The sequence below is a fragment of the Struthio camelus genome, chromosome 1 (assembly GCF_040807025.1).
Source record: "Struthio camelus isolate bStrCam1 chromosome 1, bStrCam1.hap1, whole genome shotgun sequence".
Lineage (NCBI taxonomy): Eukaryota > Metazoa > Chordata > Aves > Struthioniformes > Struthionidae > Struthio > Struthio camelus.
In genome coordinates, this window is record NC_090942.1 from 99,164,464 (window position 1) to 99,236,552 (window position 72,089).

Sequence of the window (72,089 nt, forward strand, 5' to 3'; positions counted from 1 at the left end):
AATTTCAATCTCTTGCTCAAAGCCTTTGCTGAATCGCAGACGCTGCACACAGCGGGAGGTTAGCCACTTCTCTGTGCTGTGGGTGTCACCCCTCTCCTATCACTAAAGCAAGTCTTTTACAGTAAGGGAGCGGCTTGGGGGATGCTGTGGCAGCCCTGGCACGGCTGCTGCGGGTGCACAGTGCTGTCACCAGCTGTACCTCACTGGCGGTTGGCAGCGGGTAGGAAGCGTGTACACATTACAGGTCAAGAGTTGCAAGGTATTTTGCAATGCCTTGTCTAATTGCAAGTCTTCCTCGTCCCCTCTCCCTCTAGGAGGCGATTATCTAGCATATTGGACTGTGTAAGAAAGTATCGTCTTGGCTAGGTCTTACTATTTAAAGTAATGGAAATTACTTCTGGCATCGGGTGGAATAGAATAGGCTAGAATGAGATTTGCAGCTTGTTCTAAATGTGGCTGTTTTTCTTGTGAACTACAAAAAGGCTGAGAGAGTTGGGATCTCCAGTACTGCTGATCAGACTTGATTCCTTTGATGTACATAGAGCAGTGCTGAGGATCAGACACAGGGATCTTTCTTCAGTGGAACAATAATCCCATTAATTTATGCCGTCGATGCTAGGCTGTGGGCTAAGCTAACTGTCTATGAGACTTCTATGAACAACTAGTTATGGTCTTTCTCCCTTCCTGTTACCTTTTAATGGTGGACTTTTATATGCATTAGAATTGTAGGAGACTGCTTCTGTGCATCGTTGAGCTTGTACAGCGGTGGATTTGTCTTTTTAGCTTTGTGTGATACATGTCTATTTTATTTTCCTCATATGAAAAGTCGAGTGGATATTGGCTGGAGCACAACTAGCAAAATATTTGGATACACAGAAAAATGAATGACATTGCAAAACTCCTCGCAAACCGGAATGAAATGTTTTCAGTTTCCACACTTCTATCCCCTAGTAAAATCCTGGTAACTTCCATTCACATTGCTGTGATTTTGTGTATCAGTGAGAACTGGCAAACATGGTCCTCGACATAAAACCCACAGATGCTAACCAACTTTTTCCACAGAGAGGAATAAAATCAGATTTTTTTGGGAAAACAATTGGAAAAGACTTTCAGATCCATTTTTTCTTTCTCCGCTTAGAATGCAGGCAATAAACCAAAAGCACTGTTTGTTCTCTGACTAACTAAAAATCCCCAGAGGGCAAATGGTGGACCTTATAACCATCTACTTGTCTTTATTGCATCCTGGTGGAAAGTACAATACAAAAAAAATTAGTAGTACTGAAGTAGGTTTCTTAGGGTGAGATCTGCATTAGCAAAAGACACTGGAGTGTGAAAGTTGTTGGAAACAGCCCCAAAAGGACCTTGCCTTGCCCTCTGTGTTTGTGCCTGAACGGTGGGTGGCTCCCAGTGAGGCCAGAGGGGTGGACACCTCCTTGGGTGCCTCCCGGCTCCCCTCCATCCCTGTGCTGGTTTGTGCCATGTGTGTGTCTGCTGCTTTAAAAAAAAAAAAAACATTTAAACCATTTCCGTTTGAGCTTCTAAGCCTTATTATGCTCCATTTCTCTGATCCAAATCGGCGAAAAGTCTCTCTTCAACTTCCTGCACTGGTTCTGGGAAGGAGATTTATTGGTGTGGTAGCTGCTGGCGGATGTTGTAATGCCTTTAAAATCACACAGGGGAAGGGACACACTGAAGAGGCTGAGTCACACTCCATGCTTTCGGCTTCGTTGTTTATCACGGAGGAGCGAAAGCCTTCTTAAATGCCCAAAGTAAACACTGAGCTGTGGGCTGTGAGAAAACAAAGCCAGCAGTGAGACTCATCTTTTAAGAGCATGTCTGCTTAATTTATACTAACACATGTTACTTTATCCTTTTTTTCCTGGGAAAACCCACGGGAAGGCATGTGGGAAGGCGGTATATGAGGTAACGTCTGTGCCAGCTGTGGTGCCTGGTTGCAAGGAAGGGCTGTATGGGCACAGCCGGAGGGCTTGCTGCTTTGCCCCTCACAGCATCCACCTCGGGACTGGCGAGGAGACCAGCCTGGCCGCCTGTACTCTGCTTGCCTTCTTTCACAATAGCTATTATTTTAAGGAGAACAGCTGTTCATTTCCAATAACGCTGTTTTTGAAGGAGCTGCAGAAACGAGCGCTGCCCCAACTGTGACTCCCAGCGCTGCAGATGGCTGGTGCTCATTGCATGCACCAAGGTGGGCTCTGCCTGGTGGGCAGGCAATGGATGCTTGCCACAGTTGCTTTTTCCATAGGGGTGAGAAGTGGGTGCAAAGAAAGCAGTGGCCATCTATTGCACAGTGATGGACTGGCAGGAGAATAACATGAGGCTGACTAAGTCCTTGACTGAGGGTGACGTTGCATGAAAGAGGTGAATCAGTGCAACAGGTCACTGCCACGGAAAGCGAGGGGCCTTGGTCACCTCCCTCTGCCTCCCCTTCCTCCTGCTCACAGCTGCTTCCTCTTGCGCTTGTTGGGCCCCTGCACAGGCCGCTGCAGAGCCAAACAGGGAACAGCTTGGAGCAGGTCAGCAAGCTGGACTGAGTCAAGGAGGGCTCTGTTGAGCAACCAGGGCAAGTGATGGGATGGAGTTGAGCAGGAGGATGGGGTCATCACATGGGGAGGACTTATCAGTTGGGACAACAAAAAGAAGATGCAATTTAGCAGCACAGAATATGAAGTCGGACAGTTAAAGATGACTAGCAAGAACTTTTACTATCACTGGTGGATGGAGGAAGAGAGACTTAGTTTTATCGGTCAGTCAGAGGATGCCATAAATTACCACTGTAACAGTGAGCTGGAAAAGAGATAATATTTATCTTGGATTATCACGTGAGCTTTCTTTGAGTAGATATAGGGAAACACTGGTACATATATGCACAAGCATTGTTACATTAAGTATTTTGTACAATTTTGGTCACTCCTGCTCTAGAAGGATTAATTAATTAAATTGGAAGAGGTGTTAATCAGGTGAGATGGAGAATGGCATGTCTCCCTTCGGAAGAATCATGAAGAGAAGCTGGCTTTTGGAACTGGAGAAATTAATGTTGAAACACAATATGATGACTTTTTATAAACACATTTTTGAGATCAGGAGAGAGCAAAAAAATGTTTGAGATCAGGGAGATGAGGCATTTATGTTAAAGGATACTATTGGCAAAAACCTAATTGCACAGAAATTGGTTACGAGGAAATTGAGATGGGAAACTCGAAAAATCATGTGAAGTATGTAGTTCTGGATCACTGTCTCAAGCATTGCAATGAGGACAGGGACCTAAATCCTTTAAAAAAAATGGAGCGTGCTAAGTGTGTGGAGCAATCGTACAGCAGAGGAGAAAAATTTTAATAACAGACAATAAGATATCAGTCCTTGGATAGCCATGACCTAGCATGTCCAAAGGGATCTGAGGGGAAACTAGATCACTGTTTGCATTATCCCATGTTAAACCCATGCTTAGGTGCCTCTGGTGGGATGTAGGGATCAGGAAGGAAACCCTTCCCCCCACCCACTGTAGTACCCCAGGGGCTGGCTACTGGTAGGTAGTGGCAGGATGGACAGTGAAGTCTACTGGTACAGTTCAAGTCTTTGGTGCAGGGATGGTGCACCCTGTCTGCCTCCTTGGGTTAACTAGTCACTGGATTTAGAGCTGAGAAGGAAATTTCCTCCTACCCTCATCCTGTGAGGGACAGGGCACGGTCCGCTTCTAAGGTCTATGTAGGAGCTAGACATGGTAGGCTCCTTCTACAGCCACTAGAGAGAAATAAACATTTTCAGGGAGTAAGAAATCTTTCTTTACCGATTTTTGTTACTCATTCACTTGAGGATGAGATGAAGAGTGCCCTAGGATGGCATATCCCTTTTGTTGCCCAAACAGGGAGTCTAGATGGGTTGTCACAAGCCAGAGGAATCCTTTTATCCTGAGCACAGGGTAAGGATCGTAGAAGTTATTTTTTCCAGAACAGCTGCTCTAATGAGTTTTCCCAGGGGAAACAAGCATTTTTTTAAGACAGGAGCAATGAAGTTCTTCAAGTCATCAGTTTCCCTGGCTGTCTGAAACTTCCATCAGCTCTCAGTCTGATGGGACTTTGATGGACATCAGGGAGGGCTTTACTGCCAGCCTTAGTGGAAGCAGCGCTGAGCTAACAAGAAAGCAGGGTGGTGTGTGTGTGTCTGGATGTGGTTAGCATTGCAAAACAAGACAACAAGACTTGCCGCTTCCTTGAAATAAACTTACTGATTTACGTTATGATATGCTGCCCAGTTACTACAGGGACCTTTTAATATTATTACTTTCCTCTGTAGATTATGGTGGATCTTACACATGTGAACGTTCATTTGTGTGTGGAAGTGACATGCATGTATAAGCATTTACTGTGGGATGGGAAGAGGAAATACATGTTGTTTGCCCATTTAAAGAGTTTTTTTTTTCTCATAGGAAGCATTCTTGCTTTGCAAGCAAATTTATTTTAAGTATATATGCTGGAAATGTTTATACTTCACTTCCAAAAAGTAAGCTACTGAGGCTAACATCAACACCATATTATCACTTGAACTGACGTGGAAATTATTAAAAAAAACCCTTTGTCTTTAGGTGCAATAACTTCCTTTCTGAGTTACCTGAGAGGTGCGAGCGTGTGTTCTGGCACCAGTGAGATTAAAAGTACCTGGACTGGAAACAAGGAGGAGATGATTAATATCTCAATTATAACACCGAGATAGAATTATAAATTCAAGGACTTTGGAAGCCTCACGACGTTCTTTCATTGCCTCTTTTTGTTAGTCTTGTATGTTTTCTGGAATAGAAGTAAGCTACATTATAAAAAAAATGGCAGAAAATGGTCTCAGTCAACCATTAGATTAAGAGTGAACTTGTGAATCTGTGGCACAGAATGGCACATCGCTAACTTCTTTTAAATTTGGCGGCAAGGCAGTGAATGTGAAATAATCTTTTGAATGGTACAGTGACTCGCTTGGGCAAGTGTGAGATATCGTGCTTCTGCCTAGCTGTAAAGATGCTCTTTCCTGCCAGAAAAATCTTTCCTTATTTCTATATGCTTGACTGGTTTGTTTTGTTTAATATAGCCTACTGTTAAGGTACACAGGAATAATCTGCCTATATAAACATTTCACATCCTTGAGAAAAAGCCGTCCTTAAGCTGTTGAAGCGTCAGTCACCTCTCCAGAGAAATTACTCTTTTGCCTTTGCTGATTGACAGCTCTGCTCACAGTGGCTGAATGTGTTTTAAGTGGATCGTGGAAAAAGTTTCACAAACCAAACCGGATGTCATAACTTTAACCTATGGAAGGGTGGGAGAAGAGGAGAAAAGCAAAGTTATAATCCTAACTCATCCAATACGTTAAACCAAAAAGTCAGCCTTGACCTGTAGCCAGGGTAGCCCTTGGTTAGCAGTCGTTGGGGTTAGCAGAACGACTACATTCAGCCCCTGCAACTGGAAGTTAGGATCGAGTCTCTCAATTGATTTTTGTATGGAAATAAGATGGAAAACTGCCCATGTCTCTTGAAGAGCAGCTGCTCTTTGGGAAAGCAAGGCAGAACAATACCACCTGGAGTGCTTTTCAGCAATCTCCAAACTGCATGGGCTTTCATGCAGTGGCAGCCTGCGAGGGAGACGGACTCTGTGTACTGTCGACTTCTAGCACGCAAGGAAACTGGTGAATTTTAAGCAACCATTTTTTTGTGTAGCAGTTGCTATTGCTGCAATGGGGAAATTAATCAGGTGGGAGAGGAAGTGGCCCATGCAGGTATGAGTAGCACAGCAGGCAGGCTAGTAGTCTTTATTTAACATACAATATTTTTTATGGAAAAAAACCCCAACCCATTCAACTAGGTAAAGTTTGCAGATATAGCCCTAAGTAGAGTATATTCCTACAACCTGTCTGCAGGGTTAAAAAGCACAAAGGTTTATGGTGAGTTTCAGGTCTAAGGCTCTGGCCAAAGGTGGGGAAGAATAAGAAGGACTGAGCCCTGCTGCAGGCAGGGCTCATGGGGCTTGGATGGGTCCCACCTTCAGGTGGGCATCTGTCTGCACCCGAAATGGCAGCCCTGTGCCCCAACCCTTTAGTCCAGCACTGACGTAGTCAGAATAAAACATCAATACCAGGATGAAGTTGCTTCATATCCTTACTGGGGTTTTACAGTCCAATCTGGAATTTAAATTGCAAAGTGAAAGCAGCAGTCAAGGTTATAATAACACAGCGAATTCGGAGTGTCACGAGATTATCTCAGCTTTCATCTCTCACCTATAACCAAGCCAAATTGATTTCACTCTTTTGACTGCTTTTGAAACAAAACGGCCCTTGTGTAATAGTCCGGGAGTGTGAGAACTGAAGCCTCCAGAGCTCTTGAAGCAAAGAGCAGGAAGCAACAGTGCACAGGTAAAATCTACCTCAGCAAGACCTGCTGCAGCTGAAGCAGCAAAGCCACGTGTCAGGAACTATGAGCTGTGCTGTGGATACTCCATTGCGACTACTGGCATGCTCAATAACATACCGTTTGGCAAAATATATAGGGATAGCGTTAGAGTGTGCAGGGATGCGACAAGGAAGGCTAAGGCCCAGTTGGAATTAAATCTGGCAAGGGATGTCAAGGACAACAAGAAGGGTTTTTAAAATACATCAAAAACAAAAGGAAGACTAGGGAAAAGGTGGGTCCCCTGCTGAATGGGGCGGGTGCCCTGGTAACGAAGGATGCAGAGAAGGCAGAGCTGCTGAATGCCTTCTTTGCTTCAGTCTTTACTGCTAAGGCCAGTCCTCAGGAATTCCAGACCTTGGGGACAAGAGAGGAAGTCTGGAGAAAGGAAGACTCTCCCTTGGTCAAGGATGATCTGGTTAGAGATCATTTGTCCAAACTTGACATCCACAAATCCATGGGCCCCGATGGGATGCACCCACGAGTGCTGAGGGAGCTGGCGGATGTTATCGCTAGGCTACTCTCCATCCTCTTGGAAAGGTCCTGGAGAACAGGAGAGGTGCCTGAGGACTGGAAGAAAGCCAGTGTCACGCCAGTCTTCAAAAAGGGCAAGGAGGAGGAGCCAGGACACTCCAGGCCTGTCAGCCTCACCTCCATCCCTGGCAAGGTGATGGAACAGCTCCTCCTGGAGGTCCTCACTAAGCATCTGGAGGACAAGAAGGTGATCAGGAGTAGTCAGCATGGATTCACCAGAGGGAAATCATGCTTGACCAATCTGATAGCCTTCTCTGATGGGATGACTGGCTGGGTAGATGAGGGCAGAGCAGTGGATGTTGTCTCCCTGGACTTCAGCAAGGCTTTTGACACTGCCTCCCATCACTTCCTTTTAGGCAAGCTCAGGAAGTGTGGGTTAGATGAGTGGACGGTGAGGTGGATTGAGAACTGGCTGGATGGCTGAGCTCCGAGGGTTGTGGTCAGTGGCGCAGAGTCAAGTTGGAGGCCTGTAGCTAGCGGTGTCCCCCAGGGGTCAGTCCTGGGTCCAGTCTTGTTCAATATATTCATCAATGACCTGGATGAGGGCACAGAGTGCACCCTCAGCAAGTTTGCTGATGATCCTAAACTGGGAGGAGTGGCTGACACACCAGAAGACTGTGCTGCCATTCAGAGGGACCTGGACAGGCTGGAGAGCTGGGCGGAGAGGAACCTCATGAAGTTCAACAAAGGCAAGTGCAAGGTCCTGCACCTCAGGAGGAAGAACCCCCTGCACCAGTCCAGGCTGGGGGTTGACCTGCTGGAAAGCAGCTCTGCAGAGAAGGACCTGGGAGTGCTGGTGGACAGCAAGTTAAGCATGAACCAGCAGTGGGCCCTTGTGGCCAAGAAGGCCAAGGGTCTCCTGGGGTGCATTAGGCAGAGTGTTGCCAGCAGGTCTAGGGAGGTGATCCTGTCCCCTCTCCTCAGCCCTGGTGAGGCCTCACTTGGAGTCCTGTGTCCAGTTCTGGGCTCTCCAGTACAAGAGAGACATGGCACTACTGGAGAGAGTCCAGCGGAGGGCTACGATGATGATGAATGGCCTGGAGCATCTCTCCTATGAGGAAAGGCTGAGAGACCTGGGACTGTTCAGCCTGAAGAGGAGACTGAGAGGGGATCTCATCAATGTGTACAAGTATCTGAAGGGAAGGTGTCGAGAGGATGGGGCCAGACTCTTCTCCGTGGTGACCAGTGACAGGACAAGAGGCAACGGGCACAAACTGAAATACAGGCAGTTCCATCTGAATCTGAGCAAAAACTTCTTCACTGTGAGGGTGACAGAGCATTGGACCAGGTTACCCAGAGAGGTAGCGGAGTCTCCTTCGCTGGAGATATTCAACACCCGTCTGGACACGATCCTGGGCAATGTGCTCTAGATGACCCTGCTGGAGCAGGGAGGTTGGACTAGATGATCTCCAGAGGTCCCTTCCAACCTCAACCATTCTGTGATTCTGTGAAACAGATCTTAAAATATAAGCATGGTGGCCAAAAAAAAAAAAAAAAAAAGGAAAGAAAGGGCTAAGGAGAAATTATGACTTCAGTACCCATTAATAAGTCATTTAAAACTGAGCGTAGTGCTGAGGAATAGTGCCTGTGGACGGCCTTGGGGATGGAAGTTGGAAATCCAAAGTGTAGTTTTCGTTTTAGAAAGATGAGCTGGGTACATTCAAAGTCAGGATGGGAATGCTGTGGTAGCTGTCTACTCCACACCATACTCCAAGTCACTGCTTGCGTTGTCTTCCGTCTTCTTGCCATCTTCTGCCATTGCTATAGAGGGACTTTCTCTGTTTGACATTTTAGAAAGAGCTCAGTAGATGCGGTTCCCAGGACATTTATCTGTGACTACCAGCTAGCGGTAGATTATGCAGAAAATGAGTCACCTTAACGGCAGCATTGCTTTTGAGCTGGTTCAGCTGTGTTGACTGGCTTGCAGTGAGATGGGAGAGCGGGGCTCCTGGTGGAGGGACGTATGGAAAGTGGTGGAGGCAGGAGCACGCACTGCACTGCTTTTTGCAAACGGGTAGCTGCCGGGTGGCTTAGCCCTATCCCTGCTCCACCTCTCTGTATTGGCTGGTGCCAGACCATGTGTTGCTGTATCGTGGCCACTGTAACATAACATGGCATTAGCTACTGCCAGTGGTCCCGCAGGAGCAGGAGGGCATGAAAGACAAAGGGCCCCTTGGACCTGGGACGTGCTTGGGCTGCCAGGCACCAGGTGTGGGGAATATCAGGTGTGAGAAATAGCACCAGGTGCAGGGAATATCACTGCACACGTGCCCTGCTCTTATGTTCATCTTCAGGCACAGAGGATGGACCATTGCTGGAGGCAGGACCATGGTTAGATGGTGTGGCCCAGGGTGGACTCTTGCTGTACTATCTGTGTCAAATTATTCAGTGTGTGTGCCCACATGGATCCTGGATGCTTTTCTACTGCTGTGCGAGCTGGTGGTTCACAGATCTGGAGCTAATAACCTGAAAGAGGGCTGAGAGAGCAATTGGCCCATCCTACAATCGAAGGAGACTGCATTACCTTTTTGGCAGGGCTGATTTGACCAGGTTGTGAACCTGCTGGCTCTCAATACAGTTAATTACAACTCCTATAAAACTTGGAGTCTTTCTCTCGTGCTTTCAGCTGTTAACAGGTGAAACAAGTTTCTGTTTATAACTGTTTTCATTGACTTCCTGGTCAAGAGCTTTCTGTGCTTGTTGCAAATACAGACTGGACAGCAGTGGAAAAAGTGACTGTTGTTTTGGTGTGTTTTTAGCTACAGCTTCTGCCCTTTTTTGCTATTGAGCCATTGGCACAAAGTACTTCTTGGACTACAGTAAACCTGTGTTAAGGAATGGTCACTCCAGCTTCTCTCTGTTGTTCGTACCTCAGGTAAATGGCTATGTAACAGCTCTATAATCTAGTTCAGTCAGAGAGATCTACTTTAAAAGGAAGAGGAAAATGTAGCACAAGTTAATGTGGATCATTTTGCTGGGAAGAGGTTGGTAGCTGGCTCCAGGACTGCGGTGTTGGCAGAGTGAAGGGGGCATGCTCTGCCCTTGGCTTGGCTGTGGCTGGAGCAACGTGCCTGTCAGTCTTTCTGCTAGCCCTTAAAGCTGGCCTGCAGAAAATCTAACTGCATAACATGTGCTGATTAAAAGAGATGTGAAGACATTGAATGAAGTGGTGTTCAAATGATCTAGGAGTCCCTGATGATATCTAACCTCCAGACAAGCCACTATGACTCTCCTCAGGTGTGTTTTGGGCTGATAGGCAGATTGAAGTGAAAAGGGAGTGCTCTGCTTTATCTGAGGTACGTCAGCAGTAAGCTGCCTGCTGCAGTAAAGGTGGTGAGGGAAAATAATACCATTCCTCATGGCTGCCAGCCTGGCTGCTCCTGTGTTCCCCAGAGACTCCTGCCTGGAGGCGTGCGCTGCTGATTGCGACAGAGGCCAAATTACCAAAGGATTTTTTAAATGGGACTTCCCCTTCCAATTTGGGGGTTAGAGGTGCTGTTACGGTGGATAAGATAAATCTGTTTTGTTTGTTTGCACTTTTGCACAGCTGTAGTTTCCCATTCGCAATAGCTGGGTGGATAGCAGCTACGGTTTCGACCAACAAAAAAGCTTTGTTGCACTCAGCCACAAATAGCGAAGAGCTTATCCAGGGCGTGATCGGGCCTGTGACTGCGAATAATATGTCAGAACGCGATACACAGGTTAGAGCGATAAACAAAGCAAACCAAAGGAAATCAAGCTGTCTGATAAACTAAATAAACAGAAGGGCACGACCCAGAGAGCATCGCTGAGTCCCTTTCGTCTTTTTCTCATTCTGCCTTTTGCTGTCGGCATGGGGGGGACAGGTGAGAAAGGAAAGCTCGTGCTTCCTCCCTTCCCAGCCCTGTGAACTGCTCGCAGCGGTAGCCTCCATCTCTCACACTTGTCTCTTCAGCAAGCCCTCACGGAGGAGAGGCTTGGGGTGTTTGAGAGGGCATGGTAGGCACAAGTCCTTTGTCCTGGCTCTCAGCTCTGGCCTCCATGTCCAGCAGCCATCTGCCAGGTGCACGTGCTCTCTTTGAAAAATAACCTGGCTAACAGTTATTTTACAAGCAAAGAGTTACGCTGGCATGTGTAAGGTATGGTAGCCACACACTGCTGGCTCGTGCGCCTTGCCCTCTTGTGAAGATATTTCCCTCTTGGTGCCTACCTGGGTAACTGTCATGTACCAGTGACAGTGCCTCACAGCACGGTTGTGGCCAGCTCCCATGCACGTGAGTGGTGTTCGATCGGCAGAGAGAAGCAATACCAGGCAGTCTAGATAATGAGGCCACAATGTGAACTCTTCACGCTCTGTTCAAAAATATATAAATAGCACCAATATTGAAAATACTCTTCATTGGGATTATTTGGTTTGCGTTTCTGAATAACGATTATACAGCAAGAAATTCATCAGTAAGATCAGGATAGGAAAAAATGGAATAATGTGCAATGTATTCTCTTAACAAATCATGAAAGTTAGGGTTAGAAGGGATTTCAAGAGGTCTTCTAATCCAGCACTTTTCAGTCTTTGGTGAGCAGTGATGGCACAGCCATTAGGCATAAGAAGGTGATCTGTGACATAACCATACAACTTTCAAAACCTAAAGCAAACACAGGAAAATGTACACTGTCCCCACCTGAGCAAGCAGCCAATGAAACAGAAAGGGATGAAAAAAGGTAATAATGAACATTAAAACTTAATCCAAGCTCTATCTGGTTTTAGGTGAAAGTGGTGTCAACAGTATAGAAGATGTCTACTGAGAGTTTTATTTTGCTTTCACAAAGCTTAGGTAAGCCTTCAGTTTTGAAGAAGATGGCAAATTGTTAGCAAATTCCTCCACTCCCAGTAAGGATCATAATTCAGTCAGCTCTACCATGAAATACACAAAGGCTCAAAATTTGTCTAGGCAACTGGAGGAGCTCAGGAAAAAAAAAAAAATCAGGCATCATTTTATGGCAGGTATCTTGAGAAACTAAAACGAATGGGATTAAGGTTATTGGACCAGGAAGACTTTTCTTTGTTTTCTGTTAATTTGCCACAGTATAGTGTTTTATGTTTGACAGTGTATAGTGCTGCTCACTGCTACCAAGCAATGGAAAGTAATGTATTTCATCCATTTAATCCCTTTGGTAGTCTATAAACGCGATCCAGACCACAGTGAAGTCATTTTGGTAACACGATACAGATGTTTATAAACAAGCTGTTGTTAACGCTGGTCTCTAACTCTCCCGTCACTGACCTAGCACATACTAAAATATTACAAACTGTTTATTAACCTGTCATAAATATATAAAGTGACTGGAATAGTGAGTACAATGTTTGGGTTACGCTTAGAATCTTTATTCCATGAATTTACCAGAAGAGGTGAAGTTATGGCTGGTATAGCAAGGATGATGTCCTTAGCTGTGCATTTTCCAGCCTCTAAGGGCATGGATTTTATGCATGATGTGTGAAGGAAATACGCAGTACCACATAGTAACTGCAAGTGGTGTTTGTTTATTTGGGGGGGAGGGGCGAGCGAGTGGGTGGAAAAAAGGGTCTGAGTCATAAAATTTCAAGCCACATTCCAACTCCCTCAACATTTGGGTGTGTCCAGAGGCAACGTTTCCATCCCTGGGACTGTACGTGCGACCACAGAGATGCTTTGCTCATTTACTCCTGGAGACAGTAAGCTGTTCAAGCAGCAGGATGGGTCTAGTGTGGTTTAAGAAACCCTGCGTCACCGCAAAAATGCCCTCGCAGCACCTCTGGGTGCACTCTGTAGAAGCTGGGGGTATGACTATGGCTACTACTCCATGGACCTGGCTAATTCAGTGAGGATGATGCTCTAGGAAAAATGTCACAGCCAACCTGTTGGCTCGGCCCAGCGTTGGGCTTGCAGCTGTACTGGGAGCGTGGTCCCTTCAGACTGCGATTCATGCCAGGGGCCCTAGTTAGCCTCCAAAGACCTGGAATTTCCATTTTGTGTGTCCTGAGCAGATGACAAAGCCTGAAATTCCCTCTCCTTCCCCAGATCTTCATTTCTGACAAAGCAATTACTACCTAGCTCCTTAAACCCTCCCCCTACCCAAGCAGAATTATAGCTTACAAAATATTAATATTGTGAGCCCAGTTTGGCACGGATTGAAATGGCTCTCCCAAACGCTAAGCAATGAAGAGTCAAGTTTGATTATGAATTTTTTTTTCCTCATAAGCACTAGCTTACTCACAGAATTGCTTTCCCTGGGTATTGTTTCTTTCATTGCTAAGACTCGCTGAGAGAAGAATTGTCTCCTGTCTCGCTTTCTCCTCAGCCTGAGACTGCATCGGTGGCATTTGTCAGGCCGGGCAATTAAGCTTGATATTCACCATTAAAGTCTGCTTGCAACTGGTATTGCATAAAGCACAGCCTGCGATTTCAGTGGCGCCTGGGTAGGCACCGGGTGAGCTCAGGCAGGGGGTCCCCCATCCCTTTGCACGGTCTCACAGGGAGCCGAGCGCCGCTGGAAGCTGACATCTGTCTGTGACTCACACAGGAGGACCAACCTGGCAGTGCTGGCAGATGGAAAACATCGGCTGCAACCTCGCGGCTAGGTGACTGCCGCTTCCTGCCTGCCTCCGGCTGAGGAAAGGGCTCGGCATGGTCCCCTTGCAGCGTGTCCTTATCCTTGGGGGAAATGAGCTGCAGCCTTGGAAAATACCTTTGCATTTCTGCAAGATTTTGCCCCCATGCTTGGACTTTTTGGCACAGAGGAAGAATAAAATGAAAACAAACTTCACACATGATGTCACTGCGGTCCAAAATAATAGGTATGTGGGTGGCAAGGCCTCTTCTTTTTTTGCTCCAGCTCCAGCTTGTGGGGAGGCATTATCCCCACTCCGGCTGTGCTGCCCTCCCCTGCCATTTCCAGGCCCATTTTGCGCCCCATTTGCTGCGAGCTGCAGGCATAAGGACAGGCAGTTTCCCCGGGTGTAGGTGCTTGCGCCACTGCCTGCCCAAGGCACCTTGCAGTCTCGCAGAGACCCATGTGGCTGCATGTTGCTGCCTGGTCCCCGCGCCTTTCCCCGCGGCGTGCTTGCTCCAGTCCCTGCCCTATGCTGGAGTAACGACCTTCCTTAAATTTGTCTGAACTCCAGACTTTGAGATGCTGCTCCTGTGTTGGATTTGAGACATGCCAAAAAAAGATTAGCAGGGAGGAGCCAACGCATAGAGGAATACAATCTGCAGTCATGTCTTCCTGATTGCCTTAGGACGCTCGGTTAAGAAAGCTATCAAGACTGCGTTGGCAGTCTGTCCCTCTCTTCCCGGCAGGAGGAGGCAAATCCGGACACTTCAGCCAAGCAATAACCTTGGAAACTGGAACTGCCTTGGCAGAAAAGCACCAGTGCACCAGTGCACTTGCTTGAATCCCACCAAAAATCAGGGAAACCCACACTCTGCATCCAGCTGAAGTCCTTGAGGAAGGTGCCAGACCATGGTTTTCCGTGGCCTTTCCTGCACGGCCCCAGAAGCTGTTGAGGTGTCCTGGGGCCACATTGGGGCACGCAGGCAGGTGTGTTTGCTCCCATTGGGCAGGACCTTCCCACTCGGCCATGTGACTCTGGAAGTGCGGTTCCTCGTGGTCACGCAAGTGGAAGTATGATGGGCCAAGATCCTTGGCGGGGTGTGGTAGAGGCTGCAGCAAAAGCTGGCGTGGTTTTAAAGCAGAAGATGCTGATAACAGCGGGCAGCTGATGCAGCTGTGGTTGTGCACAGCATCATTTCTGCTTGGGTTGGGATTAGGCCGTACCTCTCTAGTCTTCCACCAAACTGACACCAGAGAAGACTATTGTGGGAGCACCTCATCTCGTGATATTATTTAAAGTTTTTTGGACATGGGGTGATGCTGTGGTGATGGATGGGAGCCTCTTTCTGCCTTCCTCACTCCTATTTTCCCTGTCTGATCTGCCCCTTTCCTCCTCCTCCTCCTCCTCTTCTTCCCCACTCTGGTCTCCCTGAAGCTGGGACGGGGGAATCCTGATCCCTGGAGATACCCTAACCCACAGTAGCGGCCTCTGGGAGTCCATGGGAGTCCTCTTCTCCCCCTGCGTCACTCTGCCTGCTGGTGCTGTGGCCCCTGCACACCTCCTTCAGCCCTCCTGGGGCCCCAGGGTAGCATTCTGTGGGATAAAAGGACTGGGCACGTTGCTTTTGACTCTGCAAAATGAGGAGTTTGTGCGTCTGCCGCTCTGCTGGGGCCTCTGCACGTTCAGAAATCTCAGACATGGCCACCTGCCTGGGCAAGGTGGCTTGGTGAGACTGAGAGGTCCAGGCTGACTGGAGCTATTGCTCATGCTCTGTCATGCCTGGGCTTTCCCAGATAGAAATAGGACTGCTCTGGTTCTGCATCTCTGACTTCCCTTTTCCTTTTTTTTTTTTTTTTTTTTAAGAATAAATGTAACTTCTCTAAATATAACGTGTTTCGAGCCCGATGCCCATATGAGGTTGTATTATCTGTTGTTCTGCTTTATCTGGGTTATTCCATTTCCCTGGTCCAGATAAACCACAGCCAGTGGTGGCAGCAGCTCTGTGCATTGACACCAAAGACACAGCTCAGGGATGCTTTAGGGGCCTGGGAGATTATACGTAAAGACACGTAACCCTCCGCTACAGCAACAAACTAAAGTTTTGGCTTAGCAAGGTGTCTGCTGAAGCCACAGTTTATTGATCAGTGTTTAATATGGTGAAGCAAATGACTGTGTAATGGGCAATAATGACATACTTGAAGGAAATCTTAACGTATCAGGCAGCTGCAGGCAGCTTTGGCAGGCTCGGCTGGAAGAGCAAATCCTGGGGGAGATATCCCTTTATTTGGGATTTTCACAAAAGACGGGGCAAAACGTCAGAGAAAGTCTTAACAGTGCTAACTTTGTGTGGCGTGTCAGCTGATTGATTCTCCTTGAAAGTTTATTTTTTAAAAAAGTGAATAATTTAAATACAATAAATATCTGCAAGTCATACAACAACAGTTAGACAGGCAGTGCTCTCCTGCTCTGTTTTGGCTTCCAGGAGAGCAGACACGATGACCTAATAGGGAGTTTCCACTTCTATCTTTTTAACGACTGCACCAATGTTCGGGCTGAACTAAAGAAGTTCATATTGAAACTGAAATCAAGTGTCCTTGGCTTTTTGTCAATGGCTTCTGCATGTGCCTTTACCCTGTTCCCGGACGCTCCCCTCATCTCAGGCTTTTGAGAGCCGGCAAAATACTTTCAAAATACTTGAAAACAAGGATTTGTTCCATAGTTAATATGAGAGCTTTTTCTTACCAGGGCAAACAGAAGTCCTTAGTAGCATCAAACCTGAGAGGTGAGACTGGATTTAGCTGTCCTGAGCTAGGGCTTGCGCTCCTTCGTATGTACTGATTGACGTTAGTTTTCATGCTGGCTGACTCACTGCTCCAGTATATTGTGGCCTTGGATAGTTTTTCTGGCATCCCTTTACCCACTGCCAGGACATCCCAGCAGTAGTGCCGGAGCAGATCTGGCCTGGCAGCATTATGCTTCTCGAGGCAGTTTTGTTACAATTGAACAATTGTTATGGGGTGGAAATTTGTACCGATTTTAGGCCTCAGTGTTTAGCAGCAGCGTATGCCCTTTCTCATTCATACCCGTTTTTATCTCTGAGCTTTGCTGGTGATGAGCATATATCCCACAATGCCATCATATTCCAGTGTTTCTAACATCCCAAACCTTGAGACTGACTCAAGCATGTGTATTTTAAAATGGTCAGGCTTTATTTGTCTTTAATTTAAAAGACACCTTGCTTTGAAGCACTTCCGGGCTTCAGGAACTTAATTTTGTTTTAATGAGAGTCCACATTTTCTTAATTGCATGATACTCGGCCGTGTTAAGAAAAATAACAAAGATCATGAGACCTCTGATACTTGCCAGAAGTGTACCAGAATTTGTGGGTAATTTTTCTTGCGTCTTATACTCCAACCCAGTCTTCAGGCGTGGCTGACTATTCCTGCCTTCCAGTTAGTGGACATAAGCTTCAGTCATGAATACGTTTGTTTTCTCCTTCTGATGAGACACATACTGCCCGAAAGCTGTTTATTTTTTAAGAAAAATATGAAAAAGTGCTTTGTCATAGTTGTTTGTCTTGGTATTTATTGTTATGATGCTTATCCTCATCAATTCATTTACTGTGTGTGCACGAGCACATGTATTTGTGGGTACACGTCACCGCTAGCTGATTTCTCTTTCCCAATCCACGCTAATTACTCTGGCCATTAATTCAAAGCTCCAGAGATGGAAGGCAGAAATGATAGTTAATCATGGACTAGTGAGCTTGTGCTGTTTGGTTATTATAGTAAACATCACGAAACATGCTAATTTTCGGTTATACCTCCTTGGGATTGGGTTCTGTGTCCCTGGGGTTAATGGGCTTGGTCTTATGGACTCCAGCAAAACAGTGTACAGCTTGCAGAGCCTGATCCACCTCCAGCTGAGGTCTGGGGAGAGGCTTGTGAATTTTAAGGAAATGGCATCACCTGTAATGCCAAATGGGGTGTTTGGGAAGGGCTGAGCATTTTCTGGCTCTCTTTCCACACATTCCACTCTCGTTCCCATTTGCTAGTAAGTCTTATAAGTTCTATAAGCTAACAATTTGCAGTAAAACCTGCTGCTCCTTTAAATGAAAGGGGGCTAACGAGGTATGGTGGGAGTGAGGGCAGCCCAGCCGGGCTTTATCAGGAAGGTGAAGGAGCAGTGGGGTTGGTGGGGGTGGGAAGAGGATGTTTGAATGAGTGTGTTGGAGAAGGGAAAAATCATGTGGGAAGAAGAGTTAACTGAGGTCTAGGGTGTTTACTCTGGGGGATAAAGGGCCTGGAAAGAGGTGGTTTTGCTTTGCTTTGGCTTCCTTGCCCTGAGGAGCAGAATGGTGAGTGAGACTTGGGACCCTGGCTGTATAACCTTGGCCAAGAGGGGATTTGGATGTTGTTTCTCTTATTGGCTCCACAAAATCAAATGGTGACAAAACAGTTGTACCGAAAGGTATTGCTGTCCCCAGTTTTTGGAAACGTTCTCTAGAAACAAGTGCTTTTTCTTGTGCTGTTGCCTTGCTTGCTCATGTGTCTAATAATAACAATGAGATTTTGTTTTATTTTTTCCTATATCTTTGTGAACTGTTTGGGTCAACTTATTGATGGTTTCTGTAATGATCTTGTTTTTTTCTAAAACATCCATGAAGTGCTACATGAGTTTACATCAGCCTGGCTTTTAAAAGAATGTTTGCTAATTAATTTGAGCTGTCTCTGCTATTTGCCTGCTACTTCAGAGCTGGTAGCAGCTATGAACAGAGATAACTGCTGTCACTGGGTAATCATGGTTTTGTTTCCTTATGACAAAATGTCCTCCTTTAAGAGGTGTTTGGAGCTTGGGGCTTGTCTTAGTATGAAAAAAAGCATGCTCTTAACTTTACTTACCTAAGATATGGTAGGATCTTGGGGAAAATGATGCATTTTCGTAGCTGAGATACTGAGCTGCGTTAGTCAGCTTGGTAACTTACAGGGGAGCTGGAAGCCTAATGGATAGGTGCGTGCATGGGACTGACCATAAAAATCCCTTTGCTTTGTAGGTTTGTTAGGCCCACAGATCTGGCAGTAGAGATGTTGGGTCTTGGCACTGACTGTCTGTATGAGATAACTTGTCTGTATAAGATAAGCCTGTTTGCTGAATGCTGCTTGGCTACAGTTATGAGGAAGTTCTGTCTCTTGTATCAGCGGGCACAAAAGAGAATTGATTTGGATTTGTTATACCCTATTTCTTGTCAAACACGCATAACCCCACTGGGCAAGAATTGCCATGGGTCAAGAGAAGATTTTTGTTGCTTGAGCTCAGAAACGTGACCATTCCTTTACCCCTCCCAGGTGTTCTTCCTCCCCTTTCTGGTGTAAACTCTTATGCTCCTTTCTTGCCTGAAGCTTTTTATATTGCCCTGTGAATATGATCTCGGTCTGAAATCCAAACCAAGATTAAAAATGCAACTGAAAGCAGCAGAACTGTTTGTTTGCCTGTGTTGCCTGTTTCTGGAAAAATCATCATTGTGTTGAGCATCCTGTTTAAATGGCTGAGGTGTTCCCATGTCCTTGAAGGGTTACTTTGTGCTTTCTTGTGGCATGCTACTCCTGATCACTTCGGCTTACTGCTCACACGTGCTTGCCTTGTTTTAGCCATCTGCCGTCTGGAGATGGGGGGGGGGGGGGGAGGAGAAGGCATCTTGTGTGTGAGATGTGTTTTGTTTTTTCTTTTTCTCTCTCTCTTGCTCCTCTGGCTGGGACTGTCAGTAGCAGTGCAGAGACCCTGGCCACACGTGGGGACCTGGCTAGCTGGAATAACATTGCACGACTGAGGGGAGGAGGAGAGTTTCCAACCCTAGCTGTCCTGTGAGAGCCCATCTTGGTAGTAACAGCATGCTGGCAGAAGGGTCTGGGTATGTGCGTGTGCTGTTGCGGTAGGATGCCCTAATGCCAGGTGTAACACAAGGCGCCCAGTGCCAGAGGAGAGGTTCCTCCAGTTCCAGGCTACTGATGGTGGCACTGGTGAAAGCAGATGGGCTACAACCCCTCTGGGAGCCCTTCAGTCCAATCCTCCCTCTTCGTGGAGCCCATACTGGGCTGAGCGCCTGGTCGCACCACTGCGGACTGATACTTGTGAAGTAGCTGCCATGCTGCACACAGGAGTCGTTTTGGCACGAAGGCAAGCCCGGGGCATTGAAATGAGTACACTGGTGGTTGCAACACCATCTCTGCCATAGTTTCTGTTCTTCCACTCCTCCCCTGCCTATCTGACTAACCCTGCAGGAATGTGACAAGCCGTGGTCTCTGTGGACTTTTGTTTAAATTTTCACTTTTCTTATCTATCTCAATGGGAGAAACTAAAAAGAGATGTACAACACTCTGGGCTCCAAAATAAGGCAGCTTTGTGTTGCTGAAGGACTCTTGAAAATGACTCATGGATTTTGGGAGATTTTCTGTGCCTGTGTAGAGGGAGCTCTTTCATTAACTGGTAAAATTTTCAGTGAACTTTCTTCCTACGACTTGTGTCTGTCTAAGGTACAGTCTTGGCAAAATCATTAGCTGCTCGCCAAAGCTTGGCCTAAGAGTTTAAGTTTTTTTTTTTCTCCAAGGAGATAGGAAAATTGAAGACAACTGTATTGTGTTGTGGTTCATGAGGTCTGCTAGGCAGAATGGAAATACAAGTAACCTATGAGAGTGGAAGCTCTCTTGGAAAAAAACAAGTGTAACTCACGGTGCTCATCTTTCTGGTAATACTTTCCAAATTATGCTAGTGTTAGCCTGATTTATTACTAAGGCTTCCAAATAATAGCATAAAATCCTACTGTGTGTTTTTTCCTTGCCTTGCAACTGGCTGCTCAGCAATTTAAAGCCAAGCAGAGGGGTTGATTTCAAAATTTGAAAGGTATTTCTGTACTTGGGAATGTCTCCAGTCATCCCTTCTGTCTTAAATACTTGTCAGCTGTAACCCTGCTGTGACATTCTCTTGCTTTACTCAACACCGTCATCAAAACAATGATGTTAAATTAGTCATGATCCTGTAACTCAGATCAGATTTTGTTCTTAAATGGGATGCTGTGTCAGCACAGCAGATTCCAGCCCTGCAATTTACACCACACAAATAATCTTATTTTCACTTTTTTTTTTTTTAATAACAGGACAAGTTAGAATGATTTCTAAAACTAAGAAAAGTAAGAAAACAAACCTAACTATTTTTAGGGTTCAACTTGCAGGGTAAAGGTCAAAAAAAAAAAAATTCAAGCCCGCAGTGGAGCAGAGTTATTAATTAACGACAAGTTACAGGATTCTTCCTGACTTATGACTTTGTGCATCATGACTCTTTCGGTAAATCATCCTTGCTGATTATAAACATGCCTGCTCATTAATCATACAACAGGTACAGCCAAGAAAGCTAAAAATCCAGTAGCTACAAAGTAATGGAATCAGTTACTGACTGGAGCAGGTAGAAAAAACTTCTAGAAAAACAGAGTTTGAATGCGAGACTCCCCTTTACTTTTCATAAAAGAGCTTAGGTCTCCTTTGGACAGGACTCTGAGCCTGTTGGAGCACGTAGGGCAGAAGCTGGCTGTGGCACTGGGGACCTATTGGCTGAAGGGCAGTCCTGTGTCGGGTCAGAACGCTGGCTGCATCCTTGGGGACACAAATTGCCTGTCCCTGAGAAGCATCATCACCATGACTGAGCTCCAGGTCTGGGCTCAGACTAAAGTGCCATGGCTGGGATGAACCATCCACAACATATTTGGAGGGACTGTCATGGGAAACCGCATGCTACTTGATGATGTTTCCAAAAAGCACAGGGAAATCAATGTTGTGCAGTTGCAACAGGAGATTAAACCTAAAAATGGCTTGGAGAGTGTCTTGTTTCAGATAGCTTTTGGACTTTAATGTCCAGCTACCCACTATTACTGGGGTGTTATGGATATTTGTATTTCTCCTGGCAGGAGAGACAGTGAAGAGGGAAAGAGAGAGGTGTGAAAAACGAGCATGGAGTTGGGAAGGTGAAGACTGAGGAGAGCTGGAACAAGGCTGTTCCTCTCCGCAGGAGCAGAGCTGCTGCTTTTTTTTTTGTGTGGGCAGGAACCCACAGTCCATCTTATTTTTCACCTAACCATATATTAATAACACCTTCAGTGTGAGAGGCTGAAATATCATTAGGAATCAGTGCTAATTAGACAGTGGCCATTTTACTTGTAGGAGGCTTGCTTGGGGGCAGAGTCCCAAAGGGATGAGGATCCTGCAGGAGGTGGATCTCCCTCATCACCTCTCTGCCGCCCATCATTATGGTGATTTGCAGTCACTAATAAATTCCCAACCTGCCTGTAAGGCATGGTCTCCATGTTATGGATTAGAGGCTGAAATGTAGCACAAACTAAATGATTTGCCCAAGGTCATGCAGGAAATTGGTGTCTGAGTCAGAGCTTCAAAACCCAGTATTTCTGAATTGTGGCTCTGACCTCTCTCCACCTGCTTCAATGTGGTTATTACGGCTCGGTCCAAGGTCTGAAGGAAAGAGTTAAAAATCCACACTGGAATTCTCTGGTGTGAAACAGCGCCTCTGTTTTTAGGTGTTCTGTTTACGCCCTGGCCTTTGCACCTCCCCAGCACCCCAGCAAATCAGTTAATCTAAGCAGCATTTTGCAATGTGTTCATTTTGTTGCATTCCCATGAGCAAACCTTCAGGAACATGCAGCCTTTTAGCTTGCTGCTGTTTGGGTGGTTTTTTTTTTTTTAATTTTTTGGGGGTGTGGGTTTTTTTTGGGTTTTTTTTTCCAATTGAAATGCTGGCGGAGGGAGGTGCTGCCGAACAAGCCCGGCAAGCGCTGCGAGCGGTGAGGTTATGTAATCGCCGCGCAGGCACGGATTCCAGTAACTACTGCAATCCTGCAAGCGCTGCCAGGAACTGCTAATCAGATGACATGTTTTGAATGTCAAAACAGCCCGGGCTAGTAATCTGTTGACCTGTGCTGGGCTGCAAGGGAGAGTTTGCGTGTATGCATGTGTTTTTCGGAGGCAGCTCATTAATTAAAGCTAATGATACTTAATTGTCGAAGTAATAAGTGTCTGGGAGCTACTGGGTTAGGCATGGGTGAGCTCGGGGAGAGGTAGGAGAGGACCATGCAGGGAGGCTTGGTGGCCCTGACAGGAGCACTGCCTCCTGCCTGTCGCAGCTCCGTGGGAAAAAAGCCTGTTTTTCTTTTCTTTTTTCTTGTCCAACTCCTGTTCTACAGGTTTCAGGCTCCACAGAGACAGAGCCCATGGGGGAGCTGGAGTTTTTTCCTAATGCCCAAGCAGGTCCCTTTACACAGGCCGGAGCTCTAATGTGACCTGAGCAAACTGAGGGCAATCCATTCGGATGCCCACAGGATCAGAAACGTTCTCTGATTTTCAGCAATAACTTAAACGAGCATGACTAACCACATCTGTCTCTTCCGTCCCCTCCTTGCCTTGTGGCACTGATTGTTTAACAACTCTCCAGCCAAATAGCCTCAAACCAGATCTGTTTTTTATCAGTAGTAGCATTTTTTGCATCCCCCAGATACTCTTGCATAGTCACCTCTAATGTGTATACAGAGACAGATGGCCTTACACCTCATAAATGTCCTAGAGGACAGCCATTTAGCAAGGGGCTTGTTCCATCAACTTGGGGGGGGGGAAGCTTTTGTTTTGCTTCATCGGAGGCTTTTTTCCTGTTCCTTCCCACCCCCCACCCCCTGCCATGTTCTTAACTAGCTGGTGACGTGAACTCTGAAGCCTCGTTTCTCCATTGGTTATTTGCCCATTCTCTTTTAGTGCATGTATTCTTTTGGTGCCTCTTTTTGACAGTGCCAGAGAACCAGTTCGAAGCCTGGTGCAGGTGGTGCCCTGAAGGTGACTGTTCAAAGTAGCAACTCTGTGCTGATGTTTTGAAGTTTTTCTATCCTAAAAGTTGCAAGGCTCTGAAGAATCTGATGAAGAAGGCTCTCCTTGTCTGAGGAGGCCCTGCCTTAGTACATGGGTGTGATTGCTGCTCCTTGCTTCATCTCCCTACAAAGGAACTGCTGTCCTGGAAAGCTGTGCTTCATCCTGCTAATGATGTATGATAAAGAGAGATAAATGGCAATTAAGGGGCAGAAGGATGATGTAAAGGGAAGCGCAAGCTATTTGGAATTGGCAAAAGAGTGAAGGTCTGCCTGACCTGTGTTCAGTTGTCTGTCTGTCTGCTGGAATTGGGCAATAAAACCATAATTTTCCTCCCATTCTTCAGAGGTTAGAAGGTTTTTAACTTCTTTCTTTACCAAAGCTGAAAGCTGTCTCGACTCTACATGTTGCCTAGAATCAAAATGCTTCCCTGCCTCCATTTCTCATTAATCTATGTATACTCTTTGACTTAAGGTGCTATATTGATATAGTACTACTGACTTTTTTTTCCCCCTTGGTGCAGGTAGGAACTCTAGCCTGAATGGGCTCTTTCCTCAGTGGCATATTTATTTAAAATAAAATTAGCCCCCCTCTCCTAATAAAATATTATTTAAAATTCATAATTACACTGTGCCCCGATGGGAAGATTTTTGGAACAAAGTCAAAGCTTGACTGTAGACTTATTTATTCTGAATAGTTGGATCTGTTGTGCTTTACAGTATTTTTATTTGTGATAGAGCCGCAGTGATTGCTTTTGTTGATTACTGTGCATTTCAAACAGGGACTCTTTGGTGGGGGGGAGGGTGTTGCGTGCTGTACCTTGGCTTTTGGAAACTTGTGCTCTCAGTTCTTTGGTTGCAAAATGTGAATGTTTTCACAGGGGCCTTGTGAAGACTGAACGATTGCTTGTGAAGTGCTTTAAGAAGCTCTTGGAGCTTCTTTATCTGCTTGGGCAGTTGTCAATTGCTGCATCCCTGGGGAAGAGAGGGGTTCATCTGGGCTGTGGGCTTTTTTGGCTGGTCTTGTTGCTGGCCCGTGGAATAAAAGAGCTTTGGATTTGCTTTTTCATAGCCCTCCACAAGGTGATATTTCATGCTGTGGGGAACATCTTGGAAATGGTACCACAGTGTTAAACATGCGTGGCCTTTCTGTGGGCTGCCTGCAAATGCGTCTTGCCACTTCCTCTGTGGTGCGAAGCATATGCAACTTTGCCAGAATCCAGCCCACTACAGGCGCTAAACAGGCTCAGTAGTGCTCATAGGGAGTAGCATAAATCTTTGTTTTGCAAACTGATGTGAACCAACACATACCAGCGTAACAGCATGAATTGATTGTCCTTCTTGAACAGCTTTTGGCTAATCAACTTCATATTAAAAAAAAAAAAAAAAGAAAACCCGAAAAGCCTTCTGTAATGGAGACTCCTGTATTTCTCAGGACAGATAACAGAAAGGGGAGGGGCAAAATACTTAGTATGTAAGAGAAATGAGATATCCTTTTGCTTCCAACACCAGCTAGAACTTGCTTCGGCTTTAATTATGTAGAAAGAGCTCCACTCACTGGTAGAGCAAATCTTGAGACTGTTCTTTGTGGATGACATGGTCCTGGTCTTAAAAGATGCCAAATAGAGCAGCTATTCTGAAAAATAATGCAACTACCCTACTGATAAAGCCTGTATTCAGTTTAGGACAACTTGTTTCCTTATTAATCCAACTCAAAATCCAAAAGAAAGTTTGACTGCTTTATTTATTATTATTATTTTTTTTCCTAGTAAGCCCTTCTGCTTCCTCTTTGCCTGCCAGGCACAGGCCCTCTTGAATGCAGTCCAGCAGTGTGATACCCAGCTGCCTCCCTGCTGGCACCTCGGCGGGAGGCTCTTGCCTGTGGTGCCCGAGCTGCTGCGCTTAGGAGGCTGTTGCTTTGGTAGGCACCAATTTATAGTTTTAGCAGAGGGTTTGTCAGCAATGATTTGGAGGCCCTCCTGACAATAAAACGTACTGGCTTGTGTGTGGCTATATTCTTCAGAGCTGGATCATAGCTTGCAAATTGCTGCCAGTGCCCTACCTTTAATGCAGGATGAGGCCTGCCGTGTTTGGGGTGTGACGGGGCTGTGCGTGTGGAGACGGCTTGGCTGGCTGTGCGTGAGCTGGCACTGGAGGCCCTCTTGTTGCATCAGTGGTGCCTGCCAGGGTGTGGACCCATGTGGCTTTCAAATCCCAGCTGGAGCCCTTGCACAAGGCTGGGAAGATCCATGTGGATGTTAGGGGTTGACTTATCTCAGGGGTCTCTGTGCCCTACTCCTGAATAATTAGCGTCAACACTGTTTCTAGCAAGAAAAAAAATCACCTTGTGCCCATATAAAATGGTGATGTGCTGTCCTTCTTATGCAGCCTAGGCTGCTCCCCTGCCATTGCCTTATGGACAAGGTCCCCCTTGGTCATGCCTGTCCCAGAGCTGGCCAGCTAGTCTGCTGCCCATAGGCAGTAGGGTGTGGAGATGTGATGCTGCAGCAGGATGGCCCCAGAGCATCTTGCTCCTTTTCAGGGTACGTGGGATAGTGACTCTGACCACATGGCCATAGCAGCTGGCATGGCCACCAAAATGTGGTTGGTGGAGCTCCACTTCATAAATGACACAAGTTTTTAGCAAAGCATGAAATAACTGGGTCCTGTTTCAGGATTAGGAAGTCATTATTTGAATGCGATTGGATTTACTGCCAGTCATAAGACTCAATCCCTGTTAGGGGTAATACATACTGCCTCTTAATTGCATCTTGAAGGGGTCAATACGTTCATGCCTGCACACGTGCAGTCCTTGTGTTAACGTGTGCCATGTCAAAGTGCCTCTATTGGATGAGGATGCTGAGGGACCTAAACAAATCAATGTATGGTTGCTTGTCTTGAAGAGAACATAAGTGGAAAAAAAAACAAAAAACAAAAAACCTTCTCAATGGCAGAGGAGCTTGTCAGGCTGGGTACCTCTAGGCAGCACGCTGCCTAGCACGCTCTTGCTCATGGTGGGCAGAGAATCTGCAGCGTTACGTGGTCTGGATGAACTGCAGGAAATGGAGCCCTGTTAAATATGGGGCCTCTTGTAACTACTCATATTTGTTTAAACCTGCCCCCACCGTGTGTGGTGCACAGGTTGGTCACAGGGAGCTCAGTTGCAGGTTAGGATCAGAAACTGTTCCTTTTCTGTGCAAGTTGCTCTGCTGAAGGTGAAACCTTTCCTATGTCCAGTCTCCAGCTATGGCCACAAATGAGCACCTTGGTGGAGGGAGGAGTGAGGCAAGTGTGTGTGATGCTGCAGCCCAAAATTCTTGTAAGGGGATGTCCAAAATATCCTGACTTCTTGAAAGCCATCAAATAATTCCTGTGTTATGCACTTACGAAGGATTTTTACAGTCTTGCAGTCAAGTGGTTTTATGGTCCTCTCTGCGTTCGCAGGGAACTCCCCGTGAGTCAAGGTTTGAAAATAGCAGATAGCCTCTACCAACCGCGCTGTATTTCCCACTTCCCTTCTCCTTGCAAGCCCCCGAACCAAAGAGTGGCCTTGAAGCTGGGATGGGTGAGAGGGAGGGGGCCTGGCCCCTGGCTCCAGCATGGGGTGGCTGCCAGCCTTTTGGCTCCGTCAAGCCCCATATGGCTTTGCATGTGCCTCGGACACTGCCCCCCAACAGGTTTTGGGCAGGGTGAAGTAGCTTCCTCTGTTCTTTGATATTATTACGGCTCTGCACTGTGGACCTCACTGTCTTAAATACTGTACAAAGACAACTAAAATATGTTCCCAGCTCCTGGCACCTTACAATCTAAATGAATATTGACATGAAATCACATAGGAATCCAAATACATATATCTACTTTCCTCTGGCCTTATTGGCAAAGACTTGCCAAGAAAAGCAGTGATCCCTACAACTCTGCAAACCAGCTTTGGAAAATAATGTGTTATCAGCCATCTCTGTCAGGAAAGTGAAGCAATGCCACATGACATGGTAAGGGTCTTAAAATTTTTTTAAACTCTCTTCCAGTGGCAATGTAGTCATGTTTTATGAACAAGTAAGCAGCTGCTACACAGCTGTGTAAAATGTTTGTGTGCAGCAGATAATGGATATCTGTCAGCACTTAAAACATTAGCAACATGTAGCTATCTTGAATTGAATTTCAATAATATTTATTTTGGTTAAGTGTTCATAACTTCAATGCTGTTGAAGACCATATTGTAATCAAGATATTTTCTGAGCTATAAATTTTATTTCGAACATTGACATTTCATCTGTAAACATATGTTTCTGTTAAAGTTTCCACAACCCTCTCTTGAAGTAATAGTGAACCCCATAATAATGAAGACCAGGACCTGTTTGGCTTGTGGAGGGTTTTATCCGGCATTCAATGAAGACAGGGAAAATCCTGCATTTAGTTCCTTTATGAAGGAGTAGATCGGTGAATTAGAGAGAACTATCTGCCTCAACAGCTGAGGCAAGCAAATGTGGTGAACAAAAAAATTACCTGAAACTTCTTACATTTGCTTTGTGTCTGCTTAGACTTACTTTCTGGGATTTTTAGAAGAACAAAAGATTCATATCATAGAGTAAAACTGAGAATTTCAGTTCCTACAAAGAGCAGGAGTGTAGCAATTTTATTTGTACTGTGACTTAATCAAATCTCCTTTCTTTGACAGAAAGCATACAGCTTTTCTAAAGCATGTTGTTCAACATGTACTGAGATATGCTCTCTAGTCTCCTCCTTGCCTGAATAAAAGACAAACTGGCACTTGTTATATATGAGCTATACTCTAATGTCTGATGCAAAAACCCTTCCTTTTTCCTATCTAACTGACAGCTTCCTTTATATGGCACTGGGTGCTAGAGGCTGAGCTTGAACTGTAATATTCTTCACATGCTTTAATTATGTCCCTTTTTCAGGTTCCTCATATGGAAAGGGGTTGAAATGTTAGAACAGGTGGTCTGAACACGAAATGTATTCTCTAGCCTGGCTGAGAATACCTATCCTCCTCTTCCTGCCAGTAATCTCTTTAAAACTTGTTTTTAAAAAAAAAAAATTTTCAAACACTGTATATCTTGAACCATGAATATCTGGGTAAATCAAATACCTAAAGTGTTTCATTTGTAGAGGAGTGAATAATTGTCATGGTGGATTCTTTTGTACTGTGAACAAACAAACCGTGATCCCAGTACCTCCTGGAAACGCTTCAGTTCCACAGCATATTGCCGGGGGAGGGATGGGGGGAGGAATATTTAGTGTTCTGAGGTTCAGTGTTTGTCAGGTGTTATATTTAAAAAAAACAAAACAAAACAAAATAAAAAACCCTTGGTGAGTAGATGCTGATGGCTTAACTTTGGTATGAAAGAGTCGTGAGAAGCAGCTGTGGACCAGAGGCCTCTTGGTTTTGGGGCCCTGTTCTCTGGCAAGCTCCCTGTGGGATACGGGACTTGCCCCCAGGGCAGGCAGAGCTCAGCCAGAAGAAACCACGCTTGCCTGTTATAGCAGCATGGAAATTAGCCATGGGCAGGCACACTGGCTTGTGGATTTCTTTAGTGGTGAGGGAAGGTGGGGCTGGAAGGAAATGATGAGGTTTCCCAAAATGTTGGAGGAAGCAGAAGTCAATGGGAAGCCTGGTGCTTTGGTACCAGAGCCTCTGGCTGAGGGCTGGGCTTCCCCTGCACCTGGGTCTGTACCGCTGAGAGGTGACTGACACGGTGTGGGCATAGCTCCTGTTTTCCACCCTCTGGCCAATGGTGAAGAGAGCAGCTGTGCTGCTGTACCCTGCTGGCACCCGCAGGACGGCTAGGGAAGGGCATGCACTTGGGATAGCCGGAGGAGGCGAGTGGCACCAAGATGCAACTTCCTTCTGCGTTGTGTCACTCGCCCTAGTGCCTCTATGTTACTGTGAGCTCAGCTTGCAGAAACCCTCTGTCAAAAGGGGCTCTGACAACCTGTGGAGGTCCTGCCTGAATTCAGACTGAACGTGTTGTCCTAATATGGACTTATCCCACCATGTAGAGAGAACAGAGGTTTCCTGAGTAGAAGAAATTGAAAATAATGTGGATGACTTACACGGGTAGGCGACTTCTGTATTTACATGATGAGTTAACGGTTTGGGAGTGTCAAAGACTGCTGGTAGTCAGCTCTCTGAAGCATTTTCTTCTCCTGAAATAGCCTCTTTCAGTATGGCACTGAGGAGGGGAGAGGGAGGTAGATGTATCCCATGTGGTGGTATTTTCATTCTGTGCCTTGATGTGAGTACATCTGAAATGCACGTTGTTGCAGTCCCCCTGCATTTGGGGCAACCAGCTTCCATCCTGTGAGGCTGGATCAGCAGGGCTGTGAGCAATGGAAAGTATCTTAGTCAGTATGAAAAGAGATGGTATCAGGGACTGTATAGTAGGTCCAGCTGAACAAGGACTCCTGTTTAGCTCTGCTAAACAAAGGAAACTATTTCTCCTTGTGTGAGATGGCCGATACTTGATATGCTCGGCTTGAGTGTTGTGTCTTTATCCTCTAAGACGTGAGAATTCTGACATGCTGTTGTTATTTAAACTGATTTATTAGTACTGCTTGCTTGGATAGAGCAGGTGTGGATGCAATTTTGCTCTGGCTCAGTAAATCATGGTGAGAATGGAAGGTGCACACATGCCAGGGCCCTGTTGCAGAGGAGATGCGTGTTGGCCTGTCCTGAGTTCTCAGGTGACAGCTAAAACCTGGGAGGGAGGTTTTACTGAGTAGGCCAAACTTTACACCTGGTCTGCTGATCAATGTGCATCTTAAATGCACTTGTACAGAAGTGTGAGCTATTCTTTCACCTAGAAATTGTGCCAGTACAAGTGTGGGCATATGCACATGCAAATAAAACACTTTGGGAAGATTTTTTTTGACTACTGGGCATCACTTTGAAAGATGGATGAGTGTTTAGGGCTTTTTCTGCCCTTTTAAAAAAAAAAAGGGGGGGGGGGAAATCTGAGCATGCCCTCTGCAAGTATAATGAAGCACCCCTGAACCCTTTGGGTCAGGGTCTCAAAGCAGGCAAGACCAGGTTGTTGACGCTGGAAGATTCAGCTTTGCTAAAGCTGTCAAGACTGTTGTGGCCTAGCCAGCGAGCAAGAGAAACAAGGCCATACTGCTTTGGTTACACAGGCAACTGCTTTGGTTTTTGATTCCTAAAAACCATACTGTGTATGCAATCACATCCACTAACTTTTGAATTAAAGGCCTGCAGATCACACATTCCACTTTGCATTCCTAAATGTCTTGGCCACAGCTGGCTCTCTTCCTGACATTCCTCAGTCAATGCTTCTCCATTGCTTTCTAAAGGCTTTCCACACTAAAGGGGAAATTACAGAATTGTTTGTACATCTCGCAGCTGAATGGAAGATCTCATGGGAAGGGATGAGAATGGATTTGGGACATTCTTGCAAGACAGCTTTGATATGAGGAGAAGTACTGGAAGAATATTCTGTGAGGGATTTTTTAAAAATTTATTTTGAAGGGGTAAACATCCCTGTTCTTCTCTTCTCCTTTCCTGTGATCCAGATAAAAACTTTAAATGTTATATCTATTACTGCAGGCCATTACATCAGACTTGCACTAAAAGCAAACTCAACCAGTTAGGTGGCAATGCCACCATTCTGTAGGATTTGTGTATGTCTGCGTGTATAAAAGCAGAAAGGTTGCTGATGCTTGTTATGCAAATCAGAAAGGAGAAACTAGCTGTGGAGTGGGTGGGAGCTGCAAAGTGGCTAAGCAGAGACTTGGTGAGACTCCACAGCACTTGAAGCGTGAACGGGGACTTCACACTCTCTTCATGGGGTAAACTAAGCATGCTGTAAAAAGCTTGAAAGGGTTGCAACAGAATTGTGGGGGGGATGTCTGTGCATTAAAAGAAAAAAATGAGAATAAAGTCTGAGCTGAATGAAAATGAAATCAGCCTTCCTTCCTCCCTCCCCTCCACCCTTTGACTGAGACATGAATGAGAGTGAAGAGTCCTCTCATTTCACAGACAATGCTGGCATCATGTGGCTGCTTCATTTAGTTTGCTATGAGTTGAAATATTTCTAAAGTCTTCTGTGCTTTTTACCAGCGACTTTCCACTTGGGTTCCTCAAAACAGCTCACAAACACCCCTGAGCCTGGCTGCTTCACCTGCCGGAACGCCCTGGGACACCAACTCCCCTTATGGAAGAGATGAGGAGCGTTAATTGACGGCTTGGTGTTTTTCACTTTCTGACCGAACACCACTGATAATATACATTCAAATGTTCAGACCACCTGTTCTAACATCTGAAAGGGGTTTTTAGCTGTGCTCTGCTTTTAAATCTCAATATGAGGAGGAAATTGCCACCTGAGCGGCAGGCAGGCTGTGGTGGGTGTATTTTTCAGCTACAGGGCTAGGGGCAGTGCTCACACAGAAAAGTGAGCAGTTAGAGGGGAGCAGGCGTGCAAGTGGGAAAAGCAAGCCTAAGCCAACAATTCTTCCATGGAGAGGAAGAGTGTGGGCTGCTGGGGGGAGGCCAAGCTTTTCTGGGGAACAGCTAGAGATGAGACCTTGCAGTGGCCAGGAGATGCCTGCCTGAGGAAGAAGACTGGAAGGAAGCATAAAAAGGGGCTTAAGTGGGGCTTTTCCAAAGGAGCCCGCGAAGGAGCTGCAGGCTTCCAGGGAATACTTCCTGCTGAGGCTGCAGAGGGACATCCTGTCGGGAGCAAAATCTTTTGGAAGATGAGCGGTCTTCAGTGACTCCTGGGCTGGGGAAGAAAACTGTGCATGTCTCATTCTGAATTTACCTAATTAGGTTAACAAACTAGGCTATAGGAAGAAGTTTTAGAAAAGAGTAATTTTAAAGCAACGTACTGGTGTTCTGGAAGAATGGAAACCTGGATAGAGCTCGTTTAATGCTAGCTACAGTGGGAAATTTGTTACGTGGACCAGGCTTAGTTTGGAAAAAATTCCCCTGAAGCTCAGGTAAATAAAGCCTCGGTAGTGTAGCTTTAATCAATGATTTTACTGGCTTATTAGCTTCCTTCTGAAATAACCTGCCACGAATGAAAAATAGAATCTGTTTAGGGGAGTTCCTTAAAGTTTTGCATATCCAAATAAAAAAGAAAACTTGTCAAGAAACAAAACAGCTGAGAAAGGATACTCCTCCCAGCTATGTTTCAGATTGTGGAACAGATGATACAGCATTCCTAAATATTTAGACAGAGTATGCGTGTAATTACATACTTGCATAAACTGACAGATCAACTGTTCATATTTTTTGTATTTCTCTCTCTCTATATAAATGTTTGCACACGTGAATACTTTTCTGCAAAGATAATTCACAGTTTAAAATAAAGCTCATATAGATGTGAAAGGGATGGAACTATGAGATGGAAAACTAATGACAAACCTGTTTGAAGTCTTCAAACCTTGCAAAGCCAAAAAGATCTCAAGTCTCTGGATACCTACAGCAGCAAGCAGGAAGTCATTTAGCAGGAACTGAACCTCATATACAACGCCAGCTGTATGAACTGAGGCATGTGTTTAAATAGTGATTAAAAATTATGGCTCTGATTTTACAGTCTTTATAAACTTTTATTATGAAGTTAGGTGATACCGAATGACTCGATGCCTTGTTCAGGTTGGTGGTTGTTGATTAAAATGTCTAGCTTAGATCACTTCAAAGCTTAGGCAGGGGTAAGGTACAAAATTCCATAATCAGAGATATGCATGTGCATCTATGTTGCACAGTAGAAATCCAGTGTTTAAATGCCCAACAACTTTTGTTTTTCTCTTTTTTTCCTATCTAGCTGAAGATCCATGACAAATTCCTAAATTCCTGCTCAATTATCACTTAGCTTCAAAGTGCAGTTTCCTGGAAAAACTTTCTAGCTCTAGAACAGACCCAACAAAATCAAACTGATTGAAACAGTATGGGTGAGACAAAAATGCAGGCCCTTTAACTTTCTATGGTATATTTTTCTTTTAGCTTCTGTCCCAAAGCAGGACTCTTATTTCATCTTTGACTCTATATGATCAAATATAAAAAGAATAATATGCACATACCTACTCTGTGAAAAGTTGGTTAGGTTGGTTTTTTTTTTTTTTCTCAGGACTGTTTTTTTTTTTCCCCTCCAGCAGGTCTTATAGCTGATGCAAAAGTGCTAGGTCTTGTTTTATGTGTGTTCCCCCAGAATTACTTTAAACAGGGGAATGCTGCATCATCAAAAGTTGTTGGGCTGGGTTCAGGTTGCACTAACAACTCTCTAGAGAGTTCACCGTTGGAGTAGGACTCAGTGTAAAGCAATTAAGCAGATGTTTTTCTTCCTTTGCCTATGGAAAGGGGGTGAATGGATGGAAGAGGAAAATGAGAAAGTCGATAATGTGACTGAGGAGAAATGAAAAGGTTCATCTGTTTAATTCTGTCTGTCAGAGCTAAGGAGACGATGAGACTTGCAGTAGGTTACTCCTTCTCTGATTGGAGCGCTGCAGTCTAGTTTTCCCTAGCCCAAAGAATGGCAAGGCCTTCCTTTAGCACATACTTGCAGAGGCTTTTGTTTTGCTCTGTGGTTGAAGGATGGGACCTTTTACTAGTGATGATCTTAAAATCACTTTGGACCATGACTGCAGATAATCTTCCTGGTGCCTATGTATCTTTACCAGGGCAATGGTGAGCTAGTGTTGGCAGCCAGACAGCAGCAAAGCACATCTCTGCAAGGCAAATAAGACCTGTCTTTTGCTGCCAGAGGACAAAATTTACATTGGCTGTGAAAGAAAAGTAATGAGCGGGATGAATTTTTCCAGAACTGTGTTGCTTCACCCTTTCACTCTAGTTTCTGAATGGAGTCAGCTTGATATCAAGTAACAGCTAGTTACTGTTAAACATGCTAGCAAGGCATACTTTATGCTGTCTAGAATATTTTATATGAAATTGATGCGTTGCACGAGGGATCGGGCTATAAAATGGAATGTAGGACATATTTAAAATGACGGTGAAGCAATATATATATGCTGGAAACTCAAGATGCTGAAGTATTTACTGTAGTTGAGCATAGACCTAACTCTTTGCTGGGAAAGAAGAACAAGCTTAAGTTCTTTTTTTTTTTTTTTATTTTTATTTTTAAGGGAGAGGAGGGAGAAGAGTAGGCCTTTTTAGATTATTTCAATCTTGGTTTCCTACCTAGTTTATTAAAGATGGAAAGCAGTAGAACATATATATGAATTTTCAATTAGAGCCCCAAAAAATTGCACTTCACAGTATATCCAAGTATCTTTGTAATCATTTAATGTATCAGAACTCCATATATATGGAAGTCTTAGCCCCATTTTTGTGGATGAGGAACTGAAGTACAGGGCAGATGGAGTAATTAACTCAAATGCCCTGGGGGAAATTTATGACTGAACTGGAAATGACATCCAATTCCCCCATTAACTAAATTAGTCTTTCCTTAAACTTTTGCAGGTGCCAGTGCCCTAGTGATGGCAGGAGAATGAAGATGCTATTGCTAAAGTAATGAAATAACCCAAAGAAATCAGGACTGACAAAGACTGCATTGCTGCAATTGGAATTGGTGGATTTTGCCTTTTGGGGGAAGAACAAGCTAAGGCATTAGAACTTTGAGATCCAAGACAGCACAGAAGAGCAAGGCGAACACTGGGACTCGGCCCGGGCACTTTCTGGTGGTCAGTCCCTGCTCCTGCTGAGGCTGCACTACTGTCTTGTGAAACTGCTTTTGAGTTGGCTGCTGTTGTTCCCTTTTCCCCTAAATGTTTATCATGAGGTACATCAAAGCTGGCATGGGCTTTTTGAACTCTGCGGGTTGGAAAGGTAATTGCCTTAAGTGAGAGCATCGGGGATGGAACAGATTCTCTCTCAGCCTCTCTAAAAGAAGAATGGAAAATCTGCATCTCTAACATCTTCCTCAGCATGCTTGATTTCTGTATAATTTATGTATTAATCAATTCAATCCTTCCAATGTTTTTAATGAGAAAACTACCCATATTCTATAGCAATAGCTTCAATATAATATATCTTACTGTGGTAATAAAAACATGCTGCAAGATTTTAACCTAGTATTGTGGAATGCTCTTGGATAATTTTTTTTTTTTTTTTTTAAATTAACATAAGAACTGACTGCTGGAAGACACTCTTTATGAAACCAAATTATATTATTAATCAAGCCAAAGCACAAAATTCTCCACATAGTGGTTTTAAAATGCCCAAGATGGTCTTTAATTGAAATGTTGCAAAAAATAACAGGATGAGAAACCACGCATTTGGTGCTTAATTAACTTACATTGTAAGTTCAGTGACTTATATTAGATGGTTGGACTGTGATGAAAGATGTTGCTAAGACACTGAATCCATGTATCTGTTGCCTAATAATATATTTCAGCTTATATTAATAAGCACCCTCTTAATTAAGCAGTCAGCACCATTCCTTGTTGCATGTTGAAATGCCCTTTTCCATACGTAGTCTACTATTAATTTCAGCCGTCACTTTTTTCATTGAATTACCTGTCATGCAAAGAAACCAGGTTTTAACAATATTTTTTTCCTCTCAGCATCTGCCATGTAGTTGATATTGTGTTCCTTTCACAGTTTTATCTAAATCCAGGCTGTGCTTTAACCTTTTGTGGCGTGCAGGAGATCTGTACAAAATATATACAGGAACGTTCTCTAGAAGGCCTTTGTGGTCCTTTACATGGTTGCCACCCGTGCTGCTGTGATTAGTCCTAAGCCATGAATCGTTACTCTTCCAAGAGCTACATCCGTAACTGGACAGTGCTTGGACCCTCTGTCCCCTGCTTCTGCTGTCCTTGTGTGCTGGAGGAGCTGCTCCGGCCTTACCCTCCCCCATGCTCTGCTCTGCCCCCCCCCCCCCCCAAGAGCCCCAGCTCTGCCATGGCACGTGTGGTTCAGTCTCACTCCTACCACTTGCCCTGTAACATTGTCTGGCTGGAAAAGCTTTTTGGCTGTGTTCCTGATCCATCGTGGTGGGGGTACAGGGTCAGCCAAATATAACTAGTTTCTGCGCAGCTGGCAAGACACTCATGATGGTGCTCCTCTGAATAGCTGAGCAATGTGCTGGGCTAGAGCTGCCTCAAAAAGACTGGAGGAGGACAGTGAGCAATAATCCTGGTCCTACCAACCTTTTAATGCCTGTTACAGATTTTTAGGGCTGAGTTCCTTCTGCTTTATCCAGGAAAGGCCTCCTCCCAGGAGGAAAGACCGCTTCACTTGCAGAACTCAGCTCTCCCAAGCTGCCCGCTATAGGGCTAGGGAGGCCAGGGCCTCCATGGGATTTGTGGGACCGGGGGAAGTGGGAGGATGGCAAGGCGTTGGAGGAAGGTTAGGACCTGGGATGGGAAGACACCAGTGAGGGCAAGTCAAGATTTTTCTCTTCGTTCAGCTGAGATCTTGGCCAGGTGAGTATTGGTGGTAACTGTGTAATATCCAGAGCTGCCTCTGCTTTATGTCTTGTGCCGTTCCTAACGGCTAGGGTCTTTTGTGGCTCACAGGTCTGTGCAAGACTACCAAAGAAGCTGCATGTGGCCTCTAGTGGCTTGTTTGTATCAGATACACAGAGCTGAGACTCGCTGAATTGTTCATCTGCTTATTCATCTGTGGGGGTAAGCATCTAGCAGGCCAAGTAAAGCAAGTGGCTTTTTGTCTTGGTTTCTGTGGGGAATATTCCCATCTTCCATAGCATTCTTTTGTAGATGCGTGTGCTTCAGTGCTTGCCCACCCTGTGAGGTGTTTATATAACTGGCAGAAAGTTATTGCTAATTAAGGGCAAAACATTCTTTGCAAATAGAAATTTTCATAATTTTATACTCCTGATCTGTGGTGCTGACTCAAGCATGAGTAAACTGTAAAATTGCACTGTTGCAGAACTGGCCCTCCATGCCTGTCTTTCACAGCACTGACCCAGAGGTTATTTCCCTCAGGGGTATCTGGCCCTGCTTCAGCAATGACTCAGCTGCTTGTAATGTTGAACACCACAAACGACAGCTTGGCATATTAAGGAGAGCTGAAACTGGCACTGATTTTACATTACCATGCTAGAGTTAAGCAGTTGCTTCATGAGCATCTGAATCATCCCTGCAGTTGGGCCAGAAAGTCCAAGGCAACTGGGGTAAGAACTGCTGCAGCCTGTGGTCTTCCAGCCAGAGCTCTGTGGCATTTCAGCATCTCAGCAGCTTGGGAAAGACTTCCTTACCCTGATAAGCCTGGGAAATAAAACAGAACCTTCACTCCCCTTCTTTCTGTCTAGCATCAACCCCAGTGACTTAGGCTGAGTGGAGCTCCTGGTTTTCTGTTAGCACTGGTTTCTCTGATGTAATTGTGCATGACTATTTGTGCCCACAGGAGCGTTGCGAGGCTCAGCTAGGACACGTTCAGGTTTTCAAAAGTGCATAAAGCACACTCCATGAAGTTTGGTGCTTTTAAAAGTTGCCTTTCGGGGATCTCTGTCTTCCAAAGCTTTTTCCCAGGTCAACTGACTTTTTCTTTTTCTTTCTCCTTAACAAAACAATTTTTTAAATAAGTTATTGTCTTGGTATGTTAAAATAGACACGGATGCTCTCTGTGGCAAGGTTAGTCCACCCTAAAGGGAGGTGATGTGCGAATGCTCTGAGGTGGCAGTAAACATGAAAGAGCCTTAATGGTCACTTTTTTTTTTTTTTTTTTTGGCAAGCACAGGAAGGACTTCAACAGCTACTTTCTCTTTACACTGAAGTACCCTCTTCCTTGCTCTTAAAATGGTGCTGGGATTAAACTAGTATTGGGAAAAAAAGATAGCTTCATGGGGTTTTGCCTGTATAGTATGATAGAAACTATTTTAACACTAACATCTGCACACTGCTGCTATTTTTTTGTAACGACACTGGGAAATGGTGGTGTCTTGGATACCCCTGAAAAGGTGCAGCTGTCAAAAGCTGGTTCTAATGAAACTACCGTGCCTCTGTTTTAGCCACGAAAACCTTTCCCAGCTGATTCCTGGAGAGTTTAGGATGTTGCCTGGAAAGGAACAGGTCATCTTCATAGCTGGAAAAGGCGATCCCTTTTGGAACAAAAATAAATACTCAAAAGACAAATAGGGAAAAGTGCGTCTATGTTTGAACTTCTTGATGGAGGGCTCACAGCAGCTGCGTTTCATGGTGAATAGGCAATGTGCTCTAACTGCCTTTTGCATGGAGATGGACGTCTGAGAGGCAGGAGGGAGTCAGCTTTGCTGGTGCCTGTGCATGATAATGTCTAGCAGTCTGGGGCTAGGAAAAGGGCCTGTGTAAGGGAAAAGGTTAGAACAGGGAAAGAGGATAATAAGATATGAAAGTAAAACCTGGTCTGAACAAGCAGTATTTTCTAGCATGTCTATTCCTGTTCACAGGCATAAACTCAATCTTCCAATTTATTTTATAATGAGAAACTAGTACCTTTGAAGTTCTTTAGCTGAACAAGGATTTGTTATAGTTGTGTTTTCTCTGCTAGCTCAGACCTTCTTGTTTGTTCTAATCTGGTATTCTGATTTCTGTATTGGATGACGCTTCAGAGAAAGGCAAGGAAAAAAATGAATGCCTTAACATAGTGTGTCTGTATAAAGTGTGTAGAGCTGTGTGTGAGAAACACTTCCCTGTCTGCAAGGCTGATCTGCTTGTGCAGTGAGATATGAAGTTTGATTATCATTATCTTATTCTAACCTTTATTGTAGCCTGTGGAGCTGAAAACATTAGTAATGTGAATAAAATGATCCAACCTTTTCTAGGCACTGTAATTTTCTAATTTTCAGAGGCAGGGAATCCCACAGGCTGCTTGAGTGCAATGGAAGCTGGTGACTGAGTTCTTTGCCTCACAAGTTGCTTTCACTGTAGCTGTGGGGTGAGGGATCAACGAAGTCTTTGCTATTGCACCCAACGCAATGTAGAACCTTGAGTACTTTGCAAGGACTTGTGTTGCACGCTGTTTTTTAAAAACCCTGCATGTTAACTCGAAAGCATCCATGTTTCCTCGACGGGCCAGAAGTGCATGGTGTGACAGTCAGCATACTTTGGCGTATGCATCAGGTGTGAGCAAGCATTTACACTGGGTAGAGTCTGTTGGATGTGAGCAGGCATTAAAGCAGGCGCAGGGCTGTTGCTGAGACAGGCCCTGCAGATGGCAGCAGAACAGCATGGAACGCAGGGTCGGAGCTGCGGCACCGCTCAAATACACCTTGTTTAGCAGCATCCCTAGCTCTCTGCCTGAGATGAGAAACTTTGCAGACATTTTCTGCTGAATGTTTCTATAAAGCTGTAGAAGGAGGGTGGCAGTAAATTTCATTTATATTTTATATTATATTTATATTTTATTTTTTATATCTATCTATCTATCCATCTATCTATCTGAAACTCCACATACTGGAGTTGAACATTAGGCGTTCAGGCACGGCCGAAAAAAAAAGCTTTGGAAGAAAGTGAGTTGTAACAGAAACAAAGAGTATATACTGATAAGGTATTTTAATGTGATGCCCAGTATGTGTCATGTTGTTAATGCCCTAGCATGTAAACACTGGAGAAGGAACTCGGATTGGGTGTGTTGTTCCCAACAAGGGGTGGGAGGTATCTTAATTACTGTTATGATTAGTTCTTGTTCTCGGACTGAATTGATGAATGTTTTCTGAAAAGCAAAACAGCCTCAGTGATCCGGACTGGGCGAAGCCTGTTCCAAAAGTTGCTCTAATCTCATAATTAGCACTTTATTCTGGGAAGACCTTCAGCCAGCTGCTGAAGCTAGCTATCAGACTGCTTTACATGCCTGGCTTATGCACCAGGATTTGGTTCTGGGTGTCCGTTATCATTATTTATTGTGGTGGGTGAATGTAATCATCATAGCAGGTTGAAGAGGCCATTTATTGTATATAATAACTGCTGATTTTATTTGTTGCTGTATTCTACTGTTAGTAAAAGCACCTACAGCAATGGATCTGGTGTTCTGATATCAATCAAAATAAGACTGTTATGAGAGGAGGCTATCGCCCATGCAAAATAACTGCATTTCAGCAGCATTTTTATGATGTCTTTTTAATACGCATGCAGGTGGTAGTACATAACCTCTTGAAGACGTGCAATTAAACAGTGCACTTGTGCTGTTTTCAGAACTCATGCCAGTATACCGATTTTATGCCTGCAGTTGTTTCTACTCGTGGTTTCTCACAGTCGCCATAAAAGCTCAGCAAAAGGCAGTGTTCTATATAATGTGGTTTATTAGGCATATTGAACAATAATACACAGATCAATGAACCTATGTGGAGCCAAATACTTCTAAGTCATGGCTATACTACTTGCCAGCTTGAAAATGAGCTCAGAATTGACTGTTGCTAATGTAAGGGTCAGCAGGATGAGTGCCTTGCTTTATGCTTACCAAACCTCCTGCTGAACTCGAGAGTGCTAAAAGACCTGAAGGGCTTTTTCTCCTCATTTTTTAGAAATGATTTATTTACTTTAAATAAACAAAAAGCTTCACTCGCCTCCTAAAATCTTGCAGTACTGTCAAGTCGACATAGTTGAGTAACTTTAGCCTAACAGAAAATGGAGGTGAAATCTCAGAAGTGACACTGTGTTATGAATTTCCTGACCCCAGAGAGTTTGACACGTTAGGCCTTCATACCACTGAGGTGCGGGAATGAAACCTCAACTGTGGTATGAGGAATGTAGAGTTTAAATACCTAGGTTTGATTCAGGGTAGAGACTGGAAACAAGTGCTCCATCTCAGGAGAGTGCCTGCTAGTTAAAAGATATTGCAAGATATGTCACCCTTCAGTCTTACCTGGCTTCTCTAAAATATTTGTGTTCATTTGGTTGGGAAGAGAATGACTGTCTCCAGTGGTGAGGGCACTCCTTGGGATGTGGGACGTTTGGATTTGAACCTTAGTTCCAATAAAATATTTCAAAATTTTGTACTTAAGGGAACTAGTCAACAGAAAAGACAGAGCAGGTTCCACTTCAGCACTAAGCATTAGCTGGTAGTTGGGCGTTTCCCTTGGAAAAACCTCTGGTTCAAGAGGATCCTTCTGCAGAGGAAGTTTAGCTCTGGTTCATGCCTCAGAGACTGTCTGAAGCCATCTTAGCCTGTGGAAGTGGAATCAGTGAAACGGTTGTTCGGTCACAAAAGTGTCAAGAGGTTAATTCTTTGAGCTTAGCCCTTTGCCTTTATTTACAAATGGCCATCAGTTTGGGTGGGTGGAGGTTGAATTGCCTTTGAATGAAGGGCACATTAAGTGGCCAACCGTTGAAAGGCTGTTTTAGAAATATTTCTAAAGCAATTTTCCCTTCTCTATTCCCCTAATTTATTTTAATCACTAGACCTGAAATGCATTCCTTGAGCACTGTCAGAAGTTTAGCCAGATTTCATTTTGGGGACCTAGTGCTCATGGAGACTACTTGGGACTTGTCCATGTGGTCAGCTGCATGCTTTGTGGCTCACGTGCTGCATTAGCTTGACTTAAGCAATTTGTCATCCAGAAACCATTTTCCATGTTAGCACTGTTCTGAGAGAGCAAGCCACTATGGCATCTTGCAAAGACACAGGTCAGCTAGGTGCGCCACAGTATGCACATAACACGTAGATGATATACCTGTAATTTGGGCCACAGTGCAAGAATCCTGGCTTATGTGAAGTTTTGTTTGTATGGCACTTTTACATGGGTCTGTAAACTTGACTGGACACTGGAGATTGCAAAGAAGAATACTAACAGTTTCTACTAAAGTATTGCTCTGATGGGCCACTAGAAGAGGTTGGCAGCAAGGTCAGTGAGGCAAGGAGTGAGAAAAGGGAGCCTTGGCGTTAATGCTGTGAATGTCTATGGGGATAACAGGACCTCCCTGAGTATTTGCCGTTTCCAGGAGACATCAGGGTAACTCCTGTGCGTTATCTCTTCCTGGATAATGTATGTGAAGAGTATTGTAGGTTATGCAGGATTGCCAAGGGCCTCAGGAGATCACTTGGGCATCCTCTCAGAGTTGAGGTAGATTGATTCTGCCTCCTCTGCAAGTCAGAGAAGTGTGTCCCAAATGAGAACAGCAATATGACAGGTGCAGAGCTGCATGGAAACTGAATTCGGAATAGTTGTCAGTGGTTTGCCAACAAAGGCAAATCAATTTGATTTCTAGGGGGCATGTTGTAGAGACAGTATTGGCTAAAAGAACAGAGAACATGTCAAATTTGCAGCTGGATGTTAAACTTTCTCAGCCCAAAAGAACTGGAAGTAGGCTGGGAATGAAAAATAGCTTGAGAATCAGGAAAATTGTGTACGTGATGGGGAGATGGCATAGGATGGAAGGAGAGAAGCAAAATGCAATTCAGCAGGAAAAGGATGAGGTACTGGAGTAGGAACGACGAATTGCCCAAATGCAGGATGGGGGAGTAACTCGATGGATGTAACTCCCAGACAGGAATACATCTAGATCATTCTACAGAAGATATAGGGGATGATAATGTATTGCAAGCAGCACATGAATCAGTGCCACTAGAAAGAGTCAAATATGTTACTAAAGTGTACAGTAAAAGGGATTACAGTCTATCAGATGTGTGAAGCAATATCCCTGTTCTGCTCGGCACTGCTCTGTCCCAGCACTGCTGAGGAGCACTGTGATCACAGCACTCCAGGAAAGATGTGTATCAAGTGGGGAGAGCTCGGAGGAGGGCACCGAGATCTGGTGAACGTGACCCGCGACAGAAGATGGAACAAATTGATAGTGTTTAGCTTAGAAAATGGCATCTCCCTTAGAGCAGGGGCATGCCTTTAAATCTGCAAATGGCTGTTGCAGAGAGGAGGGAAACAATTTGTTCTGTCTGTGCAGTGGCTAAGACAGGAGCTGATGGACTTGAATTGCAGCAGCAGAGATTTGGGTAAGGAGGTAAGAGAAATATCTACTGATTAAGATGGAAAAGGATGGGAACAGGGACTCTTATGTACTCTCCGAGCAATTGCACTCTCTGCAATTGGAGGTCTTTAAGAATAGACTCAACGCCTGTGACGAGTGACACAAGAAACCTGTGATCCTACTGCTATAGCGTTTCCATGGGCTACCTTGACCACTCTTTATTTGCAAATTGTCTCAATCTTTCCTCATTTTTAAGCTTTGTGGGCTTTCTTCTTCCCATTTGCAAGTATACCTTTGCACAATCCATCTCGGCCTGCCAGCGCGCTTCCTGCACGGCTGCCGAAATCTTCCTCTGCTCTCCAGCCTGTGAATACTTCATGGGGGGTGTGTGGGGTGGGGTCTTTACCTGCTCTAGTGTCCTAGCTAATTTTGCTTTTTTTTTTTTCCTTGTAACCCTCTTGAATAAATACAGGTGTGCACATTGGGGGGGGGGAGGGAGGGACTAAGTCCACATCTTGCTGCAGATCAGTGGATATTGAGACCGCCCCTCAAGCGGGATTTCTGCGGCGAGAAGGATTTGTTAAGTAGATGCTTTCTGCTGGGTTTTGCCCAGGTTTCCTAAATACGCGGGTTGGCATGCGTCTGTGCTTCAGGCCCTGCCAGTAAGGGCGCAGGCGCTGCGGCCTGTGCCGCTGCCACCTCGGCCTGTGGCGGGGCCCGAGGGCTCCCCTCAGGGAGGGAGCGAGGCTCTGGTAGCCCAAACCCGGCCTTCTTACGCCATCGACGAGTTGGGGTCGGGGGGGGGGAAGACTGTGTGTTTGGTGGGGGGCGGGGAACAAGAAGGGACGAGGCAGGCCGGGGAGGGGGCGGGCCGCGCCGGCGCCGGCAGGGGGCGCTGCCCGCCAAGGAACGCGGAGCGGCGCCGCCGCCATTTCGGGGGGGGGGGAGGGCGGCGGCGCCTGGAGGCGGCCGCGTAGCGGGGCAGAGGGTGCGCCCGGCGCATCAGCGTGGTGGCCGCGGGGCGCTGGGAAAGGCGCTGCCGGAGAGCAGCCCGCTAGCGGCGCTGCTGCTGCGGCCGTCTCAAGGGACCTGGGGCGGGGGGGTGGCCGCCGGGGGACCAACCCGGGGCCCCTCGTCCGCCATGTGCGGCCGGGGCTGAGCCCAAAATGGCGGGCGCCCGTTGCTGCCCGAGGGGTTGGCCGTGCCCTCGGCTGCTGCTCGGCCTGAAAGCCGGCGGGTGCGAAGAGCTGTTGGTGTTTGGTTTAAAGAATAGACAGCGGCGGGCACTGGATGGAGGCGGGGAGGGCGGAATAAGTTCCTGAGGAGCCTTTTGCAGAGAGTTAGGGAATAACTTGCTTGCTGCGTCTGTGCTGGTGGGGCAAGAAGCGGTGGCCGAAGTTGCGGCACAGTAGGTTGAGATGAGGTTTGGGAAGACGGTTGTGGCCTCTGAGGAGAGCAATGCCCTAGAGGAGGTTTCCCCAGGCGGGGCGTGCGGGCCCTTCACAAACAGGGTATTTAATAAGAGGAGATGCGTGTTTGTCTGATTTGTGTCAGGACGTGCACAGGTACTGCTTACTCGGCCTTGGGAGGAGCATGGACTCAGTGCTTTCCTGGTGGTCCCTTCCCACCTTTTCTTTCTTTCTTTTCTGACTGCCCAAAGCTCCACTCCCATTTTCTGATTAGGTGTTCAAACTTTTCAGGAGCTGTGGAAGCGCGTACTTAACACATAGCTGTAGTTTAAGGTACTTAAGTACCTTTTTATGCCTTTAGGCTATAGGTACTTATATTTCCTGTTTGAAATGAGATTTAGAGCATACCGTAAGTGAATTTGAAAATTTGGTCAGTGACAGAGTGAGCCTGCTCTGTTTACCCTCCGCCTTCCATCCAAATTTTTCCTCCTCAGTCTCAGTTGCTTGGCATGTGAATTAGGACCACTGCGAATGCAGGGTGGCATGGTTATCTGTATCATTCAATATTAAGAGAAGATGTAAGGTGTTGAAATATTTTCTTGTACAAGCCCTTCCAAGTACTGTCACCTCCTCAGGGGCTATGAGCAAAGCCTCAAGGTTTTTGTTGTTTTGCTTCATTGCTTGGTTATGTTTTGTCTCAGGAAGACTAGTCAGGATGTAGCACGTGTCTTCTAAAACGGCGTCCTGCGTTGCAGGAAAGCCTTTGGTTTTGTGTGACTCGCTGTTCTCAAACTGCTAAACTGTTATTCTCCAGCAGCGAGGGTTTTCTTTCTCTCTAGTTCTCTGGAAATGAAAGGAAGCATTTTGCTATTAATGCATTCTCAACCATATTTAATATGAATAATAACGATCTTATTAAGGGCTGACAAACCTGTCCTTTTTAGAAGTTTTATTTTAACATGGGGTGCTTTGAATATCCACAGATAAATTGGATGCTAGCGTTTGAGTGAATACAGATTTGTAGGTAATTAAAATCAGGATTAGCGAGAGGAGAAGTGGAAAATGAAGGTCAGATGCAAGCCAGTGTGACTCAGGCACCATCACTTTTGCTTTCTCGTTACCGCTGGTCAGAACAAAGTTTCTGGTGCTGCGGGTCAGAACAATGTTTCTAATAGTTGGGCTCACTGCAAGTCATTTTTAACCATAGCTTTATCTCAGTGGCATAGTGATAAATTCTCTCGCTTTTAGCTAAAGAAAAACTTAAATATTTACTGAATGTCTTGCTAACTTTGAGAATGTTATGTGGACACGTAAAATAGATGTGAGGGACTTGATTTATTTTAGAGAGGATCTTATTTTCTGTATTATGTTGTAAGGGGCTTTTTGTTCTTTTAGATTCATTTGGGTTTTCCTTATGGGTAGTGATTTGAGTGTTATTTCATGTCTGTTTCTTGTCTTGCTCACAGCCTGTTTAATATTCGGGTGCCCATTTTGTATGGATGAAGAGAAATGGATTCAACTCAATATGAATTAAAATGGAACTATTATTTTTAGAATAAAGTAAAGTGCTTGAGAAAACATGCTAAATTCATGCAGTTTCATTGCTCGAGGAATGAGATAATTGTTCATGAGAAAAGTCCAGGATTTAGAAATTGTTTCAACTGCTCGTTGATCACCGCGGTCCCCAACTTGAGACCTCTCCGTAATGTGTTCAAAAGTAAATGCAAGGATACAGAAACTTACTTGCTTCCACCTTGGGCAATAAGGAGTTTTACTTCTTTCTAGCAATGTGGAACACCAGTCATGTAAATTTATTCTTTTTTAATATACCTTTATCATACTACTGCCAGCCTAATGATTTTAAAATTCTGAGCAGACCTTATTTTCGTTATGAATATTTTTCCAGTTAAATGGAAAACTATGTAACTTGTAAATGAGGAACTATTTCAACAGGGAGTTATTTTAATACTGTGCAGAAGTGGCAGAACTTGCAAACTGAGGTCTGGTATTAGGACTCGGAAGATGATGGGCCCTTTTCAGTTTAAGCAAGGGCGCTTGTGGGCAGACATCAGGAGAAGTTGGAAGAAACTGTACCTTGCGTCCAAGTGAAATAACTGTAAGTGTCACCAAAATTGTGCCTACCGTTGTATCGCTCTTAGCTGTTGAGCCAGCAGCTAAATGTGAGCTGCCAAAAGTAGTCTTGTAATAGAGGTAGTAATGGAATTGTGTAAGGTCCAGGTGTCAGGGCCACCCAAAGGGAAAAATGTCGAGTCTGATGACCAGCTGTTTAGTTGCCTCCTCTGGGAAGGAGCGAATAACTCCTTAGTTTTTCAGTGATTGATATGGACCAATACAGACTTCAGCCTTTATGGTCAGAGTATGTGTACGGCTTTGAGGTGTCCTTGCTCTTAACTAAATTGGTGCTGTCCCGGTCCCCATAATTATGGTGCCTATCTGCTGCTAGTAGCTCTTTTGGAAACCAAAGATCAATAAAATGCAAAGGTGTCCTGGCTGTTTTCCTTTTCCTAAGGTTTTCCAAAGGTGTAGAAGGGTGTTTAAGAGGCACAGCGTGGCCTTGTGTCGTTGAAGAGCTCAGCAATTTTGCTGGGATCTGTGGCTGTTCTGTGAGGTTTCTGTGGTCATTGTTAGGACATGTTTCTCCCAAGGTGTCAAGGATTCACGCTGTAGCTTAAGGGAGAGGAGGGGAGAGTTAGGCTCCAGCAAGGTAGCAAGGTTCGTGAACTCTTGGGGGAGCGAAAGAGTAAGAGGCTGCTATTTTTCTTTTTTGTTTGTGATATCTACAGTTCCTGTGGTGACAAGCTCATTCCAGTTCTTTTTGAAGCAGCTGAACCTTGATTTCTGTTGTTTTTTCCTGTCAAGAATTAATTAGTAGATGGAAGGTACGTTTTGTCACTCTGGTAGACTGGAGATAATTGGGGGCATAGAGGTAAGAAACTGCAGAGCTTCTTCTGAACTACCTGCGATTCCTCAATTTTGTGTTGCAAAGTAAGAAGTCTCCCAGACAGGGACTGGAGGAGATGAACAGGAGTAGGCGCTCCACTGCCTGTTGCCCAGATGCATCAGTGAATGATTTCCTGCTCCTACATCACTGCCTGGCTTCACTGTGGGAATTTTCTCTGAGTTGCCTTTGGCTTCCAGTCTGTTAGGGTCAGGTCTACTTGTATCTGCCAGGTTTCTTGCCCTGACGCGTTCATTGCTCCTTGTCTGTTCAGGAGGGGAGAACTCTGGGCGCGAGTGGGCGACGGTTGTTTGTGTAGCCATGAGGTGAGTTCCTTGCCTTCCCCAAAGGTCACGAGCAGGAGTTGGCAAGTGGTAGGCACGTGCTTGAAGCTTGTGAGAAGCCCTTGCGAGAGGTGTAGAGCAAGATGGGCGTTTTAAAGTGGGCAGCTGCTGTTGTCAGGGTGCTAGGTTGCGTGGTTACTAGCATAACCAGTTTGCACATCTTATGCTGCTGAGAGTGAAAAGGCTGCAGGGATGGGAGGAAAGTGGAGTGGAAGGAGAGCTGTTATGGAAGTGGTGCTTCTGAGGGGATGGGCCCTGCAGAAGGTGTACCAACTCCTTCTGTTCTGGCAGGCTTTTAAACCTGCCTCCCACTGTCAGTTTGTAGAGGCATCCTACAGAAACTCTGCGGATTCCCTCTGGATTAGTAGAGGCATAAAAGCTGTGCATGTATGCCTGTGTGATTTCCATATGTACATCTCTGGAAAATGACTAATTATGGTTAGCTGCTTTGTTTTTAGACTTATTGATTATTATCTGTGAATATTGGCCTTTAAGACGTTTATGGCAGGGCATAAAACAGTAATGGAAGATACTTACTTTTCATAGCGTGTCTGGAGTCTCCGTGCATTGTGTTGTTTACGGCAGCGTGCACTTATAACTTAGGAGAAAATGAGAGTTAGAAACTGAAGATATTTCCTTGTGGTCATATAGTTTGCAATAATTCCAGCACAGCGAAGCTCCCTGCAAATAAAGAAGCGGTTGAGTCCTATGAATTTACTACTTTTATTATTTTAAAATTGCTGTGGCTATTGTTATAAGTGTTTAGAAAGCAAAAGTAGAACATTGTTGGAAACTTGTCCCTCGGGGCATGTCTTTTACAGTATTAACAACGGGAAAGAGGTAGTTGGGGGAGGGAAGCATTTATACTGAAACAGCAAGGATGGAATTTTTTTTTTTTATTTAAGTAACACTACTAAATGTACAACCTCGTGCTCCTTCACTGTCACAGGAAATGAATGGCATTTTGCCTAGCAAAGCATTTCTTTAAGTCTCCTCTCAAGTCCCTTATTGGTGCTCTGGCAGTGCTTTCTGCCTCTAATAATTTTTATGGCGTTAGGCATAATAGTCTCCAGTTGAACCTATTCAAACATGGCAAATATTTATGGATATCGTGGTGAACTGGAAGCTAGTTTTTGGCTTTTCAGCGTTCTTTCTCCTAGCAGTTTATTGTCTCAGGGCACCTACAGACTTTTCTTCATCTCACTGACAGATCATACAAAACAGACTCTCTGGCTCTTAGTTTTGAGATCCCACAAGATGAGTTCCCAGCAGCACTCCACCTGGAAAGGCTCCCATTACATCTCTGGTAGGCTTGTTGAATTAAAGGTGAAAGCAAGGACAGAATAGGCTAGGAGACTGCGGGGAAGAGAAAGGGAAAGGAGAAAGGAGAGACCTGTCCTCCTCCCTTCGTGGTTCTTTAACTGAGTTCTGTCTTGTAACCTCAGGTCATTTTTGGCTGTTGATTTTAGGGTAAACCTGTACAAGAGGTGACCTGCCTTCTGGCCCCGAGCAGTTTGTGTTAGTTGCCTGAGTAGAACCTTCCGAGAGCTTTGTGCTGACTTGTGGTGGGCAGTGAGATCCTCGTTTCCCAGCGAGGTAGTGCTTTTCTAGGTAAAAACCTTTCCTGCCGTTCCATTTGTTTGCCAAATTGGTTTGCATGTATTAGTTTGTGTGTGTGTGTGTGTGTGTGTGGTTTTTTTTTTTTTTAAATGAGAGCTGGAAATTCTAATTAAAGAAATACTTGATGATTTTTGTCATTTGGATTACTGAATCTGCAACCCTGGTCTAGGTGCTGCACAAAAAGAGGTGTGTTCTCTCATCACAGCTTCTTTCACGTAGTCAATCTACAAGTAATTTTTTTACCAGCCCTTTCCTTTGAAAAGGTAACTTTCCTGGTACTGAGAGAGTAGAAAAGGCCAGCACCCCAGAAATTGCAAAATGAGTGCAGAGTGTTTGGGATAGCTTTGGGGTTTTTTTCCTCCCTCTTCCTCTATGAAAAGGTTTGCCAGTTTTAATTATGAATACTGGAGATGACTCTCGAGGTCTGCAGCATCTGGAAAACAGTGCAATGATTTGTTCTACATGAGGCATGCAAATAAGTAGCAGCTTTAGCTTCCTCCCTATTCCTAATGGTATCTGTGTCTCTTCTGTGTGCATGCTGTGCCTCATCAGCACAGACAGATATGTGCCTGCTTGCCTCAAACTGTCGCACAGGTTTTCAGAGTGCCTTAGCTTTTAAAGCAGAGGGATGGGTTCTCTTCAGAGCAAACCTTACATGACTTCAGTGGTCAGGAATTTCAGAATTAATCTGTTCTAATTGGATAAACCCAAGTGAGTCAAGCAGCTACATACGGTAGGGGAGAGATGATTGGAGCTGGAATGGTTTGCTCATTGCTAATATCCACAGATGATGATCTTCATAGTTTGATGTTTTCATTCCCACTTCCCAGTCCCCTCCATCACTTTGTATATTGTTGAAGATAGCTCTCTAAATGGAGCAGCTGTGCCATCTGCCTCCAGTATTATTTCAGTCCTCACTGTTTTAGGATAAATTTCATAAAGTATATTGCACATACAGACATTTAACTGAACAAATGGAAAGCCTCTCCAGTTAAAAAAGCTTTGCAAATGACATGTAGTGTCCAATTTCCATTCTAATCATTACTCCAGGACTTTAAAATACGTGTGAATTCGTCTAGCAAAGGCTAATGGTGTATTTGGGGCAGATGGCTTGATGTTCTGCAAAGAAGAAATGTAAGTGGCTTTTACTATAAATCTTATTTTTTTGGCAAAGGGTTGGCATAATAAAGATGCAAGTATTACTGAGAATGCTCTTTAATAATTACGCTACCTTATGTTTTCCCTCAAGAGTATGGTTAACTGACTAGAAAAATCTATTCAGAATTTTTATGTTTAACAATAACAAATGGTTTAGAAACACTCCTTTTCATACTCTAATAAAAAGATTGAAGAGTAGGCAGGTTATTGAGCAAAAAGACAAACATCAGTCTTTGGAGAGATATCACGACCCCTTGAAAGGGGGGACCTCGTGAGAAACGCATCTCAAGCACATGCAACGTACTTGACTATCAGAGGACAGTGAAACCAAGCATGGGCATAAAGCAGCCATATTCTCTGTAATTTTGAAGGCATTTAGGGAGTGGGCAATTAGACTTTTTGAAGATTTCTCTTTTAAAAAAAAAAAAAAAAAAGGATTTTTTTGCCCAAACCGTCAGTGTCTTTCGTATACATCTTACTGCTTTGTGAAAGCTCAGCTCTGAAGCAGAATACTTTAGTCATTTGACTGAAAGAGCCATTAACACAAATGGTGGGGAAAGAGGCTAGTGTTACTGAATGCAGCAGAGGTGAACATATCTGGCATGAGTAAGGTAGAGAAATCTTCAAAATTTTTATACTGTTTGTATGAATTCCCATTCAACCAATGCATGGAAGGAGGATCGTATGTCTAATACAGATTGAGTTGTTGTCCACAGCTTGGAGTTGTTCGTGATACGGAGTATCACAATTACTGGAATAAAACGTGAACAACTATAACTTATTTTATGTCAGAATGCTTCATCTGCAGAGTAAGGACGGATCTCGCTAGTGTTAGCGATAAGGATGGACAGCCCAGATGTGTCTGAGATTCTTGTGTAATCGTTTTGTCACAAATTCAGTCCAAGCTGTGCTCTCCTTGCACCTTTTTGTCAAGGTTTCCTGAGCTATGCTCCCTCCCTGATGATTTCCCTCCAAGTTGTATTCTTAGAACTTTTGTTTCCAATTTCCTCTGCCTCAGGATTTGAATTTCTGGATGGATTTTGGATGGACTTATGAATTCAGTTATTCTTCAGGTTGTAAAAACTTTGCTACTACTCTTTTAGGCTCTCTCTAACTGTAAACTCGCAGAGAGCTGGGCTCTGGAGCTTTGCATCCCCCCACCCCCCCACCCCCCCAAGCTTATCATAAAGTTATATGGGAACAGAGGACCAAACGTCCTGCATACCTTGGAGATTGGAGATCAGCTCTTGACATTGAATGCAGAGAGACTTAATTCCTAAAAGTTGCAGTGGCTACTAAGGAAAAAAAAAATCTGTTGGTGATCTAATATAAAATTCAGACTTACTCACTTGAATTCATTCCCTTCTGAAGACTTGCATGTATCTATCTAAAATCTTAAAATATGCTTGTCAGAACGTGTTTTATAACAACAGACTTGACTGTACTTTCAGATGGCATTTTTTTGTTTGTTGTTACTTGGGAGAAATTTTAGTAGTGAGCTATAAACCCCTGGAAAAAAGAGAGCGCTGTAGCAGGAACACTAATAGACCCCTTAACTATTGTAGCATTGGCAGGCACCAGCCTAGCGTTCATAAACCACCTCAATAATTCTTATTCTAACTGTAGTAAGCATGTATTGACTTCTATTGTATTCAGCATCAAGATTCATTGACCTGAGAGGTAAATATTGGTGAGAGCAAAGCCAGGGTCAATACATCCCTCAGGGGACTGTTAATCTTCTGCAGACTGAAAAGGAAGTCAATATTGACATTATTTCATGATTCTAATATAAAACTTTGTTATAAGTGCACAAAAAGGCAAAGAGAAAAAACTCCCAAAAATATTACGGTAACTGTTTTTCGGGGGCCTATGTGTAGCATTTAAGTCATGAAAATTAATTATTTCTATAAAAAATATTCTAAAGTTTTCTGTAATGCAATCTAGGTTTGAACTACCAACCGAGGCAGGCTGTGAGATCTGGTAAGAATGAAATGACAGTTCCCAAGTACTCTTTTTTTCACTGTGGAAAATCCTGCCAAGTACTCAACATCTTGTTCTTAACGTATTAGAGCATGAGAATCACTGTGGTTATCCGCATCAGAATAACCAAGTGCTTGATGCTCTGCAGGCTGATGGGCCACTGTGCTCAAAACAAGGCAGGACCCTACTTAAGTGTGGCTGGTAAGCTGGTTTGTGCAGCATCTCCCTGTCTGCCTTCCTCTTAGAAAAGGGAGCTAATTTAGCTCTAGCCCTGCTTAGCACTAGTGCCTAGAGTAGATGAAGGTTGCAGGACTGAATTGTAAATGAGCTCGAGAGACATCGCTCAGGGTGCGACTGCAAAACCAGCTAGAACCAGCCCTCAAAGATACAGAACACAATGGACAGAGGTAACGGTTCCCCTTCGGATAAGATAAGGTACTATGAAGCAAGAACATAGCAGCCGTCCCAGGATGTATATGTGAACCAATCAAGAGGAAAGAGACCAGTGACTCAGTAAGGAAGATGGGAAGAGACTGTCATGGGCAGGCGGGGAAATAAGACTGTAAGGAGTATAATTACCCCCAAATTTCTTTATTTGGGGTCCTTCCCTGGAGGCACCCAGCTCAAGCTGTTACTTTGCTGTACTGTCATTTAAATAAACAATGAAATTTGCTGCTAGTCGTATATGTGAGACTCTGCTCCTTGGAAACCTAGGGTCAAACTATTTCTATAACGCTTCCTGGACAATTACCTGAATTTTTTCCCCCAGATTTTTTTGAATCTGAATTTTGAATTGAGTATGTTGTTTGTATCACCTTGCTCCCTGTTTGTCCCTCCCAAGGCCTCTACTCAGTTCTTTTGCTCTGTTCCCTCTGTATCTGGACTGAGGTAGAAATCTTAAAAACGAACTTGCTCTTTACGAGTATTTCCTTCAGGTTCTGTGAATGAAATGCCTTTTGAAAACTGTGATGAGCTTTCAGAGAATGTGATAAACTTATTTTGGGCGGCCTCTTCTGATTTGCTGTTTGCATGGTAGAGGAGTAACAACATAGCAAAGAAGAAAGGTGGACACACAGCGATATCAAATAATCGCTTAATGAATGTATGCAAAATATGTGATCTTGCCGTTGCTGTATAGACATCGTCTGGAAAGGCTTCTCTGGGCTTGTGAAGAAGAGCCGTTTTGAAGACCTCGCAATTTCTACCCCATTCCTTCCTGCTTCAGGTACATTTGAAATGGAGAGGTTTTTCACAGTAATGCTACAATAGAGCATTGTTCCTGCTCTGTGTGCCTTGAATGACATTTGCCTTTTGATGAAGCATACTGTAACCCTCTGGCTAGTGTTGCTGTGGTTAGTGATTTTAGTCCCGCTTCCTGATGTGCTTTTTGGGAGAATATTCTCAATTTCTGAACAGCTAGGCAAAGATCAGGTTTCACTAGGAAATAAAATTGGGCTTTTCCTGATTCATGATTTGTTATTCCTCTTGTATTGGTATAGCAGCTTAAAGTTTTGTTCATTCACTCAGGGAGTAGAAATAATGTTGTGTGACTTGGGAACCTGCTGAAACACATTGGATAATAGGTAGGGAACAGTAAAAGCCAACAAGCTTGCAGACAAACCCGTAGGGTAAATTTCCTGTGTATAAATTATTCAGTGAATAATTTGCAAACAACGAGTACATTGGCAGAAAATGGGTTTGGTTTGTGAATGACTCACAAAGAGGAAATAGATTTGAAATCACCAGACCATTACTCACAACAAGTAATTGGACTGGCTCATATTCTCCCTTAGGATAATCTATGCCTTTAAAAATTCATGTATTTTATAGAGCTATGTGAAATTTTTTGCGCATAGTAGCTTCTGTTTATCTACCTGTTGACCTATGCGTATGTACTCTGTTATTCCTGTTTGCAGAAGAAATTTTAATTCGGCAAATAAAATGGAAATTCACCATTCAAATGACAAGAATATGGATATATTTTACAGGAGCTGATATTCAGAAATATGCATGAATACAACACAAAACGTTAAGAGGTCATTGTCAGTATGAAATACTTTTTTTTTTTTTTTTCCTTTCTCTTTTTAAAAGCCTATTGATGATGAACAAGGAAATAATCTCTTCTTCACTGTTGGTGGCCTCTGCAGTTCATCTTCTAATAGACTTTAGGCTTAACATCCTAGAAAGTAATGCTTTGAAAAGTCAGATTATCTTCAACGTTGATTCTTATTTGGTATTATTTCAGGTTTATCATGGTACGGCAATGGAATTAGATCAGTGTATGACTGGTTTAATACAGTGATGATTGGATTCTAGTCATTTTAAGTTTGAGGGGGAAAAAATGCCTAGTTCTGTGCTTCTAGATATCTGATTTTAAAAACATACCTTTTAAATAGGAAAAAGTTGTTTTTATTAGCTCTTTGTTAAATGTCACGCTAATGTTTTTTTCCTATGTGTTGTGAACCCTCTGCATTATATTCCACAAAATGTGAACTAGACTACCAAGAGATAGTTTTCCTTGTTTATCTGCTGAGTTGCTAGTTTTTTCCACTCTTTAAAATTTCCTTGTTTGAAATTTTCATTGCCTTTTAGAGTGAGGTTGACTACCCTCCCTTCAGGAACCACAAAAAGCCATATGTCAAATACTTCATTACAACCATACTGCTTGTGGAAAAGAACAGTCTCCTGTTTTACACCGGCTGTTTTAAGCTTTTACATCTTCCATTATGGGGATGTTCAGCTCCAGACTTGAAGGTAGTTTTCCTCTGTGGAAGACTATCTTCAATTCAGCCTTCTTATCGGAAGAAAAGAGACGTAATCTGGAGCCCAGCCGGACAGTTTTACCTCCTTAATGCTGTCCCAACCTGGAGAGCTTCTGAGAATGAAATGTTGATTGTAACATTCCAAAGTGCAAAGAGGGCTGCTTTTTTTTTTTTTTTTCCTGGGTATAGGTTAGAAACACCTACAACTAACTGATCAGAAAATAAACACTTGTGACTCTTGATTTCCATCCAGAATAACTAGTGTTGAAAAAAATAGAAATTTCATAGTTGTGTCTAACTGTAGTTAACCTGCGGTTTCAACAAGTCAATGTTTTCCAGCATTTTCTCTCACTAGTACTCTAATGCTTGCAAAATTTGAAATGGAAATGTTTTATGGAAATTTCAGTGAAACAATATTGCTGTAGAAATATTCTTACTTTGAGTGTTTCTTGGGGGAGGGAGGGGATTGCTTGTTTTCATCTAGCTTCTTGGAGTAATTTTCTGACGCTCTAGTCATTTAGGTTAGAAAGAACTGTGAAAAATAATATGGATGTGCATGGTGGCTTATTGTGGCAAGGTTGCTACAGTCTGACCTTCCTCTTAAAGGATAGTAACAATAAACTTTGTTCCAATTTTACAGGATTGGTGCAGTTCCTCTTTTCTAAGTTGAAATTGTGTTTTAGTTGGGAAAAATCAGAGCACCATGGTGATCTACTGCAAAATCCAGTTTTAGATCAATCCTATGTTAAGGAGGTGGACATTAGGTGGGAGACAAGAAAATATTTAAAGAGGATTTTGTCTAGAAGCTTCATGGACAGGAAATTTTACCCAGAGTTTACTGTTTACTGTTTTGTATGTATTTACATGTATCTTTCAGTTCTATAAATGGCAAAATGTATGCCCTGTTAATCTGTGATGAGAACATCAGTTTGTCAAGAATTGATCAGTAGCCCATTACGGATTCGTACGTTTACCTTTCACTGTGGAACGGTAGCACAGTTTTGTTTGAAGGATTGTTGCACAGGCTAGGTTTCTTTCATTTTTAAATACAAATGAGACTGAGATACAAATAACCCAGTAAAAAGTAAGAAATGCTTTTTCTAAAAGCCCAATATTTCAGTGCAAAGTGTTCATTTGTCTCAGGGGTTACTTGCTAGAAATGTTCTTGCTGTTAGCGCTAAATGGATGTTCATTTCCAGACTCGCAGCAATGGAGCTAAATAATGTTGCAACCATTATGACCGTGCGAGTCAAGGCGTGCAGCGCTGGACTAAAATTCTTGTAGTGAGCCCTGTGTTAATCAGCTTCTACCCTGTGGATCCCTCACACTTGCTTTTAAAGTGAGTGCTGCTTGTTTTGTCTAAAGCACAGATGTGCATTTCCAAAATATGTTGTAATCAGAAAAGTTCAGAAGACGTTAAGAGTAGACATTGACCATACTTTATCTTGGGTTTGCAGCACGCTTGACAGCACGTAACAGCAACTCTCTCCGCTTTTAAGTCTATTACTCTGGAATGCCCCATCTCTTTTTTGTACCTTACAGTAAACAATCTGTAGCAGTTCCGTTGTGCTTCCATTTGTCAGACTCTTCCCTTCAGGTTTCTCCTCCTCATGTTCTTCATGACATTAATTTGGGTTATTTACATATCTCCCTTCCTGTATCCTGTCCCTTCTTTTAACTTTTGTAATAGCATAAGGTCTTTTTCTCTTCTTGCATGAAAACCAGAAATAACTTTCTTCTTTTTAAGGTCTCTTGCAAGGAGGGACTTTCCTCACTGTCAAGTGTGCTTTAGGAAGCGAGGGCAGGTTAAGGGTATTGTCCGTCTCATTAGAGCCCTATGAATCTGTGAATTGAACTTCTACTTTGGTGGTAGAGCAGTCAGTACCAAAGCTGGTAAGATGTGTTGCCTGAGTAATGGGTTGTGTTTGTGGTGTTCATTAAATTTGAGTCTGGATCCTTTGGCCTCATATAACCTTCTGTTCTGTCTATAGAAGCCACAGCCTCAGGCTAAAATGCCATCCAAATCTTTGCTTTAGGGCTTCTCAAGGGCTCAGAGCAGGGCTTGCCAGAGCAGTGTCAGGCTGTGAACAGAAGAGAAGCTGCGTTGCAGCTGCGTTGTGTCATTAGCAAATGCTTGTCCTTTGAGTGGAAAGCAGAAGGCTCCTCTTCTTTTTTTTTTTTTTTTTTTCTTCTCTCCCTCCTTCTCTCTTGTGAGGCATGGCTTCAGTGTTGGCTTGGAGTGGATGCAGGGGGTAGAAGCAGTTACAGCCTTTGAGGGTTGATCATGCAGTGATTTTTTTTTTTTTTTTGAGTTCTTCTGAGTGTTATATTTGTTGGGAGTGAGGAGAACTGGTAAAGAAGGGATCTGTGAGCTCTGAGCAACCTGATAGAAGATATACCACTGATAAAGCAGCGTGCCCTGCCCACGTGTCTTGAGAATGCAGTGGCAAGCTTTGTTGCTTTTTCATGGAAGACGAGCAAAGAATGATATCTTATCCCCTTGCTGTCATGGAAGTGTCTGATAATATTTATGCTGGAAAGAGCTTGATTTCTTTCCTTATTCTGAGGTCTTTTCCTGTGCTTTCCTTAGAGATGTTGGGAGTTATGAATGGAAAGCTTGTGAGCTAGGCTTTGCTCTTATTTGCTTAGTGCTTTTGGAGGACCCAGGAGCATGCACTTGAAAATTACCAGTCTCATTCATTATAATGCAGTGAGCTTCAGGAGGCATGCAGCACGCATTTGTAGGCCTTGGATGAACAAAACCTTTCCTTGGTTTCCAAAATTATAGGTGTTACTATGCTTGGCAGACTTTGGCTGGCAACCAGAAGTGTGAGAAGGGAGATGAGACTGCTGTGGCAGACTAACTTTTCCTTCTCCTTATTGGCAAGAGAGGGAACATTTGATTAGCATCAATCTCAGCTGACGTGACAGGGATATTTCTGTTGGAACTGGGAAACGTCATGTTCCCTACATGCAAATGAAATGTTTAAAAAATTAGGATGATCTGCACGTTTCCTCTAGACTCTTCGTGTAGCTACTTTTTCTACCACCTCAGAGGCTGGTTGGGCCTCTGCCCTTGGTACACTGTCTTTGTGGCTTCTTCCCGTGCACTGTGTGCCCTGGACGTGAAGAAAAGTAGCCTAGGTTTCTGTGCGTCTTAACAACGTTTAGCTGGGTACCCTTTCTTCTCCTCATCTAAGATCATGGAATAAGGTTTAAGAAGTCCTCATTGGTACCTTTGAGGTTGGAGAAGATTTTCATTTTCCAGCTTCCTCGTTTTTCAATAAAATGAAGTGGCCAGAAGTCAGAAGTTTATTTAAACTTGGAAAGTCATTCTTATTTCTGTAGCATTTTGATTCTGCCTTGTATCTGTTCTTCACAGATATCAAGCATTCCAAATAGTTTTGGGAAATGTTGTCATTTCTAGTGCCCTCTGACCAGGAAGCTCGTGAATATTGAGCTGGTGGGCACTTGCGCACACTGAGCAAAAAGACTGTTTCCACAGCCTCACGCTTAAGCATTGCCAAATGATGGAGTTAAATGAAAATCACTGGCTGCAGCAGGCAGAGCTGTCTACCACCTCACAAAGCTCTGGACAGAGTTCTCGGAGAGCTGAGTGTGGCTGTGTTTGAGATCGCCTTGCTGACTGGGAAAGTAGACCTGGTTGGGATTAGCGTCTCTGCTTCTCTCCTACTTTGTTCCCATGTGCCTCAGTGCGTTAAGGTGAGGGGACCAGAGAATGAAAGTACGATGACTTCTTGCTCTTTTGTGTGACTGTAGGAAGTACAGGTCAGACCCTCCAGAGAGCTACTTCTGCCGCGTTGGCTCTGCATACTGCTGTGTGTGCTCCTACTCTGTCCTCCTGCAAGCAGCCAACTCTTTGGGACAGGCTGAAGAAAAACTAGAGAAGGAACCAGCGGACAAAGCGAGTAATTAGACTCCTACACCTGGGGCTTCTGCCCATGGGAGATGGGAAAGGGAAGAGCGAGAGCAGAAGCCCTGGCTTCTAGTGCCTCTCCCTCCAGTTCACACATCACCTCCGAAACACTAGAAATAAAACGCCAGGGCATTATTTGAAACACTTTTTTTTCCTCCCCTGTCCATCCCCGAGGTACTGCTATTATGACAGTGTGTATCAAGTTTCTTTCTTATTTTTTTTAAACATCCTTTTATCATAGGGTATTTTTGCCTGTCTCATCTTATAGATGTGTGGTGGGAACCAGTTAGCCTTTTGTTTTCTGCAGGCTAGTTTGACGAAAGGAATGTGACACCGGTATTTCCAAGTAATGTATTTCCATCTTTCTGCGTGCCTCTCGCACAGTGTTAGCAAAGTAGTGGAGTGATTTGCCTTGGTTCTTAAAATCTACAGCAAGAGGCATCAGGGAGAAGTATGTAACTAAATGTTTGCAGTGGCAGAGAGCTGAGAGAAAAGCTTCAAGGGTAATGTTCTGTCCTTAATCTAATAATTTCCTTGTTCAGTATTAGTAGAAAATGACTCTCTCTACATTCCTTCATATTGCTATAAAATAAACAACAACATAATGCTCAAAATATGAAGTAATTTAATAAGTTCAGGCTGTGTTATAGATAATGGATAACTATGCATGGGAGTATAGTAAATCTTGAATGATGGTTTTATTTGATTACCAAGTCTAAATGCAATGTTCCACAGCATTGCTTTAGTGTAACGCAGTATCGTGCTGTGGGAAGCGTGATTACTGTCGGATCTAATTAAGCAGTTTTACTTCTGTGGTCTCCTGTCTGCTCAGATCTAACAAACTATGCTTCGTCAATACTCGGGTGGAAGACCTCCAGTGACGATTTATGTATAGCAGGAAGAAGTCCTGGTGACTCGGTAAACCAGGCGTTTCCCCACCTGCTCCAGACTGAACCAATGTCTCCGAGGTAGTGTTAAGTGTGTTAGGGCTTGCTGACAGAGTTTCTGCTTTCAGATGTGATGGACTGCTGAAACACAGGCCAAATGTTTAGTCTTCAAAATAGGTTCCATGGTTTCATTTTGTTTTGTTTTTTTGCTAAAGTTTTTCATTATGTATTATCACATTGTCCTGTGGCTGCATTTTAATGACCAGTGAAATGTTCTCTAATGGACTGTAAAGACAGTGAAGAACTCTGCTGTATTACATATATTGTGTCTTTCTGTCAGAAAAGCACAATGATAAAGGAAATATAAGGAAATCAATTTTTATCCGCCACTGCAGGGCAGATGGAATTTGTTTTGTGTATTTCTCTTCTTCCCTGTGCCCGTTTTCCCAGTCTACCACTTCCCACTATGCTGCTTTGACAGTGCAACTTGGAGCCAAACAAGACGACATTTGCTAGTTTTCTAACAAAGCAGTGCCATTGTCCTGTAATATTGCCCTGAGAGAAGTCACGGCGTTTTGCTCTGCTTGACAGGAGACTGCCAAATGGTGTGGCATTTTGTGATGTGCAGGAGCTGGGTTAGCTCTGTTAAATTTGTTTCACTCCCAGTAAAGTTCACTCCTGGTTTACTAAATACCCAGAATCTCATGTTTCTAGTTTGTTTTGCTCCTTGCAGGCACGCTCTGTGGGTGTGGAAGGAACCGCGCTTTAGGCAGTTGGGAGTTTTCTTTGAGGCAAATGTGGTGGTTGCCAATTTTAACAAAGATCATGCTGTACTTTGTTGTCGCTGTGTCAGATTTGTGCATGTTTTGCCAATTTTCAATTTATGGAGGTTTCGGTAAACTGTTTTTCCGATTCCTGTATTTCCTCATGACTGTAAATGAGGAAGTATAATCCTAAGTGTTTTTTGTGTTAATTTTTTTCCTTGGTATGCATCTTCAGCAGAAGTTCCTGGGCTAGGAGGAACAGGAGCTAATTCTCAATGAAAAGAAACTGCTGGGATGTATTAAGCTGAGGATATTGGAGAGCCAGAGAGCTAGCTGCGTATTTCTCCTGTGGTAGGACTGTATGAGGATGAAGAGCTTGCTGTTTACTAGAGGTAGATTTAAGGCTACAGAGCTCGCTGGGATATGTCTCTAAAACTACTGTTAAGTCACAAGACTGCAGTAAGTATTGCATCAGCCCTAAGGTTTTCAAAGTGCTATAAATGGTCAAAATAGGAGCCTCTTTATACTCCAGCCGGTGGTAATTTATTTTCACTTTCAGAAGAATTTTGATATACTCATTCATAAAAGACTGCTGAGTCTTAGTTCTTGACTAAAGGTTGTGGGAGAGGAAGAGCCCTTTGAGAGAGGGAACAAAGGCTGAGAGTAAATAGCTAATTCTCAGTGTGGAGGGAGGTTAATAGTGGGGCAGGCTAGGGAAGGACTTGAAAGAAGCGTGGGTAGGAGTGAGGGAGATCAGAGATGTTATTTTGGAGCCTGTCACCCTATTCTTTCACAGCTTATTCACCTCTGAAGCTAACTTAACAAACATCTAAGGGAATTTTTTCTGTCTCCGTAATTAAGACTGAAAGTCAAAAGCAGCTAAAGCTTTTGCAGTTAAACTAAGGTAAGGATGATAAATACTGTGGGGCCTATGAAGGAGCGTGATAAGGGCACTTGTAAGAGAGACCTCCTGCTTTCTCTTCTTTTAACATTTGCAAAGAGAATGCAAGTTTGCAGGATTCAATTCCATGTTGTATGATCTTGGATAAGGCATTTAAAGGGGCAAAATTGGCTGAACTTTTGTATTTCTCTAAAGAGAAATAGGTATTTCTGTACTTACATCAGTGCTAGTAAAATCTGTGTTGACCGAGACCAGCAGAGTTTCGAATGGCCACTGTTCCCCACCACTACAGGATGTGTTTTACTAAGCTGATTTCTTCAGATTATTTCAGTACCTAGGGGAGCCGGTAAGTAAGGGGTTCCAGTAATGGGCAGCCTGTGGATATGGAACTCAAAAGTGAACATTGCTCTGAGGAGGTGTAAGCTACCCTGAAAGGAAGATATGAGCGTCACCCCTGCCCCCAAAGATTTTTCTAATCTGGCTTTTTGTATGTATAACATGGCACATTTTCACAGAATGCCAAAATATTTGGATTGTACATGCTGTGGGTATGGGCAAAGGAGGTAAGGACTGCAGCGAAGTAAGGAAGAGAACATGATTTTCTTCCGATTCCATTAGGTTCGAATGATAGCGTCCTTATCAAGTATTTGGCCCCAATTCACTTGGCAGAATGAGCCCTTTATACTAACGCTCCATGCTGTATACCTCAATTTCCTCATTTGCAGCCAGCTGTTATAACATTAGCGCTGAATAAATAATTCACAGTTGATGATTTATCCCACAAATAGTTTCTTTTTTGATTTCTTGTAGTGGCTACTCAGTAAATACTATTTTTTATTAATAGATTGATCATAAGCCCAGTTCTGTTGGCGTTTATATGCTGTTTGAGCTGTGGGGATGAGTTGTGAATAATTTTGTACAGACACCTTGGCGTTAAGAATTGTAAGTGAAGCAATTGGTTTTCGGTCAATGAGCACCTTGGAAATTGTCTTTATTTTAAGCATTGCCACAGCATGACCTCATTGCCATGGAAAGTAAACGCAGAAGAGATCCACGTGGTCAAAACAAACCTCGTGCATGTTTCCAAGTAAAAGTATAGCGTTCAGTCACATCTTTGCTCATCTGTCCTTTACTCAAGGGAGTTGCAGAAATTATTGTGCGTATGTAAGGTGGTTGGTAATGCTACCTCAATTAAAGCATACTTTCAGAGATGGCATATTGCTAAAATGGGCTAGAAGCCATATACAGACTACAGCCAATTAGAGTCTGTCCTCATGATGTAAGGATTTTCCTGAGAAGTGACATTGGTTGCCGGGGCAGAAAGTGGGTGGACTTCTGAGAGCGTTCTCTAGTGCACGCATTTCATCACAGCTTTTAATCAACTCGTTCCCTTCACTCATTCACAGCATCAAAGTGGTTTTGGAAAGAGATATTAAGCCAGCAAGACAGACCTATTTTGAGAGAGAGGCAGTGAGCACAGACATCCTAATCTTCTGTGCAAGTGCAGGTAGATATTCTCTAACACACCCAGATTTATCTATACATAGTCAGTAGTGTGAAGGAGTAAGCCATGGCTAAACGTTGAACATTTCATTTCAAATAGTTGAATTTTGTCCACTGAAACCAACGGCACAACTTTCCCAAGGGGGGTAGGCTGTGGCTGTTACTGATGGAGTAGCTGCCGTGTTGTGCTTGATGAGAATGTCAGCCAGAGAGCGCCAGAGCTAAAAGTTTTTTTTTTTATTTTATTTTTAAACAGCTAGAGCTAAAGAGTTAAGTCTTGTGTCTGGAAGCTGTGTAAGAGGTTTTTTTTTTTTTTTAATCCTCTCTGTGTTGGGTGTTTAGGAGGGATGTGTAATGTACGCAAACAGTAGCTAGCATTCACACAGTAAGCAAAGATGGCAGGGTTTTATTAGTTCATTAAGTCCATCCTCATGCAAGCAGAAGATGGTCCTTGGAGAGAGAACTTACAAGATATTAAACCAGTACTGAGTTTACTCTTAGGCAAAAGGTTGAGTTTTAGATTCATCTCTAAGTTTCTTTAAGACCGCAGCTTCAAGTTGCATCTCTTCTGATATTTTCCCTTGTATTTTTCTGCTTCAGTTGTACACAGTACCGTATTGGTATACGAGGACGACTGAGATGATACTATGGTTCAAGACAATCTGATGTGTATAGAGAGCTGAAGTGCATCAGAATACTAAGTTGCATCTTCTTTTGGTGCCAGTAATCTACACAACCAAACAGCCTGTGACTGCATTAACTTGCTATGATTTTTGACAGAAGAGACCTTGTTCGGGTAAATCCCTTGAATACTGATGGGAGTGTGATTACAGCTCTAACAAAAGGACAGGTTGAATACAAATTTGGGAGGGCCAGAAAGTGTTTAGTCTCTCTTATTGTTTTCATCAGAATTCTAAATGTTATTCATGCAGGTGACTCTGATCTTTATATCAATGCACAAAAAGAAAAGAGCAGAGGAGTAAAAAGACTATTCTCTTTTGACTGAAATGCTGATTTTGTTATCATGTTACCAATGAGGGTCCATTTGGGGTATTATTCAAGCACAGAGATCAGTGCTGGCTTTTTGTAAGAGTCCTTAAATGTTTGAAATACATTTGCCCTTGAAATAATCTAATGTGGAGGAAAAAAAAAAAAAAAAACCTCTTCAGAGATAGGGAAGGTGGGATTGTGCTTAGCACACTGAAGGTTGCTGGCAGAGCAACTCCACCTTAAGCTTGATACTACCCACATTCTTTTATACTTAATAGCTGGATTCTGTTTTCCCGTGTCAGGTTTTGTTCGTGAAACAAATTGGCAATTAGCCACTGGCTGAGGGAACAAAGGCTGTTTATTCAAAGTAAATGCAGTGATCACGATGTGTCTGGATATTTGATTTCTTCTGAGATGAAAAATATCAGGTATGTGTTTTTGAACAGAGTGAGTCAAACAGACTGCATGTTATACTTAGAACAGCCATACTTAGAATGCTTATTATACTTGGAATAGTTTTATTTTCTGTTGCACTGACCAGTTGCATCTCCCACATTGTCACTTGATGCTTCAAGGGCTGCTTGCTACAGATGGACAGTCTTGGCCTCTGCATGGACTTACAGGACAAGGGAAGAAATGACGAAAAGAGCATTTTCTGTCTTGTCTTGGGTGTAACTTGGCCAGCTGTCCACTGGGAAGCACAGTTGCTCTTTCCTGCTACTATCCTGGACATCCGCTTTTTGAAAGGAAGCATGGGGTTTTGAGGCCCAAGCTGAAAGCCATCAAAGTCTCTTAAGACTGGCAGAGCTGCTGTAGGAGCATATGCAGTCCCATAGGATAGCCAAAATGAAAACTTTGAGGAGCATTTCATCTGCAAAGCTTTGCTCTTTCATTACTGCAAAACATGAGAGATGGTGATCAGACTTTAAAATAGAAAACTGCCTTTCTGGGAATATGAGAGTCAAAGCTGGAGTTAGGGGAATCCTTACTCCGAGAGAATTCGGGACGCTCAGACTCAAGCCTGCAATTAGCTGGCCACTGCTTTCATTCTGAACTTCTCAGATCATTGTAATTGTGGATTGCTTTGGTTTTAAGCTTATGCCAAAATGGGTCTCCTGTCAGACCTGAACATGACTCAGAGAAAGGCTGTGTGTTATGCTTTACACTGGGAGGCGAAACCTGGGGTATACACATGTATATGGCAGGTTAAGTGAAACTGAATCTTCTTTATGGCTGAATACTTGAAAACTAGGCCAAGACACACTGATGTAGTGATGCAGAAGGACTACATTCTACTCTTGCTGCCCGGTAACGGGAAGACTAGCATCCTGTTGTACAGCTTTGACCTTCTGGGGATATTGGTTCCCATTGAAATTTGGAAGGTTTGGGAACTTCTTTTTTAGGCTTTTCTGGAAATCCCAGCCTTAAACCTTGTTTACCTACAGAATTTTACTGGTAGAACTGCATCAGTATAGTGTCACTATAGCTGTTCCTACTATTCCTATGTAGATACTGATGTTCGATATTTAGACTCCTGCTTCTAGTTCTCATTGTTTCTATTTCAAAGTGGTTTTAGAACCTCCCTCAATTCCTAGAGGCAGTCTGAATCTAAATTTACTCTCCATATGGACAATTTAATGGCATACTCAGTGGTATAATTATACCACGATAGTTCTTCCCATAGACTTCCACAAATCGACCAGGTCTGTTTCTGTTGCTTTTCTTCCCCTATTTTCTTCCTCTACCTTTCCAAGGCAGAATAGCTGCCTTAAAGATGGGTGTTTCTCCTAGCAGTAATAAGACCAAAATAATTCAAATCACCTTTTTAAGCATTAGCACGTGTCATTATATAGCACTGTAGAGAAAATACGCTCTAAACTGTATCGTCAGTTTATGCTTCTATCAATACATGATGCCCCAGAAGTGAGCGCTTCAGGTCATCAGTTTTGACAGTCCCAAAGAAACTGTTGTTAAGTTAATGCTCCTCATCAATAATTCAGAATTTCTAGGAAAGCCTTTTAATTTTAGTTACGGCTTTTTTGATGCCAGGTGGATGCACTGTCGTACGTAGCAGCAAAGGCAACTAATATATTGCAAAGGAAATTCAAATATTATCTTATTTATCCAGTTCCTCCAGGGAACGTATGCCTGCTTTGTACCTTCATAATTTTTGGCATTGTTATTCCAGCCAGGGAATCGCAAGTGCAGGAGCTATTAAAACCTGTGAAGTCAATTAACAGTCTTACTGCAAAGTACAGTTACTTGTTATGTAATCTAATGCTATTTTTGACATAGCATTGACAAAGATGGATCCTCCAGCAGAGCATTTGTAGGTTGAAGCTAACGCAGATGTGCCTACACAAGTACAGGCAGTGTAACGGGTTGGAGCGCAGGTGTGCGCGTGCGCTGTGCTGATGACTGAAGGCTGTGTGAATAGGCAAAGCAGAGGGGGAAAAAAAAGCCCTATGTCTATCTGTCCCTTCCTTTCCTTAATACCCAGAATCCTGTGGCCTGAAATTCCCTCTATGTCTCTGTAAAGAAGTGAGGCTACAGCCTTCAGCTGTGGCCACTTTTTGTGGTTGTAGAGTTTACATGACAGTTATCTGTGAAGAGCTGATACAAGAGCAATTGTTCTTGGTGCTCATACAGAGATGACAGATTGCTGTCTAAATATTTCGTTGTACTTATTAGTCCAAATGCACTGCAAAGTTGTTAGAGGATCAATCAAATCTGAACAATGAAAACATTTCTTTTGCTTCCTTTTTCCTTTACAAACAGCTGGATATTCGTAACAAAAGTGTTGCTGATATTTTCAATTATGTGAAAAAGGAATAGTTAAAAAAAACCCCAATAGATTAGGGATACTGAAGTAATTTGATCTCTCCTGCTGCTAGGTTAGTGCTGTCTTTTGTCAGAGAATTTTCAGAATTAATAGGTGATATGTTCCTAAATCATTTTCTGGCCTATCGGTTAGACTCCTTAGTGACACTGAGGCCAAATGCCAGCTGTTTGTAAATTCCTTGTTGTGACTTTGTTGCTGTACAATGATGTGAACAAACCAGAATTGCCTGGGTTTATTCTTGTTCCCAGTAGGGTAAACTTATTTTCTGACTTACTATCACATACTCATAGCTCAGATTTTGTCTAGGGCTCTCCCTAAGCAATAGAATAGGAACTATTTAGACGAGAACCGTGAGAATTTGCCGTACATCCTCTAACACCATATAAATAGTCTTGAGTAGTACTCACTTGTTTGCAAAGGGACTCCTCCTCCTCTTCATTTCACTTGCTTGCTTTTCTTAAGGATTATAGCCATCCGTAGCACATCAAGCCTAGACCTTAGTGCAAAGAAAGAAATGAAGGCCCTATGCGCAGGCAGCATCCAGTGCTCGTTTCTCACCTTCTGCACATTCAGTTGATACTCTGATTTCAGAAGTTCAGAGGTCTTGGAGCTCTTCCTGGCTCCTGAAATAGCCTGCTGTGTTTGTGTTTTTGGTTCCCCTCTCCACCCCCCCCCAAGTAGAATAAATGACAAAATCAACATCAAAGCCTATTCTATTCTGTCAAAAAATATATCAGTCCCTCAGGATTTTTAACGGTATTGGCTCTGCTTCTTGTGTGGTTGAAAGCGCTTGGTTTTAGGCTTATCCTTCTCCGTGCACCTAGGATTCTGTTACTTGTCCAGGTACACCCATCCTTTTCTGGCTTATCAGTTAAACCTTGAGTCTGCTGATGCCTCGGTAGTACAGCTCTTGTTGGCTTTAACAGAGGCATGCCTATGTACTCAAGGGCAGAGTTTATCTCTTAATTAGCTTGCTCTGGCTTTTTCCAGCCCTTTCCCCAGCAGAACAAATGAAGCATCTAGAAATTCCCGAGCATTGCTCTCAGTAGCCAAAAGCGAGGAGCGTCAATATTTAGCTTTCCAAGGGAGACTGGTATTGTCTGAAGGCAGAATATAATCGGTGACTAACGTATTTCTCTTCTGTAGAGAGTTTGGGACTGTCAGAACATGTGGAAGTTGATCAGGGGAGATGTTCAAATCTGGGCTAGACAAAGAATAGCATACAGTCATCAGAGCTGCTTTGGGGAATGGAAGGGACAAATGATGTGCTGGATTCTTTCAAATTCAAAGTGGTTGATTGTTACTAAGTTTAATGACTTACATGAGAAATGGAATGTCTTGTAACTAGGTGTTACTGAGCCATACTTTTTAGTGGGGAGTAAGTAGACAGCAGGCATGCTGCAACTTGAATTTGTCCACTTCTCCTTTGAAATGTTGCCAGTGTAGGCCCTTGCTTGGTCAGGCATGAAGGCAGATGCTGTTTTTTCAGAGGTTTTGAAATCAATGGACCTGAGGTACATGCTTCATGCTGAAGCTCAATCATCACATCCTAACTGAATGCCCAGCAGAGATGTGGATCAAAAATCAGCTGTGGGGTGAAAAATAACGTCCTTTTTTTTTTTTTTTTTGTTTTTGCCGGCATGCTTGTTAGTTGCCAGTACATTAATCTTGGAGACACAACATTGCCCTTTTGTTTACTCTTTGTATTATATGAGAGCTTGTATGGGGGCTCATGCTGCCAGCCTGATTCTTGCCAGGCCGTTTACAGAGAGCCCCTGCGGATCTAAGGCTTGCATCTGGCTGAGAGCTTGCTAATGGGAAATGAGGCACCGGGTCCAGTGTGGGAGTTAGGCCTGATAATTCACGGCTTGAGCCCCTTGCTGAAAGGGGGTGAGCCCAGCAGTTAATACCAGTTTTGTTTCTCCATTGTGCTAGGATAGTCCCATGAAAACAATACGCTCTCTGCATCTGTTTTGGCTTGCTCTTATCTTGCACTGAAAGGCAGTGAGGTAAGAGAGTAAGTAAGGAGAGCGGAACAGTCGTGAAGATGTCATCCTTTTTTCTCAAACATCTTTTCAGGAAAATAAGGTCCTAAAGCCCTTGGGATGGCCTTGTAAAAGTTGGCTTTTGTTCCCTACCTTTTGGAGTAGGGAAAAGAGGAGGAAGGAAGCTGTTTATTGCTCTAGGCTGTATCGCAGGGCAAAAACAGCTTATAAATAATGAAACATTGAGCACCCGGGTGAGACGTTATGTCAGCACCTTTTGCTGCCTAACTTGCGGGCAAATAGCATTGTGGGTTTTTGTTTGCTTTTAACTCCTAAGGGAGCAAGAAGGGAAGGGGGGAAAGCCCTATCAGTGCAAATATAGTAGTAGCAGCCTTCACACCTTGGCAGCAGACAGTTAAGGCTGCAGGCGCTTTCGATTATAGAAAGGCTATGTCATTACTTGCTGGCATGTGGCACTGCTGTCGTTTCCCTGCTCGGATAGGGCTCTCGTGTCAATCTCAGTGGCTGAGCTGCTTGTCCAGGCTGGAAGGAAGCTGCCGTAATGGTAGTGATAATAAAAGGCCCATTAAGGGAGTATGATGGAAATTCCTGTTGAGAACGCGTTGTAAGCATATTGACATATGAAAAGGCACTTCAGTCCATTTAGGGCTTTGTTTCCTTGAATACATTTTGATGATGATAAAGGATTGCCACTTTTCTTGTGGGATGGGCAGTTGCTTCTTGTCTTGTTTCGTAGCGGTGTACTGTAATTACTGAGCAGGAATGGAATTTGGAGTGGTTTCTCACCTGGGATATTATGAATCCTCTGCTCAGCGCATCTGCGTGCGTGCGTGCATGTTTTCAAAATGCCAACAAACAATTTAATTAAGAGTGTTAAGGCTGTGAAGTAAGTGTGGAGAGGCAGAGATAAGGAGTGAATCTCCAGGCTTGGTGAGGTAGGGCTCCAGAGGAATGTCGGATTAGGACACTACACTCTCTTCTGCTAGTCAGCAGAAGTTTAATACTTGGGTGTAGATTTCCATGCTTATGGAAATACTACTTTAATGGTCTTTTCCCCTGTTCAACTTGAAGTCCTGTGTCAACTGATGCTGGCAAACTGGCGCTTCTCTGGATATCCTGTAAGCTCTGACTGATTCATTGAAATAACTGAAAGCGATGCCCTTACGATTTGGAAAGTGCGTGTGAGCAGGCCTTTCAAGGGTGGAGATAAGCCATGTGCTGTATAAACGTCTTCATGTAGATTTCTACTTGATTGTTGTATATTTACATAGTGTAATTGTAGCTAACTACATAATTCGGTTAATTGCATATTTACAACTATTTTGTTATTATTTTATTACTGTAAGTCATTAAGAATACACACTCTTTATTGAGGACAATTTTGTTGATTTTCTTTCTAAATAATGAAGTATATTGTGCAAGGAAGCGGCATATACAGGACTTGAATTTCAAAATATCTCAGCCATTTGAAACTGATGATTCTAGTACAAGGAATTTAAATTTAAAATAATATTACCTTTCCAGTTAGAGCAACCATTAGGAATCTGCCATAGAGTCAATGCTGTTTGTGGTACGTGCAGTATTGTATTTGTGGCTGTAATGGCATTTGGAGATCCTGTTTTTACTGAAGTGGATTAAGTATTTTGCATTCCCTTGGGAGGTTTCCAGTGTAAATTGCTTTGTTTTCATCACATAGGAATATTTTAAACCTTGTTTTACGGGTGGGCGAAAGATGCAGCGTTATAAATTAGCCAGTCTGCACAAGTACTTTTAGCTCTGCAAAGCTAATTTTGAGGCTTAGAAGGGCTTTGTTTTGTCTGTATTTTTTAAAGGCATTCTTTTCTTGTAATCTGCCTGACTGGGAGCACAATTGTTGTTGGAAGTTAATGGAGTTTAAACAGGAACATATAGCAAGATTTTTTTTTTTATGTTCACTTTTAAAATGCTTTTCCTAGATAAAGGAAAGTGTATTGGCCCTTAGGCTATTTGTTCATAATATATTAATTGGTATATTATAGAATACCAAATAGTTTGATATTCTGTAATGAAGTACAAAGTTTTGTTTGTTTATTTTATCGGCCGCCTTTATCCTTCCTTTATCTTGGCTGCTTAATTTCTAAGCACCCTGAATTTGATTCCTTTCTTATTTGCGTCCTAACTCTTATCTCTTCTGTGGAGCAAAAAGTGTGTTGCTTCCTCAACTGAAATGTTCAATAGCTGGTGCTTGGGAGCTGTCTGTTAAATGCTTTTGTAGTGCTTCTGAATTATTGTCAGGTTTTTGGGGCAAAACCAAAAACTGTAGAGAGCAGTTTCTGCTTAAGCCTCTCTGTTTTTTTTGAAGGAAAACTGATCAAACCAAGACATGGCGTTTTTACAGTAGTGTTTATTGCTAAACTCTGAGCTTTGCACTAGCTACTGTGGTCTTGAAATCAAGAATTGTGTCCCACTGCTTTGTATTTTATGTGGCGCTCTCCCTTTTCCTTAATGCCAACTGATTTTACTTATTTTTTGGCCAGCGTGCTGCTCAGTCCCACCAAAACAGAGTTTTCCTAAGATTAGATATGCTCTTTTCTATCACTTTGTCTTCTCTGCCACCCTCTGCTTCTCAGCTGTTATTCCAATTGTCTGTTTTTCTGGTAACTGTACTTTAATGCCCCTAATGATGTATGACTAGGCAGTGAGAGTCTGCTGTCAGTGTTTATGTAACTACAAAAGGTTCTGTATT